A 60201-nucleotide genomic window follows, 5' to 3' on the forward strand; every position below is an offset into this window, starting at 1 on the left:
GAAGCACAGGATGGAGAGAACAAAGGTACCAATCAGCAGAAAGATAAGAGCAAGAAGTTACACTGGAATTACCTCCTTCCTTACCTACACTTTCCTGAAGTGTTAGGATAGCAGAAACTCTTCATCATCTCTACACCATAAAAGTGTTATTACTTGGAAGGTCACCCCCATAAAAAGGTTTTCCATAAAAAGGTAGATGGAGTCATCAGCTCATTTGTGTGCTGGGTTCCAGGACAGACAGCTATACTGACCTTATCAAAGCTGGATTAGCAGTATACAGAGGAAATTTTTTTTTCCTTTTTTTTTTTATAGCTGACATCACCAGTGATTTTGGTTGAAGCCCGTGATGTTGCTCAGCTCTATTACCTGGGGAGCTAAGCTCTGTGCTTCTCCTAGCTGATCACTCCCCAGGAAGTCTCTGCAGGCTGCCCAAGCACTACTCCTTCCCCTTTTAGAGGCAATTACCCCCAATGAAAAATGCAGCAAAATAACAAGGATCTAAATGGGGCAGGCACACAGAAAGCCCCTTTCCTTTTCTTCTTGTCACTCAGACTGATGCTTCTTCTCCTCCACCTCATTCAAGCAGAGAGCTTCAAGGTCTTGGAAGACAGCTTTGCTGCAGAGACTCCTACATGAACAAAATTCTCAGAGTTGCCATCATTACAACATCTTCTTCAAATTTTATTAAATGCTTACAAAAAAAAAATCTGGGGGCAGAAAGTTTTAAGCAGAAAGCATACTGATGCAGGAGGAGAAACAAACTGCCCTCCCTCCAGGAGGGTAGAAACAAGTTGCAAATTATGTTGACATGGGAGTAAGGTAGGAATGAGACTTTAAAGAGGGGCTGGGGGACATGTTAACACCATGAAATATGAAGACATGGGAGAGTTCAGAAACAACCCTAGAAGCTGATTTGCAGACCTGAGGCCCAAGGCCAGAAATGCCACTTTTGGGACTCAGTTTCCTCAAGTTCACAGCAAGCCTTGGTCTCCACAAACAATTCACTGGGATGCCATTTTACCAAGATAGCTTCCAGCACAAGAGCAGCATCCATTTCCCAGATAGCCTGCTCAGCTTCAGGAGCACAGCTGGCAAGTGATCAAGATGCCACCACATCTGACTTTTAGAAGTGTTGCAGTCACTGGCACTGGAGCCCACAAGTTAGAGAATAAGCAAATCACTCTCCCAGAGAGGGGAGATAATACCAGTGGTCAGCACTCCTCACCTGAGAAAGGAAACCTCCAATCCATCTTAGGCAGAGGAAGGCAGCAGCTATTTGAAACAAAGCTGCTATTGTCCTGCTGAGACTGAAAAGTGGCAGAAACATTTTGGCATGGGTACATAATTGTGATTAAAGAATGATCTGGGAACTAAAGGAAAAAAAGGACTAAGTTGAATGCAATTTGATGTACACAGAGACCAGTAGATGGAAGTCCCTCAAAGGAGATGATGTAGAGGGACAGAGGCTGCATCATAAACAGGGGAAGACTTTACCCACAGCTGGAACCAACAGGGTGACAAGTAGTCCTCACACTCTCATCACACTCTCCTTGCAGTCTTCTCACACTCCGGACCTGCCCACTGCCCTTCTTTCAAACACCAATTCTTCTACCAGATTTCTGTTGAGCTCTCTCTCTGCCACCACCCAGCCACCACGGGCCACAAAAGGAGAAATTCTTAATCACATTACAAAAGCCTTGCCTGCTCAGCAGGGCAGCAGATCCCTCTCTTCCAACACTTAAGGGGAGGGAACAGAGATACAGCCTCTCATCTCCACACCAGAGAGAGATTTAAGAAAAAAAAAAAAAAAGCCAAAGAGTCACATAGAAAGTTAAAACAGGGATGAGTTTTGCCAGCTGATCGAGTTCCTTTCATCCGTCTGGAGGCAGTGTGGGGTATTGCTCAAACCCCAAGAGGAGTCAGGCTGTACCCAAAGCAGACTAACAGCAGTCAGGAGAACAGAAACATCCTTCAGTTATCTTCTGTGGAGGAGAGGAAATAGTGGCATGGAGGGTTGCATCGAGCCAGGACCAAGCTCAGCTGCAAGACAAGAAAACACAAGGTTATGGATCCCATTTGGCCTCTCATGAGCAATACCCCAGGCTATACAGAAGCTGTATCTTCTCTAGCAATTACAGGTGGGTTTCTCCCACCCATTTTCACAAAGCCCTGTGAATCAGGCCACCCGTAAGCCTTCGGCATAAATGAGCCATGCTGGGAATGTCCATGCTCATGGCAGAGGAGATGCCAAGGGCTGCACGCCCAGCAGAGGTCACGGCTGCACTCCTGCCACGCTGTCTCCCACCCCAAGAAGGAGATTAGCAGGCTTCCTCCCAAGCCCAAGAAAGCCACTAAAGCAGAGAGTGTTCCCACAGCCCCTGGCAGCCGCAGCTCTGTTTGGGACCATCTGCAGCGGTGTTGGGTTCCTGCAGCTCTCCATCTGCTCCACGCATGACAGCTGGTGCAGCCCAGGGACTCCAGCACACAAATGACTTTTCCATCACTTGATAAATGACTCCTGCATGCTGACACTCTCCCCACTATTCCTGATTTGGGGCTGATTGCAAATGGAGCCAAGTCAGGGGAACAGTTGGGGTCCAAGAGTAGGTGAGCACCCATCCACCCATGGGAACTCAACTAGCAGCAGGCAAACTTAACCCTTTGAAAGCCTCCTGACTTCTAGGTTCAGTTCCTTCTAGCTTATCACAAGCCCACACAAGTTTCTCAGGCAATGCTTCCCCTGTTACCCCTGGGTTTTCAACTCCAGCCTTTCCACTGGCAATAAAGCAAGTCTGTCCCTTTACTTTTGCTTCATTAGGTGGCAAAGGGGAAGGCAAATATTCCCTGTTGCAGAATTTCTCCTGAGCACACAAAGCTCTGAAGGAGACTCAAAACAAAGCCAGGCATGACAAGGAAGACAAATAAATTAACAGCTGATTTCCTTTTGCTGTCTCTTAGCATCTCACTGCTCTATTAGTCAAGCACACAGATTCCAATACAGTCACATGCCATGGAAGTTAGCACCCATAAGGTCTCCAAGAGCCACAGCACAGCAGGTTTCAAGTCAGATGGGATGCTGAGAGAGCAGCAAGAGTCATTTTAAGAGCACAGACTATTGTAAGGGACAACAAATCTTGAGGCTATACAGCATGAAGCAGCCTCTGACTTTGGGAGCAGAGGGATTTTCCTGGTGTATGCATACTAAACTTTCCACTCTGAGACCCCCCCATGCCTTCCTCAGTAGCATCTGGCAGTTTGCAGCAAATCCCAGGCAAGATCCTTCTGACTCATGTGGGAAGCTGCATTTTTCTGGAGTGCAGCAGTCCATAGGACAAGGAAAACACTCCAAGAGCTGATGAGCAGTTGGGAAATTCACTGCCCTGCCTCTTTAGTATTCCCAACATAAGCCTGAAGCAGGTCAACCTTATAAATCTGGTTTACCAGTGCTGCTGGACCATAGCTCATCTTGTAGTACAGGCTGTCCATGGGACCACATTAAACAGGAACAGGTTAAGTCATTCCACAATAAATCCTACCATCAGATGTAGGTATTTGCTCACCCTTCAGCAGATTTTTTTAAAAGGCACAAAAAACCCCACAAGCAAGTACCAATTTCTATACAAACAGTGTCAGAGTAGTGTCACACAAAAATACCTACATGTGCCTCCAAACTGAGAGATTTTGGCTTTCTGATCCAGAAGAATCTAAAATACCCATGAGGTTGGGGAGGAAAGCAGGTATGTGACAAAGGAATGGGCAGGCTCTCAGCCTTTTTTTGGGACACTGCAGTCTTGCTTTTAAGAGTAGATCCTGGAACAAAGCAAATCCTAATCACGGCCTTGTGCCTAAGGAATGAAGCTGATAAGACACTGGGAATGCCCAACAGTTGTCACCCCCAGCTGACACAAATCCCCTCCAAGCCCCCTCACAGAAACAGCAGGTCTCTCATGCCTACAGCTAAAGTAAATCATAGAATGATAGAATAGCTTGAATGGGACCTTTAGTTGAAAGGGACCTTTAAAGGTCATCTAATCCAACACCCATGCAATGAGCAAGGACATCTGCAACTAAATCAGGCTGCTCAGACCCCATCCAGCCTGACCTTGAATGTTTCCAGGGATAGGGCATGCACCACCTCTCTGGGAAACCTGTTCCAGGGTTTCACCACCCTCATCATAAAAAGAAACTTCCTCCTTATATCTAGTGTGAATCTACCCTCTTAGTTTAAAAGCTTTACCCTTTGTCCTATTGCAACACACCCTACTAAAATGCCTTTCCCCCATCTTTCTTACAAGCCCTCTCTACATATTAAAAGGCCACAATAAAGTCTCACCAGAACCTTCTCTTCTCCAGGATGGACCACCCTAACTCTCTCAAGCCTGTCCTCATAGAAGTGTTCCATCCCTCTGATCATTTTTGTGGTCCTCCTCAGGACTCGCTCCAACAGATCCATGTCTTTCTGGTACTGAGTGCACCACTTGCTACACACTGCCTATACCCTGCCCACCTCTGGAGGGCAGCTCATCTACCATGGTGAGGGCTTGGCCTCGAAGCTTTTGAGCTCAACATGCCACCTCTTCAGTGCTTTTATTTGCTGCTGCTTTTAAAAAATAAAAGTCACCCTTCTCGCCCCATCCCCAACCAGTTTTGGCAGACACACCACCTGCTTGCTGGGTATGGATCACCTTCCCAGCCCAGTGCTGACAGCAGCACTGCACGCCCAAAGCCAGCACTGGGCACTCAAGCACAAATAGCTGTTCTGCACTTTTCAGAGTTCTATTCAGGATAGTTTCCCAAACAGTAGGTATCATGTTACACACCCACATTAACCAGAGCAGGCTTGGAGCCACGAGGAACAGAACACAGCACATGAAATAAACAGCCCCCCTGGGCAAGCCTGACATCATCACCCTGCCCTCCTCTTCCTTGTTTCAGAATGCTCAATTGCACCCAGCACCAGGGATTAAGGGGCTCCGTGATTTATGCCTCATTTCATAGCAAAACTCAGCAACTCTGTGCTGAGCAGGATCCAGGATAGAGTCAGAGTCCCTTCCTGGGGCTGCCAGAGTCATTGCAGGTCAGAGGCTGTTTGGTGCTCCCCAGCTTGCTCAGGAAGAGAAAGGAGAGAACAGACTAGTTTAATCTTTCTATCCCCAACACAGACCCTTAGCTCCACTGTGCTCACCTGAACAGTGGTCACTGAGCTCCACTGACCAGCACTCAGGAGAAAGGAGGCAGTGATGAGTTAGCAACAAACAGCAGGAAAAGCAGCCATGCACCCCTGCAGGAGCAGCCCAGTGCTGGCCAAAGGGCTGCAGATGCCATTGGAGATAAGACCTGACCCAGAGCACAAGCCATTTCTCCTTCACTCAAGGAGTGATAAAGGCAAGACAGTGGCAAAGCTTCCCAAGGGAAAGAGAAAATTTGGTTTTATCTTGAAGGAAAATGTTGTCCTTGTGCTTCATGCAGCAAGAAGAGACCAGCCAGAGTCAGTGCTGTGACAAAGCACTTCCTCACTGATAAACAGAGCTTTTGAGAAGCCCTGCATTTCACAGGGGTGTCTTCATGCCAGCTGAAATCAATCAGCCAGTGTTGACTTTGATTCAAATGACATGTCGTTTATGGCTGTTCTGTTGTATGTAACATTGTATCAGAGTATTAATAACCGAAATTTGGAAAGCCATGAAACATTCCTGCTTTTTGCCTCTGGAGATGTTTCAAAGCTTCAAAATTTCAAACCCACTTTGTTTCCCTTGACATTTCCTTCCAAATCCCATTAGGACTTGCCAAGACACGAACATCTGGGGTCCCCAGGAGCTCTCACTGTGCTAATGCCAGGAGCAGAAGGGCTCCAGGTTTGGCAAGACAGCTTTCCCCCAGAACATTTCTTGCCCTGCCACACCCAACCTCAAGACCAGCTGAGGTTACCTCAGGAGAGTAACAAAACCAAGACTGATGCCCATCTCCCACAGTATTGACTCCATATTCGTAGCTTTTAGAGAGAGGAAGAGGAGGACCTGTGTGTAATAAATATTTCCGAATCCTGCCCACGGCTAAGCCCACACCGACTCTAAACTTGGTCTTTTCTTGCAGGAAATGACAATGCTGATAACAGTATCATCCTCCACCCAGACTGTGCCCACCCACCACCCCCTTTCTCCCCCTCCCACCCTACCAAAGCCCAGGAAGGACAACCTGCGGCTGCAGCGGCTGCTGAAGAAGGCAGCCAGGAAGAACGCCATCCTCACCTCAGAGCAGGGCAAGGCCTTCCGCTCCAGCCTTTCGCCTGTGAACGAAGCCAGCCCTGACCAAGAGCGTGCTGAGAGCGCTGCCCCAGCAGAGGCCCCTGAAACCACAGCACCCCCCTCTGACCCCCTGCCAACCCACCTCTCCATCAGGCCCGTCAACCACCGTGCCCCGTCCCCCTTCCGAAAGGGGAAACCTTTCGCACTGAAGGTCACCGAGCAGCGGCGCATTGCTGAACATGTCAAGCTCACAACCTCCTCAGCCATGCCCCTGCTACAGAAGCCAGGACCTCCTGAGACTCCACAGCAGCCTGAAGGCATGGGTTCCCACCTTCCCTCTCCATCCGATCCTTCAGTATCTGTTTTCCCCCAGCCTTCTTCCAGTACACCCAGTAAAGAAAGGGCACCAGATGTTACCTATGCCACCAAGGTGAACACTTATTTCCACAGTGTCAAGCCACCCAGGGCTAAGATTCCCACATCAAACCCAACCCAAGGAACTGTCAGCCACGAAGACAAAAGGCCTACTTCCCCAGCACCTCAAACAAGAAGCTCTGAACCATCTCCAGAGCAGACACCCACCTCACTTAAAGACAGCAAGGACACTCCCCCCTTGCTGGAACCTCCCCTCCTTCCTGCTGCAGAGACAGAGCCTCCTGATCAAGCTCCCAAGCCTGTTCCTACTGAGAAGCCCAGCACCTCTGATGCCCACACCAATAAGCCTACAACCCATGGAAGTGACACCAAAATAGCTGGATCAGAGACAGCTCCTGAATTACCCAAGAAAGACAAAGACATGCTAAAACCATCAACATCCAGCACTCCCTGGAGGCAAGCACGCCCAGCAACTCCAGCACGAGCTGATGGTACCGGGTCCACCTCCCCAGACACCAAGGCAGAACACAGCACCAAACCCCAGCTGACCCCCAGCTTACCCAGCACCAGCTGTCCTCCCAAGGCTAAGCCAGCACCATCATCAGGAGAAGCAGCAAGACCTCCTGGAACCGGTGCCAGTGGCTGGCATCGCCTCAGGAAGCACTTGATAGTGCAGCCAGAAGCAACCAACTTCCCAGAGTCCAAGCCAGAAAAGCTGGAACAGGAGGAAGGGAATAAAGAGGACACTGCTCAAGCAGTCATCAAGCAAGACTGCATGCTGGTTAAATCAAAAGCCATGAGAATGTGGGATGCCATTTTATACCAGGTGACACTCACCAAGGAGAGGAAGCAGCAAGCAGAAGAGAAGAAGGCACAGAAGGAAGAAAGAGTCTTTCTTCCCCGCCGCTTACCCATCCTTCTACACAAGCCACGTTTTGATGCCCGGAAACTGAAGGAGCTGGCTGCCAAACCCATGACAAAGATCAGCACTGTGTTTGAGGTGAGCCGCTTCCGACCCAAGGCGGCCGAGGAGCACACCAAGAGCTTCAACAGAACGGCATCAGGATGGTCAGTCAACTGAAGCCAGGCAGCTCCACGCCTCAGGGTTCCTACAGGGCACCAAGCAAGAGGGCACCTATGACCAAGTTTACTGCCCAGTGGAGCCAAGTGTAAGAGAAAAAAGGAAATTAAACAAAACCCCTCCAAGCCAGCAGCCCCATGCTGCAGGTTTAAGGGTTACTCTCCATATGTTTAAAAGCTTAAATGCGTAATTACCACATCCACAGGAAAACAAACAGGAACCTGTTTTAAGAAGAGTCAACAACAATCACTGGACACAGTAACAGGGTAAAGGAAGGGGAGGCACAGAGTGAAAAGGACAAGTTGCCTACAGAAAGAAAGACCAGTTTAGAGGAGGATAATGAAATCTGAATTTTTTGTTGCATTTATCTAAGACAGAGATAGATCCTAGAAACAGCAGCAGTTGCAGATAAGAGGAAGGAATCTGGGTTGCTCCACATCTCCAGGGAGTCTTAGACACCAAACTTGAAGAGGATACATATAATCCATTTTATCTTCTCTACTGAAAGTGTACCCACACCCATTTGCTGAGAACAAAATGGACACTCATTCTTTCACCCAAGGCACACACAAGAGACAGCAGAAGACATCCTGCTCTCACCAAGCAATTCCTGCCTAACAAAACAGTCATCATTTGACATCCTCCTAGGCCAGTCTACTAAATATAATAATGCACAGAAGAATAGTTTTGTTTCACTAGTCAAGTTCTGCTACATATTTTACCACATTTTCTCCACAACAGCTGATGGTTAATGTTTCTATGATAACCAACAAGACCCTGCTTTACCATGTGGGTATCCAACTCTGTATTTAACAAGGTGCTGGTTTCTGAGGGGTTCTGCTAACCATATGTAGTCTCATTTTCAGGGTGAACATCATGACAGTTGCATGCCTGCTTGTCCCCGATGTCCTGAAAAAAGGCTATTTAAAGGAAAATCCCCAACTCTGCCCATCCACAGGGACAGCTGTGCTTTCCAGTACTACAGTCACCCTTTGCAACTCCACTGGCCAGCAGGCCTGTGAGCATGAAAGCTGGGAGATCAGTTATTTCTGTTTCACAAGGGACTCGGTCATATGCTGGGGTGTTCCTATACAGCTAATATAAGATTGCTATGTTTAGTCCAAATAGAGTATAAAGAGCTGTGTACAGAGTTTCCTTTTTCATGTGCAGAGGATATGGAACTGACCAACATTTCCTCAAGCCAAACTGCAAGCAGACTTAGAAACAAAGCAAAGAGCCCCTTTTGCCTTTTTGAAGTTTTCCTATTTCACAGTGATGCTGTAAGAGCAGTTCAGGTAACAAACCTTCACTTAAGTTTTCACTTTGCCAGTCTTATCTCTATTTTGTAACCCCTTCCCTATCCAAAGGGCAAAAAACAAGTAGGAAGAATAACCCAATTATCTAAAGTGGGGATTTCTTCAAACCCCCAGTTTTCAAAGAAAAAGATAAGAAGAGGTTAGAAATGTGCCAGTAACCACAAGTGGATCCTAGGTAAGCCTCTGCAGGATAATTTATTATTGCTGCAAGAGAAGGCTACAGAGAAAGATTCACGCAGCAGCACAAACATAAAAATTTAAAGAGTGCAGTGTAAAACACGTAATGCAGATAAAGGCAACCTTTATCACAGAGTAATAAATGGCACCTTGCTGCAGCATGGCCAGATGGATGCCTCTGCACAAAGGCCTGTATGCACAAGAGCCACAGTACTAGCATGAAGCAGAACAGCCAACATCGATGACATTTGGAAGGCTAAGGGAAATCTGGCCAGAGAAGGTGGTTTAAGCAGCACTTGTGCTTTAAAACACCTTTTGTCCTGCAGCAAGGACAACCACCCAGAGCAAATCAGCAACTCTCACCTAAGGCTTAGGTTTTGCATCTGCTAGGCTTCCAGTGAGGCTGCATCCACACCCCAGCCCCACTACACACAGATGAAGGATGGAGAAATGCCACTGGAGAGAGCAATTCCCATAAACAGAAGGAAGGAGACAGAGGAAGGCAGGTCTGGGTGCATGGTTTAGCCCTTTTACCCCATAAGCAAAGGGCAGAGGCACACAGCAAGCATGGCAAGTCCTGCAGAGACAGACCCTGACATCAGAGTATCACAAAGGGGAGGACATATCCCTGTAGGCAACAGATTTCCACCAAAGGCTGTGCACTGGAAGTCACTGCAGTGTGTTCCAGCCTGAGCTGCTGTGTTGAGATAGAGAAGGGGAATGCTACAGGGCACAGAGTTTGGTTATTTTTCAATGCCAAGCAGCATCAAGCAGTTGCTAAGACCCCAAACTGACACAGAAAAACCCTTGCTCCATGGCCTGCAGTAAAGTCCTGCAGCTCAGGAAGGGAGGGGAGGAGAGAAAACCACACCTGTGTTTAAGCAACTAGAAAGCTGATAAGGTGGAATAAAGCAAGTGACAGAGGTGAGCCAGAAGGTTTTGGGAGCAAAAAGGCCATGACAGTGATCCAGTAGCAGGGAAAAAGGATGCATGTAGCTCAGATGTGAGGAGGAGCTGGGGAGCAGGGAGCTCACAGCATACAAAACAGACAGCAAAGAACCTAAGAACAGAAACAAGCCAAGCTCCCTCAGCTGTCACAGCCATTTTGCTATTTACAGTAAAAAAAAAAAACCCCAAAACCTCCGTGTGAACAAACCCATAAGGCAACAGTGTTGTGCTATGGCTGCCTGGAGTGCTGCATGGATCCTAGAGGACATTCTGTGACATCCTGCCTTTCAAGAAAGGATGCTGGACAAAGACCAGAGCTAAAGGCACTTTAATTTGAGCTGCTTAGAGAAACTCAGGTAGGGCAAACAAAACCTGCTGACAACCTAACAAAACCTGTTTGCTGTAGAGAACTGAAGCTCAGTAGGTTCCCACCTGGTGCACTGAAACAGACTTCAGGAAAAAGAGGAGATTGATCAAAGGGGAAACCTTATAATAGGTTTCTCAAAGTGACAGGCAGAGAAGCAAGTTGAGGATACGAGTTCTGTGGGCTGAAAACATAGCTTTGGGCAGTCTTGGGCTTGTACTGCTGCCCATCTCCAAGCAGCATTCAAAAGGGCATCTTCTCTAAATGGGCACTACAAAAGGAAAAAAAACAAGCCTAAACAAAACAATATGCAACACTCAGAAACCAGCTCCTTAAGGGTGGGGGGGAAGGGAAAGAAGGAACACAGGCCCCAGAAGAATTCAGAAACAAAAGGTGTTTTGTAGCAGGCAGAGCTATTTTAACCTTGGCAATGAAATAAAGCTTCTTTTTTATAGTAGGAAAAAAAGAGAATGAGCTTGTTTTCACCCTCAGCTTCCTCTCCACTCATTGTGCCAGATGCTGCCCAGTTGGATCCAACCAGTTATCTCCTCCCTCTACACCATTCCTCCTTATTGCCACAACCCTCTACTGTCATCCACTCAAGATAACACCAGGATATCTATGAGCATAAACACAATAGGAGCATGAGATCCAAAGACCATTCCAAGAGAGCAGAGACAGCAACCCAGCTCTGCCTTCCCTTGCTGCACATCAGAGAACAGTCCTTTCTGCTCTGTTGGTCTACCCAGTACAGCAGATATTCACATCTTTCCTGCTACAACCTTATTATAGACTGCTTCCAAGAGGTTGCTGAAGTCATTAGACATTTTCTCCCTGATTAATTCAGTAAATCTGGGAATTAAACCCCAGAAACATTTGAATTTCAGAAGTGCATCAGCCCCCACGCTCAGCCAGAATGACCTTCAGCTATCTACTCCTTGCAATTTAAGAGAGCATAAGGACAGACAGCAGAAGAGACTGTTCCTTTGAGCTAGCTAAGGCAAACACATCTTCACCCAAACAGCAGCAGCTCAGGGACTTGCCCTGCAGATTAAACTAACAGAGGTATCCTGCTTCCTAGCAGCATCAGAAAGGCAGAGACCAAAACAAACCCCTGCTGGGTACCCACTCCGTTCCAGCCCAGAGAGTCAGGCCCAGAAGCAAGGCTCCAGCTGTTCCCATACAGCACCTTCCAACTCACCCAAAGTGCTGCTGGCAGAAACAACCCCAGTATCCTGCCAGAACAGCCCAGGAGTTTGGTACATGGTGCAGAGTCATATCCCACCTACCTGGTTAATGAGTTCTCCAGACATACTATTGCTCTGCAGCATCGTCTATCAACACCTTCTTGTACTGGCCATGGCCTGTTGCAACAAACTTATACCTTTTGCCAGAAGGAGTGGACTGAACAGGAGAGAAAGGAAGAGCCAAAGTCAGCATTTTTCTCCATTAAATAGGCAGTCAAAAATCAAATAACTGAAGCCAGAGGAGCACACGATGCAGTCACCTTTAATTCCAGGGGGCTGGAATTGGAGACAGCCTGTTCTGTACTCCCTTCCTGCCCCCTTCACACAAACTCTCTGCACAGATCCATCACCACTTTCTACAAGCACAAGGTGACACAAGCAGAACAGGATATACAATAGGAAAGAAGATGCAATGCAGGCATTGTGAGGGAGGGCTCATGTAAGAGCCCAGAGCCCCAAGCCAGGGTTGTTTTTATCCATGGCAAGAGACTGTGTGATTCACCAGATACCGGCAGTTTCAACACAGGAACTGACAAGATACTTTGCTCTTCCTCTCCCAGCCTAGACAGGTCAAGCAGTAGCTGCTTGCTGCATTTTAGAAGACATTTCTACAAACATTCCCACAAAACCCCAGATCCATCTGCAAGTGATACTGTCTTAGGTTCAGTTCCACTTAGTTTTGCATGTTTTGTTTACTCTCAGTGCTAAAAAGCATAACAAGAGCAAAATTACTCAAATTTGCAGTTTGATTTGAGCCTAGAAGGCTGGGACTCCCAGCTCATGGGCTGAGAACAACACGCTACTCAAGAGACCTTCAGAATAACTGGATATAAAAGTAATTTTGCCTCCATTTTCACTAGAGCTGAACCAATAGCAGTTCACTGTTAGGAAGAGCTCTGAAGTATGCAAGTGCATTGATAGATACAGGCAGCCCTTGTCCCTGCAGAACATCATCTTCTCAATACTTCCAACCCAGCCACCAGCTCTTTTCTTTCTCAGCAGAGCAAGTGCTGTCACACCCACAGACACTAACTCACCTTGATACTGCTCTCAGGCTTGGGACTGCCCTTCTGTTCCCAAAGGCTTCTTTTACTCACGATGTCTCCGGCCACGATATCCTGAGAAAATGATGTTCTCATTACCCTTCACTGCTAATGCTGCTGAACGTGTCTTTGTTCACATCCATTTCCAACCCACACATCTGACCTCCTTTTTTTTGTTTATAATATCACATCATCTGACCTATAACAGCTGCAGCTAAAATCCATGACTGAAAATGTCTTCCTGTTCCCAGTATATCCTATGTTTTCTTATCACTCTTCCACAAGAGTCTGAATTAGCTCCAAGATGTTTATTTTCTTAAGTTCATTAACTATTTAGGACATGTAAACATCAAGGCTTCTCTACTGTAAAGAATTCTGCTCTCATAAACACAGATTTGCAACCAACTTGTTACAGAACCAGCTTCGCCCACAACAACCAGAAAGTGAAATCACTGAGAGCAATATATAACACTCTCTGCATTTTCCAAGTTTACAAGATTTATCACTTTGGTACTAGATGCAACTTCATGCTTGACAACTGGAGCTCAGCCCAAGCCCCTGCAGGAGACACATGCATTCTCCCCACCAGCTGATTTTATTCCCATTTCAAATCAGAGCCTCAACCAGCATCACAGAGGTTTTCCTAAATGTACCACCAAGGAACAGTGGGAGACCCTACAAAAAAAAATTGAATCTCCAAGGTACAAAACCTTACAACATGTTGGAAGACCTCTAGTATAGACACCTTTGGAGCTTGTAGGCCCAACAAACAAAATGTACCAACAGGATAAACAAGGACAATGCACGTTGTGCCCCTGCCTCCAGCACAAGCAAGGCAAGTCCTCCAAGGGGCCGTACCTTACAGGGCGAGGGCTTCACGACAGATTGAGCTGTGACCTCCCCAGTCTCCCAGAGGCTTTTTGTGCTGGCTACCATCATGCTCGTGGTGGGAAGGTCAAGAGAGGGCTGCCGGACAGGTTTTGGAGCCTTTGTGGAGGTCTGGAAAATAAATGGAGACAGTTCACCATCAGAGTGTGTCTCTTGTTAATTTCTAACCCCTGTAATTGGAAGGTCCTTGGAGATAAGGGGTTGTAAAAGGAGACTTGTAGAGTCCTACTAGTTCCTGTCAGATACCCTCACTCTTTAAGCAGAGAACATGAAAAAAACAAGCATGGGACAGCTTCCTAAAGAAACCTACTTCATGCTGTGGAGGGAGATACAGACAGGAGCAAGGAGTGCTCTCACCCAAGGGACGACAATTTAGCTGTCATCTCCCAGATGGTAAGGCTAAGAGGCATGCTGGGAGAGCAACATCAGCAGAGAGGGCTCCTGGGAGGGTGGGGGCAGAGACAACACAGCAACCCACCTCAATAGCCTGTGTGTACTGCTCCAGCCTATCATCAATCTTCGACACAGGGAGAGGAGGCTGACTCTTCTTTATGCTGTTACTGCAGAACAGAGAGAAGGATTAAGGTGTTCCCCCAGTGCCTCAGGCAGAAGGGAGGACTTTGAGGGCCACAGGCAGCCTGCCACTCCTGCCCCTCCCCACAGCAGGACCTGCTGACAATCTCCACCTGCAGCAAGTGACCTGCTTTACCCTGAGGCCAACCCTAGAAATACCTTTTCTGTATTGAGCGGTTCAGCGACTCGGTTCTGTCTGTGATCTGAATGGAGGAGAAAGAAGACAAAGATATAACTTTTGTCCATGGACCTCAGATGGATGCAGGTCACCTTAGCTGACCCTTTCTTGGCCCTGATGCCTCATCCATATTTTGGTTAGAAATGCCTCACTCAGCCCCCATGTTCCCCTACTGACCAGAGAGACAGTGAGCATTCCCTTTCCTCCTTCTTTCCAAGCAGGGGAAGAGAATCCCAACCAATTTCAGGGGCAAACCAACAACGTGTAAATTGACTGACAGCTGAAACACCAACCAAAACCATTTTCTCTACTCCCTCTGCTGAAGGAGAAGGTCTCTCTCAGACCCTTGGCTTCCTAACCAGACACAAAAGGGGAAGTGGCAAGTACAGAAAGATGAGGGGGAAAACTAGAGGCCACACCTGCAGAAGAGAAGCCAAGCATGGGAGCAGCATAGGCATGAGTTAGGTCAACTTATCCACGCCAGAGAAGCACACAGACAGGGTAAATCAGCACATGGAGCCACCTGCAAGGCAGCTCTTCATATCAAGCCATCAGGAAAGAGTTTTGCACCAGAGGCTCCTGTGCAATAACTCTTTGGCCAAGACAGGAAGGCAAGCAAACACTGCACAACCACTGTAGTAGGAAAGGAATGCTGAAATGTTGCTAAACCTCACAACTCTTTCGTGCCTCAGAAAACAAGCATACAGAGAGAAAATTCACCTTGAAGCCAAAGGAGAGGCTTTCTTAACACCAGCTCCCACAGAGTCAAGGAGCAGCAACCAAGTAAAAAGGAGCCTTCTCCCCCTGTAAAACTGCTGCCTGTGCCACAGGAAACATCACCTACCAAGTTAGCAGATAAAAAACAGCACTAAATGATCCTTTAAGAAGCTTTCAGGATGCCAGTGCTAAATTTTAGCTAAACAGAAGACATGACAGTGTCACATAGAGGACACATTTGCCAGCTGTGCCCAAGAGCACGAGGCCCATTAGAGAACAACCAAACAGTGCAACCCTGGCTAATAGAGATGACCTGGGGAGAGTCACTCTGCAGGGTCCCCCACCAGCAGCATGACAGCAGCCCATCAGCCAGCTCTGTCTGCCGGGCAGGCTGTCTGCCTGCTGTCAGCTCACTCCTTTGCTTGGTGCTGCAGGAGCTGCTGCTTGCCTCTGAGCCATGACTTCAGAGGCTGGGCTGACCACCTTGCTCATTGATGGGCAGGCTGGTACCTCACGGGGCACAGCACCAACCTGAAAGGGGAATCTGGTATATTTTTGCCTCAGCTTCTCAGCCACAAGTACATGTCAATAGGAAAAAGCCCTGCCAACCCTGCCAGGGAGATGGTGTGCAGGTGCAAATCACACAGAGGCACTTCTGAAAGGTCATAAATAAGCACCAGGTTAAACAGGGACTAGAAAAAGCTGTAAGTGGCAATGTATCTCAGCATGACAGTCTAGGTAGGAACAAACTTTCACTCTGCTATTTGGAGACTACCTCCCCCCACCCCTGGCATTTCCTTGCAGTGAGAATTGTGCACGTCCCTGGTCCTAAGCACTTTCTGAAGGTCAGAAGAAATTTTGCTCACTCAGCCAGCCTCAAAACTCAGGGCTCACAAGCAGCCTAGGACAAAACAGGACTGGTACAAGACTTCCCCCTTGCCTCCAAATACCCCTATTTCAGCCCTGAGGCCACACTGGCCCTCTGAGCCCCAAACAGCCCATCACCTTAAAACCCAACATCAGCCTGCCCCAAATGTGTACCCGGCCTCCACCAGCCACATCTGGCAGGGGAACACACCGCCAACTGCAGATGCTTTTGTCTTTCCACTACAAGCAGGGTTTCTGCTGAGCTTCCTGTGCCAAAACACCTTCTTGGTGGCCAGTGTGTTTAGTTCTCAGTGTTCACAGAGCCCGGCTAGCTGGGGTGTAAATATCATCCTCCCTTTGGAAAGATTCCAAGCCCAGATTTTTCCCAAACAGCTTTACATCCAGTTTAGTGTGCGGGTGAGCTCTGACATCACTGTTATGAAACAGAAAGACTGTATTTCTAAACCTTTCCCTGGGCTAATCCTAGCAGCAGCAGTTAAGCTGAGGTCAAGAAGCTATGTGTGTTTTGGGGTTGTAAAGACAGAAGTTTCAGCACATAAAAGTTGCTGAAAGCATTTTCTGCATTTTCCCACCAGTCCCACTTCAGGAATATGCTCTGGCTACCCCCACCACACTTTTCAAACCTGGCATTAGCACAGAGCCTGCATCCAAACCCATCCTGTCTCCTCTCTTTTAATTTGACTATAAAAAGGATTCTCCATTAAGAGTAAAAATCTGATGGCTGTAGATGATGAAACCTTCCTCTTGCCATCTACTTACCAATGCAAAAGGAAATACTCATACAATCATCCCCAGTCAGGAAATATTGAGTAAGCAGAAAATAGCACAAAACTAAATGCAAAAAAAAAAAAAAAAAGCAAAGATAGTACTAACAGCAGATTAACAGGCTACACAGACTCCTCACCATTTCCCTCACTGCTACAATCAAAAAGCTTAGGGTTTAAAAAGACAAAAAAACCCCCATTCAGTACAGAATCACTTATCCATATCTACTGTATTCAAGAGCACACACAGAACTGAGGATTTGTAGTAAATGCAACACAAGTCACAAGGTGCAGTTCAGGTGGCATTAGTAATGGAAGTTTCACAAGAGCATCAGTGCAGACAGACGTGATTGGGAAGGACACAATGCTTCAGAGATCAGGAATCCCCATTTGTTTAAACAACTTAAGTCATTCATTTTGTTCTCAGTAAGATAGGGAAATGCCACTGTTTCAGTGATTAGGTTTTTTTCCCTTTGGAAGGGAAATTTCATTAGGTTCTTGTGTAGTCTTTAACAAAATTCACAAGCTAAAAGCACAGGTATCTCAGTACTACAATACTCCCTGGAGTCATCACTGAACTTCGGAATTTTAGAGGGATTGCTACAGCCTCCAACAGCTCAAGAAGGCAAAGTAGGAGGAGAGGAGGTTGACAGCCATGAAAGACAAGGCAAGTGGCTCAAGCAGTTTGTCTCAGCTTGTAGCAGAAGGGATAATGGGATTGACACCCCACGTTGCTGTAAGCCCTGGATAATCTTTCCTCATCATTAGTAGGGTGTTGTGACTGTTGCCATGCATCCAGAGGGGCCCCAGGAACACAAACCTTTGTGGAGCACACTGCAGTGTGGTCAGAGCACAGCTCCTCCTCTTCCAGGCTGGCAACACTTGGGGCCTTCTGGCGTTTCTCTGGTGTTTCTTCTTCTTTCTTCCCATCATTTCTCCTTCTCTTCTTTTCCTGAGTCCAGAAAAAGAACAAGCCAGGAAGTGAGTTGGTCAAATTGCTTATTATGCAACAACAGTGATTTTTCCCGTCTCCCAGGCTTCCTGCTTTACACTAAATAAACACAAAAGCACAGAAACTGAGTTAACATTATCTAATTTGGAAACATTCAGGAAGAAGCTCATATGTCATTTGGAAGGGAGGGCAGAAATCAGAAATTCTGACGGTTCAAGATCCCCAAATGGTATGAAAAGGGGTCCTTGCATCAGTTACAAAGATCTCTTACTACAACTGAGACAGGAAAACACTGATTTCTCATTTAGAGGCCAAAAGGAGAGAGAGAGAAGCTGTCTTTAGAATAAAGGGTTGGAAACAGTAACACGCAGTTCAAATGCAAAAACCTTACCAGGCCCAGACAGTCAAAATCCATTTACAACAAATGATATTTGAAGCTTAGCTCCCTAACTTGCACACCACTTGAATTCCAGCTTTGTCTCTCTCTCTCTCCCCCCTTAACCAGGAATTATCAGAACAGAAAAAAAAACTCAGCTGGGAGCAATGCAAGGCTCAGAGATCTATCAAGACAAGGTGCTCCAAAGGTGTGATAAAGGCTGGGGAGAGAAAAACAAGCAGTATAATTCAGATTTGAGTTCTCCTGTAAAGCTACTCAGTGCCCACCAAGCCACGGAGAATTAACACTTTCCTCCTCAATATGGCAGGGACATGGTGAAGCCACCACAAACTCTGGGAGCAAACACACCACCCTCACAGATGGGCAGAGGCTGCCTGCAGTGACCGCGAGAAGGCACAGCACACAGGCAAGGGTGGCAGCAGCCCCAGGTTACACCATGAAAGCACATCTAATGTCTATGTAGGCTCAACTTCCAGCAGCAATGGTGAGTTAAGACGTGGGAGAGCAGCCTCCAGCATCAGCTCTCCCACCTATCCTCTGGAAAGAAGGTCAGCTCCTCCTGATCCCACCTCTTGCTCAGCTTGTTCCCCTTCCTCCTGCTCTTGGGCCTCTTCTTCCTCCTGGCACAGCCTCTCCTCCTCTCTAATAACCATGTTCTCCTCCGGGCTTTCTTGATCCAGCTGGATCTGCTCCAGTTTGACTTCAGCTTCCCTCACACCACTGTCCTCTTCTCCGTATGACTGTCTTGGAGACCTAGAGGTGGGGGGAGAGATCAAAGAAGAAAAACACATTTATGAGCCTACAGACATCATGAGGTACCTCAGACCTCTAGAAATCAAATTTTATCACTCCCTGAGCCTACAGCTTGCTGGGTATTCCACACCAGGGCTCATAGCCAGTTCTAGGCACCCAGTTGTAACAGCAGTCACACCTCACTCCCCCACTTCAAATGTCCAAGACCCAGCTCAACTAAGAGCTGTGGCAGAGCTGAAGGTATCTGCACATTACCAGCATCATGATGGGCAAGACCCACAGGAAAGCAGAGAAGAGCCCTCTGCTCAAACCCCTGGCAGAGAGGGCACTGCTACCATGGTGTGGTGCTGGCTCAATTCCCTGCCTGGTTACAGGTAAAATCCCAGGTGAACCAGCACATCCTGCAGTCCTGTGCACAAGCACAAATCTGATGCTGCCCCCACAGTTCCCAGCATCAATTCAACGTGGGGAACCAAACACAGCCCTTCTCTGCCTAAACTCATCCTCCTTGTTAACAGAGTCTCTTGCTGGAGGAGGATCCAACCAACAACACATGAACATGCTTCTCAGGCTGAAACAAAACTCTAGGGCAAGGCTGCAGAGCCACTCCCCTGGAATCTTTTCATGCACGAAGCACGGTGCTTCACAAGCAACCCTGTATTGACACCATATCCCAAGCCTCAGTTTTGCCCACTGGAAAAAATTACACTTCTACTCACATCACTTATCTCATAAGCCAGCAAAACAAAGGAGCTCCAAAGCAGATGGGGTCACCCCTTGGCTTAAGGGTTTAAAAAACCACAATGGGTTTGGTGCAAGAGAATTGCTCCAGGTCTCCGAGGCTGCAAGAGGAGACCCAGGAGTATGCTTATGCAATCAGCTTTGCAAAAGCAGAGCAGCCCATGCCTTTGGGCACTGGGACACTGGGAGTACAGAACCCAAGAACTCTCACTGGCTCACAGCCACACACCAAGCTGCTATTGCCATCTTACTTTCCCCAGCCAAAAGACAGCTCTCTCCTCCCACCCAGTTCTTAGAAAATTGCCTGGCTTGAGAGAGCAGGGCTAGAGAGCTGGCTAGCAGGCAGCTGCCAAAGGGCAAGGCTGGCTGACTCATTGCTCCTCCCTCAGCAGCCAGCACCAAAACACAAAAACAAGTTCCAACAAGACCTTTCCACCCACCTCTCTGCTGCTGGGAAGGCAGCTCACAGGTCAGCCACCATCCAGCCCTCCATATTGGCCACATGGGGAAAAAGATGATGCATATGCTGGCTCGCTTGACTTGTTTCTCATCATCCTCTCACAAGAGCAAACAGGCTCTGAAGGCCCAGAAAGCCAGCAGCTCTCCACCAGGATGCCAGAAGTACCTCCAGCTCAAGTGCAAGCTCATGTTAAAAATTAAGGCCAGCAAACACATTGCAGCCTATAGGATGCCTTTCGCAGCACAGCAATTTTGTATGGGACAGAGCTAGGCTGGCACAGCTTCACCTTCTTGCACACAGCTGACGGCATGGATCTCCCACCTCAAAGAGGAGAGCCAGAACCAAAAAGAAAACGTGCCTTAGCACCAAGGCCCTCAGGGGATGCAGGATCTGGTTTAGGTCCATCCAACAGAGAGCAGCTGTCTCCATTCACCCTTTCACAGCCACCACTTAAACCCCAGGCTTTGCTCCATCTTCAGTTAAGGAGAGAGTGGAGTTGGGAAATCCTGACCACAGCACAGGGCATTGCAGGCAGACACACAACCCACCTGTGCTCACACCACACTCCAAGCTCCTCCTTTGGATGAGACAGGTCCCCAAGGGCGAAGCTGCTGAAAGGACTTTATAGGGCACAACTTCCTGCTAGGAAGCAAGCCCAGCCTTTGCAAAAAGCCTGCCCCCAGCAAGCCCACAGTCTAAGCCCCTCCAGCTCCCTCTCCCAACCAGTCTCTAGCCAAATAACCTTTTAGCTACAGCTCCTGCTTTTAAAGCACCACCTCTCACTGATGGGCTTCACCTGCCACGAACACCTCCCCTGTTCAGCACCTTCCTCTCCAGCTACAGGATAAAGACAAGCATCACATAAAAACCCAGGGAGAAATACCTGGAGAGGATAATGTTAATTCCAACTAATTCTCTTTTGAAGGCCAAGGAGGGAATAGCAGTAGCCTTTCTTTCCAGAAAAGCTCTTTGTAAAGGGGGCTGGAATAAGAGGCAGCAAACTGAAAAACAGATGATTTCTAATTGCTCCCACAGATGTTATAATCATGTTATGCTGCTCCTTGGAGATGCTTAGGCAGTGCTTAAGGGGTCAGGGCTGCAAAGGTACAGCTTGCAGTGTGGTTTAGCCACAATGTTTGGAGAAAAGTAACAAAACTTTGAGCTCTTTTTATTTATTTAGCAGTAAATAATAATCTTAAGCATTTTTTTCAGTCATAGAATAGTTTGGGTTGGAAAGGACCTTTAAAGGTCATCTAGTCCAATCCCTCTGAAATAAGCAGGGACTTTTTCAATTAGATCAGGTTTCTCAGAGCCCTGTCCAACTTGACCTTGAATGTTTCCAGGGAAGGGACATCCACCACCTCTCTGTGCAAAGAATTCTTCAGGGTAAAGAAGAGGCTACAGCAAAAATTCCCTCCAAAATCAAGCTGCCAAGACAGCTGAGTCACAGAGTTCATGTGCAGGTAGATGGTGTCCAAGGGAAGTGGTTAAGGCAGGAGTTTGGTTTAGCTCAGCAAGGGAGGAGTGACGGGAGATGGGGACTAAACAGTTGGCACACAAGCACCTCTCAGGGCTCTTTGCTGCCTGTTCTTCCCTGCTCAAAGAGGAGTCAGGCACAAGGTGGGCTGGGGCCATAACACCCACTATGCTGACATGAGCCAGGAAGCAGCAATAACTTAGAACAGCTTTTTAGGCTGGCCTGGATTATGTTAGAGACCATTTCAGCCCCTGCAGCAGCTCAGGTGGCTTAAATCTGCTGTTGTCACTCCTCCAAACCCAGGCATCCTGGCAGGCTGCCATTGCTTGGAGCACAAAGCTCAATCCAAACATCCCCAAAGCTTGGGGCCATCCCTGGGCCATTCCTCCCTGCTAGCCCAAATGGCAGGCAGAGAGCATCTGTCCCACGGGTGCGGGGCCTGCTCTGCCCTGCTGATGCTCCAGCCTCTGGCCTCATTCTTACACGTGCTAGACTTGACCCGATTTGGTCACCCCTCCTCAGGGACGGTCCCTTTGCTGGGGATGTGGGTACCCCCCCTCCCCTTGGTTCATCTGTGTCCTACCCACCTCTGCTTGCGCTGCTCGAGCTTCTGGGACCAGTCACTGAACCCCTCATCTTCCTCCAGCTCCGAAGTCCCAGATGGCTTGAAGTCATAGCTGAAACACAGCAAGAAGGAAAATTGGCATGAGAGGCATGCAAAAAGGCCTAAACCTGGCCTGAAAGAGCCACAGCCTGACACAGTCCTTCTCTCCTTCCAGTTATTCCATTTATTATTCTTTGGGTGAGCTGCACTGTTGAAGACGGCCAAGGCCAAATCATTTCAGTATCTGTGGCTCTGGTCACAAATGTGTGCTCAGGCTAACAGGAAAGCTCCCAGGGAGCAAGGGAGACCAGCTGAATGCTGTTGGAAAACTGGTTGCTTCCCTGTGTCCCTCTGCAAACACAACCCCAGGAGAAGCATGAAGCTAGCACAGCCTCATCATCATCACGTCAGCTGATGTTGTCCATCCCTCTGGCTCCAAGCACACTCCTGTCTTTCCTGCAAACCCTCTGTTCTCCAGGCTATTTCTGGCTTTCTTTAGTGGGGGCAAGGGATAACAGGAGGTTCACTCTGTCCATTTGGAGCAAGGAAATGCAAGGGTGGGTTTGAATTAAGGGGAGTGACATGGATAGATCAGTCCCAGCAGGAGAAGAGAGAGGGGAAGGAGGAGGCGGTATTTACACAAGAGAGAATGAAGCTTTTCAGGAGATTAATAGCCAGGGCTGACCCTGGCTGCATGAGCAAGCCCAGGTGGCTGTCAGCAGCTCTAAACTAAACCAGGGAATGGCCAGAGAGGAAGAAATATCCTTCTGGTTGAGCTGGCCCAGCAAGCTTAGGCAGCATGGAGCAGGGACCAAAACCCTTAATTTTAGGAGTTGTTCTTGTCATAAGTACTCCAATTTAGGCAATGCTGATAGTCCTGTGGGGTCAGCAGGGTGGCTGTGCCCATGCCAGGAGGACTGAAGTCTGCAAGCTGGGTTACTGGGGCTGCTGCACACTGCTCTGGGCCTGAGGCTACTCAATGCACCTCCCAGCAAAGCAGAGACCAGAGATCTCATCTGCTGTTTTAAAGACCTTTCCAAATTATTTCCTAGCCCCCACGTGAAGGGGGGGTTGGAAAAGCTAATGGCCATTATTACTTTCCAGACCTTCTGTTTGCTTTTAGAGCAGACTGCAGAGGTTTTGTCTGTGGAATATCACCGTGTGTATTTCCACAAAAGATTGTGAACGTGTTTTGCAATGCTTTTATAATAAAAAAAAAGTCCTGAATAATTTTGGCTGTATCTTGAAAAAAAAAAAGATCTTTTAATGGAAAAAGAATAGGTTTTCATAAATAACTTTTGCTATTTTTCCAGTAAAATGAAGATGTTGCTTCTCTCTGACTATAATCCCAAATCCTGCCACCACTTTTCTATAGTGCTCAGTAGATTCAGAAATAAGTTGAACACATAAATAGTGGTAAGACTGAGGTCTTTGAGACAAGGATTTGGCAATTCAGAGTGCAGACTAGTTTTTGTGCAAGCCCCAGTGCTGCACAGCATCTGGGCTGCTGAACCATGGACATGGGGAGGCTGCAATAGGATGTGGCGTGGGATCCTGGGGATGTCATCCTATCCCTTCTCCAGATGTTTCCTCTTTGACAGCACATAGCTCAGCATCTCCATAAATGCCTCCTGAGCTATTTCCATTTAGGACCTGCCCCATTAAAGCACAATTTTAACCCCTGGAGCTGTGAACTGCACCAGCTCAGGGGCTGCTTCATGCTTCCCAGTGCCAGGGCAGCATCCTCTGAGGGAGAAGTGGGAAGCCCAGCCAGGACAGGTGATTGCTTGCACCGTGATCTGCCTGGGGTTTTGCATCACATCCTCAGGCACATCTGTCTTTGCATGTATCAGGAAACTCCATTATTTTCATGTAGGATGACTCCCAAGTTGAAATTTTACCAGGCACTGAACCCACTGGCAGTGGGGACTCTCTGCCAGAGCCCAGCCTGTCCCAAGCTGTCCCAGTGTAAACTCTCAGGGCAGTAAAACCCCCAGCCTCCAGCCAAGAGAAAGATCAAAGCAGGACTTCTGGGGTTTTCTGCCCCAACAAGAAAGCACACTATTTGCTAGTGTGCGCTACATCCCCCAGCCCAAACCTATTAGAGAACTTCCCCATCTTCCCCAAACCACCCCAAACAACAGCGACACACACTCAGTGGCTGCAGGAGGGGTTTGCTGCAAATGCCAAGTGCTGCAAATTTGCTGAAAGTGTGTTGCTGAAGGACTTATCCACGGCTATTTCTTACTGGTTCTCCTGTGCCAGAGCCGCGCTCTCCAAGCAGGAGACGGTGCCGTTCAAGCCCTCTTCTGCCTGGGACCGCAGCTGCTTCTCCCGCTCCCGCCGCCGCCGCTCTCTTGCCGCCTCCTCCTCATCTTCCACGCTCCACTGCGCTGTCAGCCTGCCAAGCCAGAGGGAAAACCCATCTTTAATGCCATCAGGCAGTCCTGTGAAAGCTGGTAACAATCCTCTGAGGTGTCCGGGCTCCCCCCAGCAAGCAGGAACCTTCTGTAGAGGAGTGCTCCCACCGTGAGCAGTGATCCTCAAAGCGGCATCCTCACCTCCATCCACACAGCTCCGCAGTGGGACTGACCAATGGGCAAGGATAAGGTGGGACATAGGGACTGGGAGAGGACTGCAGGAGAGCCTCCAAGTCTCTAGAAGGAAGACGTGGTACATACCCCCTTCCTCCCAGACCAGCCACCTTCCTGTGGGCTGAAGCCCAGTGGAAAGCAGCATTCCCTGCAAAAATGACTTTGCAACCCAGGAAGGGTTTGTAAATGGTCCTGCAATGCTACAAGATTTCTGAAGGGTTTGTAAAGGGTCTTGCAGTGCTGCAAGGTACCTAACACCCACATCTCAAGCTCTGGCCCAAGGAAGGCAGGATCTGTACCCTGGGGGTGAGCTTCCTCGGGCAGTTGAGCTGCTCCTGCCTGACCAGGAGCCAAGGAAACAGTGGCAGAGGGCAGCACCTATGTCCTGCTCTGCCCTGCCTGGCTTCCTTCCATCCCTGCAGAGAAGAAAAACCTGCCCTGGCTTCTCCCAGACATCTCAACTGCTGGATAATCATGCCTCTGTCAGCAGAACAGCCTCTTGCATCCCCAAGGAAGTGATAAGGCGGATGCCGCATTCCTTCTCTGGTGATAACACCAGTCCAGTCGCTCCCCACGTGGGATCAGCTCCTGTGGCACTGGTGGCACCAGCTCAGATTGAGGCAGAAGGGGGCACACCATGGGGTGGCCACCACTCACCCAAAGGGCCTGTGATGGCAGCTGGAGCTGGGCAGGTCTGACTTGCGGTACCCAGGGCTGATGCTGGGGCAGATGCTTCCTCACTCCACTCGCCCCTGGCTCAGCCAGGTCCAAAACAGACCTCAAAGGCTGCTTCCCCAGGCCTTTTCAAGCCTATTTACAGAAATGTCTTTCAGAAAAGTGCACACATGGGAGCTGGGGAGTTGCTCTCCCACCAGCAGCAGGATCCAGCCCAACCTGCATTTCCCCCCACCAGGCATGCCCTGAGAACTGCAGTCCTCTTAGGATGAACCTGCCCAATGGGAGATACAGTGCAACATCACTCAGACTGGAACAAAGAGCCTGTGGAAAGGGAAATGGGGAAAAAACCCAAACAGAAATGCCTTAGCTGAGACTTATTTCAGCTCATTTTGAGTGAACAAGGGGCAAGTTTCAGCTGGCCCCAGGAGTGCCACTCTGCCAGCCTGCTCGGCTTTGCCCACAGTCTGGACTGTGAACCACGTGAGAGGGCCTCACTTCACCATGAGTCTCATCATAAAGCTCTTTTCTTTTGAGGTTCAGGACAGATATGCCCCTCTCCCAGCAATGGGGGGGAAAAAGCCCATTGGGATTAATTGATGAAAAATGTAGCCTTTCCAGGGAAGGTTCACTCAGAGCCTATTTTACTCTGCAGTGCCAACAGGACTGCTGAGCTTAGCCCCAGTAGCATCCCTTTGCACAGTGGTCCCACCATCACCCTGTCAGGAAGCTGGGGATGAGCCCAAATCACTGCCCTCCCAAACTCCCACCTGCCCCAAGGCAGCAAAGCCAGGTTGTGAGACCAAAGAGGGAAGGTCACCCATCCCTACTGTGCCCACAGGGGAGCAGGGAACAAAGCAGACCCCAGGACTAGCCCAAGAGAATGCTCCACTGCTCTGTAGTTATTGCCTGCCTTATTTTGGGTAGGGTCTTCTTGCAAGCACCAAATTCAGCTCTTCCCCTTTTTACGCCCTCATCGCCCCTGGCCACCTTGGTCTCCATGAGGAACAAAGCAGACCCAGACCACAGCCTGGGCTCCCCTCCTCCCTTCCCTACTCATCCCACACTCCTATTTATTATTTTTCCTCAGGTTCCCATAGAAACCCTTGTCTGTGGACCTGGCAGGAAGCCACCATGTTGTTGTTTTTTTTTTTTAATATATAAATGAAGTCATTCATTAAACTCTGCCATGATCTCCCTCCCTTGTGCGACAGCCCCAGATAGTCTCCAATTCAGAAAGGCTCTTAACCCCCTCTTGCCCATATCACCCCAGTTACAAGAATCAAAGTCCACATTTAAGCCAGAACAACTTAGATTTCGATTAGAATCTTTCACCCCCTCCTCCAGTTCCTTGGGAAGCTGCTGCAGAGGCGGTGCTGCACCAACAGCCCCAGCTTGGCCAGGGCGCTCTAGTGAGCCTGGAGGGGGGGGTCCCTTCTGAACCACATGAGCTTTCCACACTGTGAGAGCAACACTGGTTGGCAGCCCTCTCCCTTTCCCAGTTGGATGTGACTAACTCTCTCCCCATGACCTCACCGGCTCGCTATTCTGTCCCTGCATCCTCCGAACAGGCTGAGGACAGAGCCGGGGGCGACCGTTTTGGGGAGAAGGATTTTTCTGCAAAAGCAGAGAAATAACTTTCCCAGCTCCTTTTGCCACAGAGCAATCCAGCTTTGTCACAGAGCAATTCCAGCTTCCAGGTCACCCGCTGCTGTGCTGGGATGTGGCTCAAACACTCTGAGCATCCTGGGGGGGCTGCAATGCTGGGAACACCATGCCTCCGCTCAGCAATAAGGGCTGCAGATAAAGCCCCCACAGATTCAAAAATACCAGCACCCTCCAGCAAACAGCTAAACCCAGTTTATTTTCAGATTCTGAGCTCTCTGTCATGCTCAAACAGGCTGGTAGGGGAGCGAGGTTTAATAAGGGATGCGCTGGGGTTCAATAATCACTATGACAAGCAGAGAAAAAAGGACGATTACTTTTTGACTGACCTAGCGGCACAAATATTTGTCTTTCGTGAAAAACAAACAAAACAAAATGAAGCAAAAAAACACAAGCAAATGAGAAACTAAGCCTTGCCAAAGTCCTTGTGTTTGGGTCAGCTACAGGGGTTTGTTGGACCCCAGACAAAATGTGCCATTTCAATTTGGACAAGCACAAGTGTGAGCAGGGGGTCAGCTGTTAAATTGCCTTTCGAAGCAAAAAGGTGGAAAGATTTAATTTCCAAATGGTTCCATTTACTAAAACGGGGCCATGGTCTCCCATTTGCTCTAATTGTTCACAACCACATTCAGTAACTCCACATGCTCAGCCCACAGTGCTATTTCACAACCATCTTTCCCAATTCTAGAAATAATTACCCAGTGCTTCAGGATCAGGCTGATCCCACGTATCCTCACCTCCAGCCAGCATTGTCCCAGGCTGGTCCCAGGCTGGGGATATTTGGGGAAGAAGCAGACTCATAGCTGCCTGTGGGACCAAGAGTTCTCAACTTCATTTCACCCATCACAGGACAGGGAAATGGAAAGCAAGACTCGAAGCTTGAGGAGCTGCAAGATGAGCTACAGCGTGCTACGCTCCTGCATCCAGACATGTGGCTTTATAAAATCCCTCTACAGAGGGATTTTTATGCAATGTGAAAGGAAATTCACTCCCTTACACAAACTTTAGTGGGACTGGAGAAGGGAGGAGAAAAGGTAGAGAGACCTCAGTGGCCCCAGCAGCCCAGAGCTGTGGCAAGACTTGCTCCAGCAGGAGCTCATCACAGGGCTGGGTCATTTCTCTTACACGGTCCCTACATCTCTGCCAACACCTTTTGGAGGTCCTGGTTGAGCCAAAAACACTTTGTGGAAGGGGCTTCTCTCTTCCTGAGGACATCCTGCAGGTGTAATGATGAGCTGAAAGCACCTTGGTTCAGCTGTGCCCACAGACACTGCCTGCCAAGCATTTGGGATGCTTGGACTTCTGCTCTGACTGGGGCCAGCTGCCTGTTTCAGATCCAGCTCTTGACCTCACCTCCCTCCGGACCCCCAGCCAAGGGAGGGGTTTTATTTCTGTGTGCACTACAAAACACCTCTTCCTGCAGAACAGCAACACAGGCACCCACACTCTGCCTGCCCTGCTCCACATGGCCACAAACACCCGCTCCAGACAAGCCAGCATGGCTGGGAAGGTCACGTTTCCTTTGGGCAATTCCTCACCGGCACTTGAGGAGATTTTAATATTCAGGCAAGGGAAATTTCTGGCACCAGATGAACTGTGTTTAAGGGAAACTCTGCAGACTTGAGGAGTCTTTTGCATGGTTGATGGCTCAAAGGAAGCTTTGCTGGCCCAAACCCAACCTTCAGCACTAAAGCTAATTCCAGAAAGGAAAATCAAATGCCTCCCAGAGGCTTTGGGCTTCACAGACCTGCACCAGAAAAACTCAGGAACCCTCTACCAGCACACTGGACGTTCCTGGCTCCTGAGCTCACCGGGGTATCAGGCCAGGAGTGTGGTGGCTTTGGTTGCTGCCTCTTTTGGGTAGGTTGCCCCCGCAAAGCCAGGATACAAGAGGTTTTGGGAACAGGATTTAGGAGGAGCCATGTGAAACCCCAGGAGACACATTGCCACACCACCTGTGAAAAACCCAGCGTTCACCACAGCTGGAAATACCCCCTGGAAGCCATGGGGCTGCATGAATTAGAGAAGAACTGGGAAGGGCAGCCCTGCCTCCACTGGCAGCCATCCCATTGCTGCTCTCTTGAGGTCTGGGGAAAGGGAAATGCCAGAACCCAATGCAAGGGACCTTCCCGTTCCATGGAACCCACTGCAGCCTGCATTGCCCTGTCACAGCGCCAGATACACCATCAGTGCAGTATACGGCCTAGGACTGTCAACAAGTTCATCTGCTGCCGAGCAGAGCTGCCAGGCTTTATTTCATATTGCATTTATCACACATTTATAAAGGGCCCTGACTGCTGGCAGGAGACATGCAGCTCACCCTGCCACACGGAGGGGAAGACGACACCCTCAGAAGGCTACAACTCCCTCACCCACTTGACCTTCTGCCAAAAAATTAATCACGTATTAATTTAATGCATATAATGGCTCTGTGTGACTGAGTCGAGTACGCTGAAATACGCAGATAATGCCTCCACTCATGCCATTCAGGACCACTGGTGTCAGGCCACCACCGAAGTCATGGGCTTCCATGGCTTAGGAGTAACGTGGCTGGATAGCAAAGATTACAGCAGGGTCATCATCCCACTGAATAAGGAAGAGCGTGTGGATAGCAGTATGATACAGGGAGACTGGGAAAAGACATAAAATCAAGAATTATTATGTCACAGCCGGAAGTTTATTTCAGCCTTGCCTCAGGAGAGTTATTCTAGCTCTGAAACAGCAGCATGTCAGTCAAAGGCAGCCAGAGATACTCCACAAGCCTCTCCCTCCCATACATTCATGTAATTCCTCAGCTGCATTGCTCTGTTCAGAGTCCAGGCTACAGAGTTTGAACAAGAAGGGGGGCAGGGGGAGAGGAAAAAATGCATCTGTGTGCTTCACCCTCAGCCTTTTTCTCATACCAAGCTTCCCCACCCCACACGTAGCTGTGCAGTTTCAGCCACATCTCCCCGTTTCTCCCATAAATCATGGGTCACCTTCAGGATGGGAACAGCAGGGTAGAGCTGCTTCACACCCAGGAGTGGCCGTAGAGCCCATCCCCACCTCCCACTGGAACTGGGGGTGTGGAAAGGCAGCACGTATGGGGTGGTAAGGACACACCAAGGCATCTGAACAGAGTATGATACAGCCCAAACTTTCATCAAGCAGAAACAGACGGAAAGCCACATTCAGCATGGCAGAGACCTATCTCCCTTTTAGAAATAAAAGCAACTCTTCTTTTTTTCAACAGATCTTGGATTTCCTCCGCAAAAGCACGTCCCGTTTCTGCCCAGAGAAGGATGTGCAGATGTGCAGCCATGCACCACAAGTGCCACATGTAAGACTCTGTCTAGTTTAGCCTTCATTAAATCCCCTGCAACGATTGACCTGTCACTGTGGCATGACAGGCAGAGAAAGCCCCAAGATGGTAATTTACTGCTTCCACAAGCAAAACAAGACACACTTGAGAAAGCTGGTGGCAAATGGCAGGAGCAGAGCCTGGAGGAGGGATGCAGGCAGGGCTGGTCCTTCATCATGAGCTGCGTGTGTCCCCTCCTGTCACTCCCAGGGCAGTGGCTCCAATAAGGTACATGGAATGCCCCATGCTTCCGGACACCATACGTGATGCACAACCACTCAGAGAGGCATGAGGCAACCAGTGGGAACAACTGTTTCTTTTTATTATTGATTTTAATCTAAGCAGACAGAATCCAAACGAACTCCTTCCAAGATGATGAATTGCACCCTCAGGACCATGGGTCCTTAGCACACAGATAGGCTGGTACAATAAGGTATTAACATCACCGGTCAGGAATTTGGCAGGGGGGAGGAAAGGGCTGGAGCCCGAGCCCTCCCAGCACTCCACTGCATTCGGTAGGTGTGAGAAATCAGTGCTGTGTACAGCCTCAAACCATGGCTCTTTCTCACGGTGTCTCCATCTCAACCCTAAGGTTCAAGGAATTGGAGGGTTTTTTCTCAAGGGCAGGAAGTCTGGGCTCTGTTTTTGCAAGGGTGAAGCATGTCAGAGAAGAAAATAGACTTGTCAAAGAGACGCAGATTGCCTTACCCAGCTTTTGTGTTTTATTTTTCTCTTCTTTCAGCGGCAAGCAAGCCTCCACAGCCTCTCTGCCTTGGCTACAGTCAGCCAGCATCCTTCTTGACACACCCGTGCTGGAAAAGAAGTCTGAGCCTAGAAAGGTGAGCAATCACCTTACCCCTGCTTCAAGCTGGGATTAAGAGCAAGATTTGTATCAGCGTGGTGCTTCTTACAGCACAGCTGGCTTGGCCTTCACTTGGCAGCCCCTGGGGCGAGGCGGTCCCCCCAGCAGCAGCAGGGGGTTTGCTGTCCGAGGAGGCAGCGGGGAGGCCGTGAGAACGCGCTGCTCCACTCCCTGGGAGCGCTGAGGCTCTCTGCGTTTATGGCCACCGCTGACGAGCTGTGCTGCAGCAGGAATCAGAGTCAGCAGCGAGCCCTCGGTCCCTGCTGCGCTAAGGCACAGCGTCTTCATCAGGAAAAAGAGTCTTTGCCCCAAGATACTGATCCCACAACCCTGTGTTTGAGGGCCTGGCACCCAAGCTTCTTGCTGTGCAACAGAGGCACTTGGCTGCCCCAGTTGCCCTTTGCCCTCCACGGAGCTGAGGGATGGTGCTGCTACTCTTTCATGCCTGTTTGATGCTCCATCAAAAGAGTTAGAAATGGAAGGAGAAGGAGAAAAATTAATCTGGAAGCTGAAAATTAGTTTTTAGACACCATCCCAGCTGCAAAGTCTCAGGCCTCAGCTTCTCCATCCAGTGCCCCTTCTAGCAGAACCATGCTCAGATACACATGGTGGTCCTTCTCCACACCATCAGAGGATGCCGATAACCTGTGGCTGCAGCCCTCAAAGGCCCACTACAGCTTCCCAAAATTTCCATGGGCTCAAAGTTCAGGCCCTGAACATCCAATTGCTTGAGAGCAGGTAAAATTCTGAGTCAGACCAGGCTAAAGGCAAACAAAACCCATGCGCTGGTTTCTGGGAAAGGTCACTGGTAGGTGGAGTTCTGACAAAACAAACCCCAGGGCTGGAAAAATCTGGGAATGGATCCACAGAGTACTCAGAGGGGACAGATGAGATGCTTCAGCTGGAGAGATAGGATGAGCTGCTATCCTTGGACTGAAAGCTGAGAGTGGGCACCCCACAAGGCACCCAGGGAGGGACACCACACCCTGGCTTAGCCCATCAGCCCAGCTGGGCTGCAAATCCCCAGGTTCCTCCTGGCTTGCAAAATACGGTGGCATCATTCTGCAAGCAGCTGGCACCACAGAAGCCACCCTGGGATGTGGAAATCCCCCAGGCATGCCATCAGACTGGCCCAAAGGGCTCTCCTGGACGCTCCTCCCTGCCAGCAGCTTCTGCTCATGTATGTCTCCCTTCCCATCCGCCCTCCATTTGTGGGGTCTGCAAAGGTGTCCATCAGTTCTGCCCTGGCCACGATGATGGGACACAGAGGGATAAAGAAAATGAAGGCTGCTAATAAAAACATCAAAAGAGGGAAGATTCAAGAAGAAGAGCACCATAGGCTACTCATGACACATTGAGGCAGCATTGCAAAGCATGAATCACACTGATGAAGGCCATTGTCCCCATGCAGGTATCCTTCCCTCCTCCTCCCACGCAGGAGCTCTGCTACTGGCTCACTCCTACATGTTTCAGTTTCTCCATCTTCCCCCTAAAGAGCTGCCCCACATCTTCACAGCAAGAATTCCTACACCTATCCAAGAGCCAGGGAGTTGAAGCAAAGTGGTGCTGCAATAGCCCCTGGAGGCAGTAGCTATCTCCCAGGCAACAAACTGTGCCCAGACCACGTCCTGGCATCAACCAAACACTCCACCACCCCACAGAAAATGTTCTTCCCCTTCTAAATGCCATCCAGCCCTCCCAAGTGCTTCAAGCTCCTTGTTCCCAGCTCAGCGCTCAGGAGGTCAAGACAGAAACACTGGAGTAGCATCTTCCCTGCTGAGACACATCCTGGCAAGCTTTGGGAAACATCGAGTGGAGGCAGAAAGGAAGGCATCCTGCAGAGCTGGGCACAGTCCCCATATCCTGATCAAACTAAATATTACACTCTTGACACACACCAAAATTCAAGGAGTCCAGGGAATTTTAAAGCTACCCCTAGTGCTGAGGAACTCTTAAGCATCACCAAGAGCATTGCTTGAACATGTTTTAAGGAGAAAGAAGAGGCCCTGCAGCTGCTTCATGGGTGCCAGGACATGAATGCTGGCATCAGCTGGAGGTGGCAAGCATCTCATCACATATAGCAGGCTAAAACACAAATGCAAGATTCGTTTCATATCTCACATTTTGGCTTCCCACGTTAATGACTCCACAGAAGATAACAAAGCAAAAATCCAGTCCTAATGACTCCACAGAAGATAACAAAGCAAAAATCCCTAGCTCTATCCCATGATCAAATTTTCTGACTTGTTTTCTTCCCCTGAGCTTTTCCATCCTCAAGATTCAGCCCCCTTTTCCCACAGCATTATTTGCACTTCAGGCTCTATGGCACTGCAAAGACATAATTAGAGACACTGGTTTATTTGTTGCTTGTGCAGCAGCCATGCTCTGGAGCCCCTGTTCTGGACCAGGTCCCTGCTGTGCTGGGAGGCACAGGGTGTTGGAGTGTGTAAGAACACTATCGTTTTTCCCCAAGAACAAATCACAGCTCGCTTCCTAACAGCACCCCAGATTCACCCACATGCTGGATAAAAACCCAACCAGCTGAGACAAGAGAGGTAGTGCTTCCAGCTCACATCCATCTGCATGCACGCTTCCCCCCACAGCTGCACGCCCCAGCCAGGCACCCACAGCCCAGCGATGGGGACACAACTGCAGCAAGCCACCACAGCACTCCGTGGGAGCAGTGTCAACCAAGAGGCCCAATAATCCAGTTCCAAGGAGCGGCACAGCTGCTTCACAGAGAGGCTGATTTGTAGGTTAATTAAACAGCCATATTCTTTTGTGAAACACTTGAGGCTCGATAAACAGAGGGAGAGTAAAATTCCAGCAGGAGCAGATAATGAACTGAATGAATCGACATGACAGGTGCTGGATCCCTATCTTATTTATAGGAATTCATTAGAAGGATAAGGAGAAAGAGATCGTGATAACAAGATAAAGCAGCTCATGTTTGGAGAGGACTTTAAAAAAATACAAAGTCTTGTGGGTGCGTGAGGGATCATCACTGTAAACGTGCTACAAAGGGAGAAATATTTCCCCAGTGATATCCTGATAGAGAAACTATGCTGGACAAGGGGAGTGCCTGGGCACACGGGGCAAAGCAGGGAAGGTAGATAGCCCTGAAATTGTCCATTCTTCTCATACCTTTCCCAGGTAATTACTCAGCCACTCGTGCTCTGCAGTTGCAAGGCCTAACCCTGGGCTCTTTCCAGCCTCCAGCTTTTCAGATGTAAAAGGAACGTCCCTGCCTGCACCTTCTGCAAAGCCACTGAGGAAGAAGGAGGGCTAATTTTTCCAGTTCACCTCCTGTCTGGGCAGGGGTGAAAGATGGTTCCCAGAGTGCTGGCTCAGTGCTTGGGCCTCCGGGTGTCTCCAACATGTCCTAGTGCTCCCAAGCACACCAAACCACTCCAGAGCACGGTGTGCACTAAGCCTGTCAGCAGTCAGTGGAAAAGCCATTTCATGTAAATCTGACTCCTGGAACTGACGTTTGGGTGATGCTTCACCCATGGGCCCCTTTGTCTGAAATGATGAGGTTTTGTATCAAGCACAAGGCAGGATGCTTAAAGCAATGGGAGTCAGCTCTTGAACCCAAAATCCACAGGACTTACACTGGTTTCAGCTCAGGAACCCTTAACCCAGCTGTTGGACAGCTGGCAAGCAGCTCCCACAGCTGAGCAATGCTCAGAGAAGGTAATTCCCTGGTTGTCCCTGCTGATGCCCTGCAGCAGGAGCAGCCAGGTAAATCCTGACACCACACTGATATCCCCAGAGCTCATGAATATGGCTCTGAGCAGCTGTTTTCACTTGTGTGCTCCAGGTCTCCAAAACACCTGGACACACCAGAAGAGCCCAGGATCTACACAGCGTAACCACTCTGTTGCCGTCACCTTGGGACAGAAAAAAGCAGAGCACAGCAATCTTGACAGCAACATATCTTCAAGCCAGGAGCCTCAAGCCATTCACTAAGGAAGCTCCTTCCTCCAGATGAGGTGGCAGGGCTTGCAGAGCCAGCCCCGTGGCCGATCTCAGGATCTCTGGGAGAAACTGCTCCAGGAGAGAACTACAACTGCAAAATAGGCTATGGTGTGTACGGAACATATCCTGCCTGTTCTGCTGTTGAATCCTGTGAGCATGAGTGAGGCTTTTTGTGTGTAAACCATGGAAAACCCTCACACCCCACTCCATTCCTCATCTGTAAGCAGTTCCGGAAAATACAGCCACAAAGCTAAACCTCAATCAGGTAAAGTGTAATAACCCCACTGAGGAAAAATGTTACCTTGTAAAAAAGCCCCTTCAGACTCTCTGGGACAGCAGGAGGAACATGGAGATGCCATTCAGAACAGGAAAACACCCTGGTTTAGGCTGTACTGAGGACAGTTCTTTGGATACCCCTTTACTGTGTATGAAGCACATGCGCTTCCCCTTGCTCCCCCCATCTGTCACCCTGCAAAATAAATTGCCACCCAGCTGTAAGCAGGCAATTCCCACCCCAGTTCATTTGCCTGGCCCTCCTCAGTACCAGCTGGCCCCAAATCAGAGCTTGTCCCTGCCTTCTGCACACCCACAGAGGTTTCCCTACCCCTTGTGAGTCCCTGACAAAGCCCTGTTCTGAAACAGGGATGTGTAACTGAGATCCCAGTCCCCCTGGGCTGAGACCAGGGAATGGGTCCAACAGGCCAAACAAAAGATGAACAGAGAGGAGTCAGCTTCTCCTGCCCACTTCCCACCCCAGGGGCCTGTGCAACCAGTCAGAGCTTTTCTGCCGACTTCCCTGGGCCCAGAAGGGGAGAGAGTGGCAGGGACTGGATGGGCTGCAGGCACCCATTTCCCTTCCAAGGCAAGGAACTTATTTGAGAGATGAGGTTTAGAGGCTGCATTATCAACCAAGGAGACCCTAAATTGACTGGAAAATGCATGGTGAAATAAACCCCACCATGACATCCTCCACCTCTCAGCTGGAGACCAGCAGACACAGCGAGCGCAAGGGGGCCAAGAGGCACCCAAGATGCAAAATGTGAGTCCAGCACTCCCTAATTCCACCTCTCACCCATCCAGCTGCTCAATTAAATATGAAGAGGTGAGAAGTGCCTCTCTTCAGCCCAGTCAGAGCCATCAGCATGGCACACCACCATCATCCAGAGATGGATCCCAGGGACTCATGGAGGGAAGCAGCAACTTCAGCCCTCAGGAAGAGCACAGTGACCGCATGGCAGGGAATCCCAAAGCCAGCAGACAATGTAGCCATCCTCCCCGGCTCAGCGCTGGCTGACAAACGGGAATAAACCCAACTGAGCCATCCACCTCCCTGCCCTGGCAATTATACTCTGAGAGAAAGGTTCAAAGCACTATTGTGATCAATTAAATCGAAAAAAAAGAGCAGTGTCAGCTTGCAGCCCTGGGAGGATCCAGCCCTTTACTGATCTCTGAACTGAAAACGCACATCACAGTGTGCACAACGTACAGTTCCTGCGGGGAAAAAATAAAAATCCTTTTTCTAGGCAGAAGCGTTCAGCACTCAGGAGACACAAAAAGCCACGTACTGAGCCTCTCCTTGCAGGGAGAGGGGAAACCAGCGGCTCAGGTGAGTGTCACAGTGCAGTTGTGCTCAGTTATTTCAGTTGTGAGCGCCTGGAAAAGCCATCAGTAAGTTCAAATCTGCTTTTCTCATACAGCTTTTGGGGAGGAGAGGGAGGGTTATCTATTATCCTTCCTTCCAATGCATCGGGTCTGCTGGAAAACCAAGGTAAGGACGAAATCCAGCCGATTTAAAGGGACACGAAGACGGTCGGTCTGAAACACACGCTCCCTCTGCCCCCCCGGCGTCCCCCACCGCGCCCCTCGGCGCGGGCACATCCAGCCGGAGCCGGGAGCGGATCCCCGCGGGCAGGTGGGCGCTCACCTGATGAGGTTCTGCAGGCCCTGCTTGCTGGAGTTCCTCCTCAGGATCGCGCTGGTCATGGTGGCCGAGCCGCGGCGGGCAGGGTCCCGCTGCCGCCCCCTCCCCAGCGCCGCAGGCAGCCGCCCGGCACTGCGCGCTCCCGCGGCCCCCTCTCCGCCTTCAGGAAGTTCTGCAGCTGGTTTCCTTTTGTTTCTGCTAGCCCCCCCTGCTCCACACCCCCGGCTTGTCTCCTCCACCTCTACCTCCTCCTCCTCCTCCCCCTCTGCCTCGTGGAAGTGTCACGGGAGAATCTCTGGGAGCGCAGCCGCCGGCGGGCCCCGCAGCACAAAGCCCGGCGCTCCCCACTCCCCTGCGAGGGGGATTCTCTCCTGGCTTTAACTCTCTTCTCTCTCTCCATCTTCGCCAGCCCCCTCCTCCTTCACCCCCCCCCCCCCCCCCCCCGCCTTTCTTTTTTCTGTTCTTTCCCACCTTTAACACTGTTTTTCTGATTACACAAAGCAAGCAGGGAGCAGAAATCCAGGTTGGCAACTTGCACTCGACGGGTTGTTAATCACTCCCGCTCCATTCACAGCAGAAGTCTTGCATGAAGGTCTCACCTCCAAACAGTCCCCACACGTCCGAAGGTGAGCCAAGAGTCAGATTAACATGAAAGGGGCTCTGCACTGGGAAATGGCACACCAGAAAATAATGTTCTCCTGGGGTGGAGATAGCAGCTGGATTTTGGGGGAAGCCACAGAGCTGCAGCCTCAGGCAGGCAAGCAGCCTACACCCTGCTTCTGCTCTCAAACATTCCCCCTCACCTGCCCAAGTCACCAACTCGCCCGTGTCTGTTTTCCTAGCCATCAAATTGGGCAAGAGGAAAAAAATCTGGCTAAATCTGGCTTGCCTCCATGAAACACTGATATTTCAGGGGACTAAAGAAGTGTGTGTTTGATGAAGGACTAAGATTGCCACCTGCTAAACCAAAATGCCCATCTGCCACGCATTCAGATGGTTGTTCTTCGTGCTACCTCCTCATGGGAATAGTCTTGGGAAGAAAAAACAAAAGAGTCTTTTTCCCTAACCTGCATCTCCTGGTCCACATGCTTTTGGGGTGAGAAGAGATCCTTCACCATGCCAAACCAACAGGTGCCTGGACTTGTACCTAACAAGTTCCAGCCCTGCCATATACTTACACATTCTGGTGCTCATGGCACAGCCTGCCCATGTTCCCCAAGGTAAGTGGGAATATTCCTCTGGCTCTCTCCAAAATGGGAGCAATTAGGATGCAACCATTCTGCTGAGACCCTCACCTTCCTTCTGCTTTTAGTCCCTCTTATCTCATCTACCCATTTCCTTTCAATCACTTCTGCAGAAATGTTTCTTGATGCCTGGTAAGCTGAAATGGGGAAGTTGCCCATGAAATACACCAAGAAATCTCAATTAAAAAAAAAGGAAGTGCCTGCCCTCCTTTCCACTGTCTCTTCATTTCAAAACAGCTTGGGTTTTTTCCCTGCAGGTATTTACTAAGCATCCCCTAAGTGATTATGAACAACAAAAACCACAAAGCACAGACATTGATGCCACCCTCACTCTGTGGGCTGCTTAGATGATATCACACTGCATATTTTTCTTTCTAAATTCAGTGAGAAGATGCAACAGATCCACCACAAAAGATCTCTGTTGCTAAAAAAGAGCTTGTCCCAGCCCTGCAAGTGCTTGCAGGAGTAATTAGGTTTAAGCATGTGAACATTCCTATTGACCTCACCACAGTTGGCCAGAGTTAAAATGAAGTGAGCACCTACAGGGTTTTCTTTTTGGAGAGAATCGGCCCAAACCTGCCACTGACTCCCATGGTCTGAGCCAGGCAAGGATGCAACTCGAAGGAGCCCTGGCAGGCAGAGATGTAGCTCACAGCCATGGGCCAGCAGCAACTGGGGTTGGGTGAAATCACTGCAAGCACTCTTCGTTCAGGCAGAGATGCCAGATGATCTGCAGGGAGCTGAGGAGGGGCAAGGAAGAATGCAGCCACTGTCACCAGGAGAAGGCAGGAGCCTACTGGAGGCAAAGGGACGCTGCTACCTATCAGAGGTGAGATTCTCTGTGTAAACGGGCAAAGGGAAAAGCTGTTAATTCCCCCAGCAAGAGAGCCTTGGCTTCACACTGGGTTTGACTCCCAGAGGATGCCAGCATGAGCTCCTGGTCTTGAAAGCACTTGGCAGACTTCCACCCCAGTTCCAGGACTGATTGCCTCTCAGAGATGGGGCTTTCCATGAACAGGGCTGACAAAAACCATGCTTGGATGATGAAATGCAGGACCGGAGAGAGGTCATGACATTAGCTGTTACTGGTCTAAGGTGCTAAGATAATCTGGAAACACCAGAAGTGAAGCAGTGAGGAAGGGTGTCCCTTAACTGCAACAGGCAGCAGGCTGAGCTCTGTGTTGCTCCCAGGGAGAGAAATTCCTGGTACTGAACTCCACCTGGAAAAATCTTTCAAGGTGGCTGGGTCATTCGACCTCTGGGGAAGGCTTCCTGCCCTTCTCCCTGGCTTTCATCTGTGAGAAAGATATTAAATATGACAAGAAAACTCATTCTTCCTCCAACATCAGCAGGGTCTGGCAGGACCACAGGGAGAGGAGAGCAGAGCAGGACCCCCAGCTTGCAAGAAGGGAGGGAACTGTGCAGTAAGTGACACATGGACAGAGTCACTATCCCCATCTCGGTGGGGCAGGGAGCATTTAAACACACTATTCAAAACCACAAAAGATGTGCCCACAGAGAAAGAGCAGTGCAGGAGAAATCCCACACCATAGCTTTTAGAGTGCAGAGGTGCCTTGGGTCCCCTCTCCTCTCCTGCCTCTCACTGCCACGTGCATCAGTGTGAATCATACCCTGTATCTAGGAACAGTAAGGTCAGCATCAGTCCCACAGCTGCTCGGATCCTTTCACAGAAACAAACCCTCTGCTCCCACCAGGAAGCGGGTAGGAGTACAGTGGACACAGGAAGAAAAACAAAGAATTAATTCATCTGTTATTTTTTGGCACAGTTTAAGATAGGAGAACCACCATAAATCTCTGCAGCAAAACACCACCCCACTACAGGACCTGGTGCACCAGCCACCCTGAGTGGCACTGGAGTTTTCCAAAGCTCTTCCCAGCAGCAGGGAAAGTAGAGAAGGTGTGATGCTGGGAGAGAGAGCGAGTCTGCCTCCATCACTGTGGGAAGGAGGGCTGGAGTCCCAGAGAGATAGGGCTGCACCAGTTCCCGTTAATTACACAATCATTCTGCTATGTAGGACTAGTTGCAAAATCAGTTGAAGGCTCACACATGGTCAAGAGGGAAAAAAAAAAAAAAAAAGACCAAAAATACTCTAGTCCTGCTAGTGAGGAAATACAGCTCCAGCATTTCTCTCCAATACTGCTGGGATGTAAACCAGCATCAGCATAAGCCCCAAAGCACAGTCACTGCGAGGGCCAGTCCTTTACAAGTGCCACCATCTTCCAGCATGGTTTCCAGAGGTCCATGCCTGCATGTCAGTGGTGGATCCCACCCCGAGAAGATGTTCTCATCACAGGGACAGCCTCACATCTTCAGCAAGGACTAAAAGCCCTATCTCAGCTGGAGACCCTGTGCCTCCACCAGCAGCCTCCTAGGACAATGAGTAGATGGGGGGAGCATCTCTGGTTTGCATCTTTCCCTCTGCTATCCCAAACCTCTCTCCCTATCCTGACATCCCACCAGCCTGTCTTCATCAGGCACATGTATCCACCACTTTGAAACCAGCCTGGCAGACCTCAGCATTTGCCCAGCCCCCTGAGAGCCCCAGTTCAGGGAAAAGGGCACACCATTGGTACATCAGCTGCATAGATGGTGTGGTTTACACACTGGCCTGAGGGGTAGGGTTTGGCCACCTCACCTTCACCCCAACTTCCCACTTAACTCAGTCCAGCTTACTCTGCTAGCACTCACTTTTGGGCAGCCAAATACAGAGACCAAGACAGGCAATCAAGAGATAATCCCAAGGAAACAGCAGGGCTAGCAGCCAAAAGCAGCACATTGTCTCCTTCCCACCAGAACAGCTCTTCACAAGCACCAAAGTGTGCTGCCAGGAGGGCAGGGCGCCTCACCTCTGCAATTAGCTCAGGGCGCAGGGCAAGGAGTCCAGTCCAGTGATGCTCCCCAGCAAGCCTTCCTCTGTCCTGGCCATGAGTCAGGAGAGGATATTCCCAAGCCAATACACGACCCCAGGGGTGTTCAAGGAGGGGGGGCCGTAGGCGGGAGCTGTCTTGGCTCAGAGGTGCTGCCAGGCCCACGTGCTCAGAGGAGCACCATGAAAAACGTATAATTGTGGGTCTAAACAGCCAACAAACACCGTGTCATACTAAGTCTGAAATATTTGGCATGGGATCAATGCTGACTTTCTTCCTATGATATCCAAAGAGGCAGAAATGAGAGGGAATCAGAAGCTGCATCTAGAAGGAGCATCCTTCTTCCTCTGCCCCACCGCCACCTCTTACCCTCACACAGAATGGAAAAGGGACACTCCCTGGGGAACTTAAGGAGTACATCCATAAACCTAAAATCCCAAGAGTTTGCTTCATTTACCAGTGAGAGGGGAGGCTTACAAGCCTTGTAAGAGAAGAAGCTTTTGCTCCAGGGGTGATACACACAAGGACAAAGGATGGATTTAAAGAACAGGGGAAGGAGAGAAGCATTAACGGGGCAGCCCAGCACAGTTAAAGGAGATCTGAGCCCCCGTTGCACCAAGGGCTGTGCAAACAGCAAGAGACCACCTGAGCCACCATCCGGGTTTCCCAGACCAGGGCCAAGGCCAAGTGACTCAGCCAAGCCCTGGAGGAGTGCTGCTGGTCCAGCATGTCGAGCCAGCATCATTACTGATACTGTGCACTGCTATCTATATATTATGTAAAATCAACAAAGCCATTGGGAAAGAGACAGGAAGACAAAACAATGGCTGCAGATAAGATACTCCCATCCCACACAGGAGGGTCATTACAGGACAAGAGGAGAACCATTGGCCCCGAGGAGACAGGCTCCATCTCTTAGGGATGCTTGTCTACCGCAAGGCCAAGAAGCAGGACAAAGGACTCCAGCCAGGATGGATAAGATATAGGCAGCTGCTGCCAAGGGGTTGTCTTCCCCCAGCAGACACTGTAGGAAAAGTCTGAAAAAAGGCCTTTTTATAGCATATTGCTTGTCGTGAGTCTCTGCTCACCAAGGTTTGGAAAGCTGCTGAACAAATTTGAAATTTGAATGTCTGTTTAAAATAAATTGAATGGTCTTTGCTGTGACTAGGTGGATTAGATGGACACTGGGCAGCTGAAGACACTTCAGACATCTCCCACATTGGGTATAAGAGGTGCACAACCAGTAACAGAGGCACCACCTTCCTTCACCAGGTGGCATCTGTGTGGCATGTTTAAGCATCACCCAAAGCCATGCAGCACGTTCTGTGGATGGGCTTGGAGGTGAGTTCCACTGCACGAGCGCAGCCCCGCATTGAGCCGTGCTGCTCAGCTGACCACACAGCTTTCAAGAAGTAAAATACAGCTTCTGCCCAATATAAACTTATTAGCTCATCTGCAGCTGGCTCCAGGCTCTGATGCAGCACCGTGTTGTGCAACACAAGCAGTTTTAGCAACCATTAATCTCTGCTTTACACTGCCGGGCTGTTACTCCAGCTGGGGTCAGGGGAGACTAAATGGATAAGAAGGAACTCCCAAGCGCCATGTGACAGTTCCTGCATCCCTCACTTCAAGTTGCTCCTTGTCCCAGGGAAAGGCATCTAATATCAGCTTGCCCATATCCATCCATGCTTGCCTCGTGAAGCTGGGCAAAAGACAGGAGCTGTTTTGAAAGGGCTCACAAAAGTATCTTTATGTATCCAAAAAGCTTGAAGACTCCTGGCTTTGTCAAGGGGAAGACAGCCATTATCGCTCCAAAGTGAGGCCCAAAAAAAAAGCTCAGAGGAGCCTCTCTGCACACAGGGCAGCTAATGCTGTATGCAGGAAGATGGCAACTGGAATGGAGAAGCAGCAGAAGAGACGAATGCCAGCCCCAGGAAGAAGTCCCACCAGAGCAGGGGTGCACAGCCTGTGTATCACAGTAGTCTGCCCTTCAAGACAGCTCAGCTTGGGCACAATGCTGTCAGCTCCTGTTATGGGAAGCTACGTGGCAACTGCAAGGAAGCACTTATTTTAAGAGGAAATTATTATTGTCATCAATTTTACTGGGGGAGAACCCTGCCCCTCCCAAATAGCTGGCAGCTGTGATTGTTTGGGGTCTGTCAATAGTTCCGGGTTTGTCAATGCTAATGGCTCCAAAGCAAGCTTGCACTGGAAAGGAAACTGCTTCTGCAGCAGAAAAGCACAAGCATGCACAAGCACAGGAGAAGAGATCATATTTTCCAAACTATCTGGCAAGGACTTGATAAAAGGCACTGCACAAACTGTCTACTCAGCTGCAGCAAGCAACAGATACCTAGAGCTGGGAGAGAGGCTTCCTTGGTAATGCAGAATGAATCCTTAACAACAAAATCTGTTTTCAAAATGAGCACGTAAGCAAAAGACCGAAGACCTCCAGCTGATGCAAACTGGCAGAGCTTTCTTTATGGCAGAGGGATGGTGCTGACATACACTGGCAAAAGCATTTGGGCCTACATGTTTGTGCAATAGCAAGAGAAATCCAAATAAACTGAGCTCCAACTAATCCAAGTCTTGCACTTCTCAGATCAGTTGCCTGCAGATTGCCCCAAGTTTTCAGACCACTGGATGCAAGTCACCAATAAAGCCAGTAGAAGCCCACTGACTGCTATTTCCAGCTGGGTTGGCTCCTGTATCTTCCTCTTTACCCATGTATTCCTTGGACAGGTACCAGATGCACCAGGCTGCTAGGAACCACCACTGCTCATGTGAGATGGGCTGAACCCAAATAGTTCCTGGGTTTGACACTCCCCTGTATGACTGAAGATGGAGCTCTGCTGCCAGCTCCAGGAGCCCATCCCAGGAGGGACTTGTTTAAAGCAGCAAATAACAGAAGATACTCTGTCCTGCCCTGCTGCAAGTTCTCCTGCAGATGATGAGGGCTGCAGGAGTGGAGCCCCCAGAAAGCCACTGGAGACCTGCCCGTGAGAAAGACAACTCTGAGTGCCGAAACCTGGGATTAAGACACTTCAACGGCTGCCTCTCACATCTGGTGTGTGTTAGATGGATACACTGGCAAGGAAAATATCCATGGGCTCCAAGTGGGGCTGGTTAACCCACTCATGGCTGAGCCTCTGTGGAACATGTGGACAGGCTGAGGACTACCAGATACCTGGCCAAGCCTCAGGAGAGCTGGGCTCAAATCTCCCTAGTGGTCTGTGCTTCCTAGATGATACTGGGAAACCAGGGAGCAATTCAGGTGCCTAAACATGGGTGTCAAGCAGGGGATGCCTTGGGTTACCTAAGACAGCTGCCAAGGCCTGGCAGATGTCACACATGTCCAATAGGAAACCACCTCTTCTGGGTACCAAACCCACAGTGGGCAAGTTCTACAGTCAGGGCATCCCTTCCCCTTCTTAAACATCTCAACCTCAGATGTCTGACCTTGCAGTAGAGATAACCTGTCCTATTTCCCTGAGGCAGGAGGCCATGGGCATAGCCACAGAGCACCCAGCATGGTGACACCGTGGGTGCTCCTGTAGTACTGATCATACCAAATCCATGCCATGCAGGACAGCTGCTTTCCCAGAATGTGCAACACCTCCTACATATTTTTTGACCCATACCAGATGGCCATGATCCAGAACACAACCTGGGTAAAGAGGCCATACAAATACACCCCTGTGTCTTCCTTTCCTTGACTTACATCCCCAAGGCTTCTCATCCTGAAAGGCTTAAGAACAGAACCACAGTATGAAGATCCACTCCCCATTCATTTGGCTTCAAAGGATGCCAAAGCACCTCCTCAGTAATCCCCGAAGACTCAGCCTGATGAGGAGTTTATTGGACTCATATTAAGGGAACAGGAACTGCAGCTACAGGAGGTCCAAGCTGCTGTGCAAGCTGGGGGAGCAGAGCCCTCCCTCACCTGTTCCAGGTGAGCAGGCACCATCCCTTCCAGGCAGGTTTGCAAAACTGGACTGTGCCAGGAGGGCTGCATGGGAAGGATGAAGTGAGAGCACCAAATCCTTCTGATGTTCCCTGTGAGCCCCTGAGCACCACTGCTGGTTTGCAGTCAGTCAGAGCCAGATTACGCTTTCAGGAATCTGGTGGTCATACCAAGGCCTCCTGGAGCCTGAGCAACAACTTTATTTGGGCCAGCAATCCCACCCCCCTCAAAGAAAAAGCTGTTCCCAACAAAAACATGGCACTGACGAGCACCTCCTGGCCAGGTGGTCTGTCCAGATGTGAGTCAGTGTCCTGACAGAGGCAGCAGCCAGGCTGGATGAGTGCCTAGCTGGGAGCAAGCCCAGCTCTGGGGAGAGCACCAGAGCAGCAGGGAGTCAGCTCAGCCCCCAGGCAGACCCCACAGTTGGGCATGTGGGTCACAGGGGTGACAGATGCAAAAGGGGATGCAGGCAGAGCATCAGTCAAGGCTGGATTAGCGAGGTCAGTGAGGGTCAGAGCAGAGGGGCCCAGGATCCCCAGGGCATGCCAGGGTTAAGCACTTCCCTTCTGCACAGCCAGCCCTTCCAGTTATCTCTAGGTTTTCAGATTTGGGGAAAAGCCCTAAACCCTCTGAAGTAAGTTCACCTCACAAAATCCAGGGGCAAGGGATTCCCACAAGCTTCAGAGCCAGACTTCACATCAAGAGTTTTAAGAAAGCCAGCCTTCCAGCCAGCAGAGAGTCTTTAGTGTTTTCAAAAGAAAAGTGCAATTCAAATGAAGGCTGCTGGGCAATCCCTTGCTTTAACACACACTCCTCCAAACCCATAGCTTTATGTAGCAAAATAAGCTCGGAGGCAAGGCGAGGCAAGCCAGGCTTAATTTATTTTTTTTTCCCCAAGGAGAAAAGGACAGTGAAGGCACCTGATACCTCCTATAATTAGAGACAGTTCTTTATCCCTAATGCCACTGCCAGAGCACCTATATCCAATTTGGAAACCATAAGTATAACCCGGCTTCATTAAATAATCCATCTGGTCCTCCCCTGTTAATTTCCCTACTATTTTTCCACTTTAATGAGCCCAGCTGGGTCAAACTGTGACCAGTCACTCCTGAGCAGGGATCAGCCATCCCTCCATTCTACCCCCAAGGAATCTGGTGTACTGAGGGGTCCAAAAACTCTCCAAGTATCAGCTTTCCCAAACAACCTCCTTCCAACCATGGGTATACTTAGCAACAGCAGCCATTTCAGCAAAGACCCTTGAGGCTCCTCTAAGGATCTGGAGAATTCAAGACAGCTGGGGATGGACATGGCAAGGAAAAGCCTGGGGCTTGCTGGCACAGCAGAGCCTCCCCCCAGGCAGTGACCATACATGGGCTGCCAAGGGCTCCCTGCCCTGCAGCTCATGGGGAGGGAAGCCCCAGGAGGAAGGAGACAGGGGAAAAGCCAATCTGCCTCCCAGGTACAGATATCCTGCAGAGCACAGCCAAAGGGATGTGCACGGCTGTGGGGGTAGGAACTAAGGGCAGGGGTTACCTGAAGCCTCCAGAGCTTTACGGAGAGAGCTCTGAGTAACAGACCCTGTGCATACTGGGTTCCCAAGCCCTGGGCATCAAGGCAGGACAAACTAAGCAGCCACCTCCCCGGAGCTCCCCCCAGCTTCTCACTTATTTGGGAAGGCTCACACCACAGCAGTTTCCCATATAGCAATTCCAGTTCATGGAAGAGAGCATAACACTGATCTGGTTTAAGCAGTGTTACACCAGCATCAGCAGGATTTTGCCAGTATGTCCCAATTTGTATGAGGGAACAGAGCAGGCTATGTTCAAATTAAGATTTCTAGGACATTTTCTAATGCAAGCTCCTCTTCTATATACACTGGGCACAGTTAAATAGACAAAGTTCATTGTTTAAGGACACACAGCACTGATATTTTTCTCCTGCCATCTCCCACTGTGCATTACACCCAGGAGCCTTGGGATTCACTTTCCTGGCAGCTCCATCACAAGATTGTTGCTCTGACATCCATCATGCTTTAGGCTGTCCTTAGAACCTTATCCTGCCTCCATCCATCCATGGGTCAGCTTGAAAAGAGCTTTTTCATCCAGGAGAGGATGATCAGGGAGATAAGCTAGCCACAGGGTGAGAAAAGGTAGACCCAAAACAGCAAGTAAGCACTTCCTTCCTCCATTTTGGGAGTGGAAATCACCAGAGTCTAGCAAACGTTTAAACAGCACAAGGGAAGCAAGAGAAGTTTAGAGCTGCACATGAAACTATTACACAAATTGTAAGGGAAAGTTATTCTTCATATTTTTAAAACAAAGAGGAATTTATTTCTGCTCACTACTTTTGCCATCAAGTTTCATATTTCATTAAGATTCTAGAACACAGCTAGAGAGGAAGGGATGCGCCACCCTGCTGTCAGTGTTCACACCCTTTTTAAACAAGGCTGTAAGGGTCTGAGTGCAACAGAACAGACTCCTCCAGACAGCCTTTTATTTAGCTGAAACTCCAGCAGGAAACAGAAAAGGGAACAAGCTTACCCAGCCCCACCAGCAGACCCCACCGGTGGCCCTGCCTGCACCAAGGTACCTGCACTTACTGCAGAAAGAGGGGAGCAGGAAGGTTTGCTTGCCTTGGGCCAAACAGCACCTGCTCCTTGCTGCTCAAGGTGAGCTGAGCCTGCAGCAGAGACACAGCCAGGCAGGGACAATGCTGGGAATCACATCGATCCCGGTGCTGAGGAAAGCCCTGTGCTCCCCCAGCAGCCAAGGCTTCCCCTTTGTTTCAGGAGTGAGTCATGCACAGAGCCTTCCAGCACCTTTTGAAGCTTCCAGTCAAATCTTCAGCCAAGGCTAATTGCTGTCAGGTGTCAGCCGAAGCACTTACTGCCACCACCGATGACAGGAGATGACACACCTTTCTCCTCTTATTGTCACTCAAGGGGCTTTTTTTCCTGTCAACATTAGCATCGCTGGCTCTCAGAAGCCTTGGGGAGAAATGCTAATGCAAGCTTTGAAGCTGGAGGTGAAAAATCAGGCAACCTCCTAAGCTCCCTGGATGCTCAGCCTGAACCCAGTCCAAATCTCCCATGCTTCTGGGTGATGCACTTTGGCTGAGCTTATCTGTCTGCCTCCACCACAGACAGATGTGGTCTCTGCTACTGATCTGTATTCTTTTAGCCCCCATGGAAAGTTGTCTGTATTCGAGTGAAGAGACCCCAAATTTTACAGTCTCTGCTGATAAAGCAATAAAGCAGAGCAGAAGCACAGGGAGATATATAACTTTACAGCAGCCAGCCTGAAACATTGCCAGGTTAATTCAGCTGGAGACATAGGGGATGCAGCAAGAAATCAGACGTGCCCAGCAAGGAGAGGAGGCAGCTGATCTCCACATTAGAGAGGTCTTTAGAGATGGGGCTGATTTCAGCCACAGAGCAGCTCCAGGTCACCAGACCCCTCACTTGAGCTTGCCTGCTTCTGGAGCTGGCGTTCCCCACTCGATCAACCCCCTCCCAAGGGCTTTGCAGTTCAAAGGGGATGAGACCTTTAGAAAATCTAACTCTCCTCCTAGCTGGAGAAGCTTGTCAAAAGCCTGACAGAACATCTGACCCACTCCAGCCTCGTGGTTCATCACTGTTCTGGGTGCGCATCCTCCTTTCCCACCATGCCCTCCCAGTTTCCCAGCTTCCCGGTATCCCAGGACTGGAAGGCAGCTGTGTTGTCCCCAGGCCTTACCTCTTATTCTCCCCAGGGGATTCATCTCCCACTTGGCTCACTCCTTCTGCACCCTCCTGGCACCCCTCCGAGTCTGACATCTCCCCTGGCTGGCACGGTGGCCTCACAGACAGCTCCAGCACCAGGGTGCTGCCACTGTTTCACTTTTCCTGTGCTCAGCAGAAGTGAGCTGTGCCGGAAACTTCATGGGCTGAGGGTTTGGGGGGGATGGGAGACGGCAGAAGGAAGGTGAATTTGGGGCTTTTTTTTGTTTTGTTCTTTTTCTAAAAACCGTTGAGACTGATTTAAGATTTTACTTGTTGACAGCTAGAAATTTGGAAGTGCTGGGCTAACCCAAAAGAAAAGTGGGTGGCATGGACATTCCCACCGTGGCAGGGAGAGGAGTGACCCACTGCCCCCCACTGCTGATGAGGTTCTGCAACACCTCCTGGGTCTTGGACTGTTATCTCTGTCTCTTCACCACTGGGGAAGGGCATGAGCATCTGCAGCTTTGGAGGGGGACCAACAGCAGAGAGGTTCCCTATCCCCTCAGCACAGCCCCTGCCAAAGCTTCCCCATCCCCTCCAGGACTCCCACAGTGAGGCAGTCTCTGCTGGCACCATGGCATGAGTCAGGGTCTGGCCACCCAGGCAGGCAACATCCACCTCTCCCACCAAAGCTTTATTTACATCACTGCTGCCACGATGCAGGTCTTTGCAAAACTAGAGAGAAATGGCACCCAGTCAGCGCCCCTGAGCCCGGCAGGGCAGCAGGGACAGCAGGGAGAGAAGGGCAGGTGTGGAGACGCAGGTGCTTAGGACTCGCCAGCCTCGAACATCTTCTTTCTGCCCTCCATGCCAGACTTCTCCTCAATGTTCTTCCTCCAGTCACCGACATCGCGGAGATCCTTCTCCTGGGGGAGGGATGGTTGCGTTGGTGTGAGTGGTGCCCCCCAGGGTAAGAACCCATCCGGCCTGGGCCCCACACCAGCCCACCCGTGGAAACCCCCACGTCAGCTAGAGGAACACAGTTCCACCCATGCTATACATCTTTTTGAGCTGCACCCTTCTGTTTCAACATCATGGGTGCCAGAGGAGGAAATACTGAGCAAGAAGAAGAACATTATGGAGAAAGAGTCATTCTCAACCCTGTCTATCATACAGGAAAGTGTGAGCCCTGAAGGGTGGGGGCCAACTCCTGTTAGGGAAAAAGGGAAGAGGGAAGGCTACCTTCTCAGTGTCCTCCTTCTTCACTTGCTTCAGGTTGGCTCGGAGGTCCATGCAGACCTTGTGCTTGGAGCCCAGCAGGGCCCGCAGCATCGCGTCAGCAGACATGCGCACCCTGCGCAGCGGCGGCCGCTTGAACTTGCCACGCAGATCAAAGAGTTTCTGGCTCAAGTCTTCCAGCTGGGGTGGATGAAATGGGGGTGGGCGGCAGAGAGAGAGCAGGGCATAGGTTTCATGAGGCATGAGGAACAGGCTGGAGACTCCTGTCTTGGGGTGATGTTATGATGTGTATCCCATATCGCTGCCTATGCCCAAAATTAATTTTTGTGCCTTTCTGTGCCTCTAAACTTTATTTTTTCCCGAACCTGGGGGGGAAGGGGTAGCTGTGCCTTCTCTCAGAGGATATATTTCTAAATTTGGCCAAACCGGAACAACTCCCCTGAAGGATGGCTCCAGGGTAAACTCACCTCCTTGGTAGTCTTCTGTAGCTTCACCTCTGTGTCATACCTCTCCTCATCCACTGACTCTATCTTGGCATGAAGCTTTTTGCACAGCTCCTGGGAGGAAAGCAGAGAGGGATGTTGACTGCTAGGACCCACACACACAGTTCCTCTCTCCTGACTGCTCTGGCTCTGAAAGCCCTCAGTCCAGAAGACTAGAGGGGATTGAGGTGAAGAGTGGCTTGTCAGCCAGCTCCTAATCTCTGTGCTACTGCCTCAACATTTACAACACATCTTTCCTGCCAGCCAGATCCCTTTTTTTTGTAGAGAGACCCCATCTGCCTCTCAAGCCAGCTGCATGTCCATCTGGCTCCAGGGCAACACAGGTGAGAAGAGGGTCAAGATGGGAAGGCTGGTCTAGATCCAACAGGCTGACTGATGGAGTCAAATCTTTTCTGCTCCAGCACTGAGAGGGTTAAAGAAGCCTTTACCTGAAGTTCCTGCATGGATCCTGGGAGCGACAGAGGAGGGCAATGTTCTGCCAGGTAGTTTTGCTTTTCCACTTCTTTAGCAGCTGCTTCTTTTTCTATTTCAGTGGCAGCCAGCTGGAGCATAGCACTCTGGAAGGCAGCAGGAGAAGGGTCAGCGCTGGGTGGAGGCAAGGAAGGAGGGCAGGGGGGTCGTCAGGGGAGTGGGAGCCCTGATGGAGAGCTTGGGGAGTTCCCATCAATACCACCATTTCCAAGCAAGGGACATGGTGGAGACCCAGTAAGTGGGGTGGGGGGCTCCCACGTTGTGCATCGTGGCCTCTTCTAGTAGGGAGAGTGCTGAGAGCTGGCTGGCTTGGGATGGGAGATGGGAAGGTCGGGACACACATCACATAGCCACAGCAGTGCCACGTACCTTCAGGTGCTGCCGACGGGCAGTGGCTGCCCTCCTCCTTTTCTGCAAGTGGAAGAAACAAGAGAAAAGCAGGTTATCAGGTCCCCATTCCCCTTTCCATTGCCCTTCCCCATGCAATGCCACAGTCCACCAAGGACCTGCAAGATGGCTCCAGCCACGATGGACAGCTTGACATACAGTTGGTCCCCAAACCAGCAGCACTCAAGGAAGAGGCTCCCTGCTGAACCCAGATTTGCCAACCCCGGGTAGCTAAAACCTACAAAGTCCCTCAGGAAGAGATAACAAGGGTGATGAGCTTGAAAATATATACATAAAATATGGCTTCAAACTTGTCTTCTTGGGACTTTTAGCCTTTTCTCTAACTTCCTCTTCACTCAGATGTGTTTTACTTTGTGCTCAAGCTAATGACTCCCATGTCCCTGGGCACTCAGGAGCTGTGGGATGTCTTTCTGAGCAGTCCAAGGCACGTGTCCTTCTGACATTCTGGTGACAAGGACAGCCAGACAGGTGAAAACATGAAGGCTGTGTAATTTCTTGAAGCTGAAAAGACCCAGTGCAAGTGATACTGAAGCAGGGGCTCATCACAGATGGAGGACAGACACAACTGCAGGCTGCCCTTCTGTACTTGTCATGCTGGACCAGGGCTCCTATTTATAAAAAACCCACAACTTCTGCATTTCAGCTGTTTCCTGAGCATTTCACCCAGAAGACAGGGCACGTCTGAGTTGGGCTAGCCCAGGGGAAACACATCTGATATGCTGAGGGGCGGGGAGTGGAAGGCAGCACTTGGGTGTGGGTCTGTGCTGCATAGAGGAGGAAGTAGATAAGGATGTGCAGAGTGAAATGTAACAAAATATGACATGTCTTGCATATGCAAATGGTGCCAAGGCCCTCCTGACAGGGCTGGAGGGCTCTGCAGAGAAAAGACACCATGCTCAGAGATGCAGCACACCATTAACCATCAGGTAATCAGATTCCTTGAGGGCTGTTAGTTCAGGGCTTATTCTCCATCTGAAAACTGGTACCTTAGCAAAGAGTGTCCTCCCAGCCTTTTCTGGGAGGTCTGGGTTTGATGGGGAGTAAAAGAATATGTTGGATATCAGCACCATTTTGTGGCATTTCTATGTGTCCCTGACATCCTCTTTTCCCTCGGTGAGAACAAGCTGGAGCTTGTGGTGTTTCAGACATATGGGGAGATGCCAAGCAGAAATGAAGGATGGAGCAATTTGCTAGGAGGAAATGTGGAGTGACAAAGCCACGAACAATCCTCCCACACCTTCCCCTGCATTTTTCCAGGCGCCCCCAGCCCCACCTGGCTCTGCCAGAAGCCGGGGAAAACTTGCTAAGAATGCAACCTCCACCCTGCTCACACTCCCCTGGATCCAGATCTCCTTGGAATGGCTTTTAGAAGTGATTTTTCAGTGCTCAGTGTGTAGAAAATGAAGGGGTAGACGTGGGGAAGGAGGAGAGGATGGGATGCTAGGCCAAGGGCGGGATGGTGGATTGATGATGGAGGAGAGGCGGCTCTGGACCACTGCCTTCCCAGCACCATCTCGTGGCCGGCTGGGGAAGCAGGAATGGAGGGAAAAAAGCATCTAACTCCAAGCCAGGAGACAAAAAAAAGTCTTTCAAAAGGGATTTTTCTTCTCCTTCACGTGTTTACCAGGAGGAGTCAGCAAGAAAATAACCATGAGCCATTCCTCCCACACACACCCCCAGCAGCTGATTTTCCTAGGAAGGAACAGTGAAGCCAGGACTGCTGCCATGAGCATCACTAAAGGGAAAACCCCAGCAAAACACACTTACCTCTTCACTGTTCAGGAAAAGCAGATGGACAAGGAAAGGAAGGAAGAGAAAGGGGAAAGAGGAAAAAAAAGCAGTTAGTTAGCATCCTAACTGAAAACAAGCAGAAGAATTTTAACAAGCATAAAAAGTTGATGGTTGAACAAAATTTTTTAATGCCAACAGTATATTAGAGACAGAAAAATGGGAACTTACTCAGACATCTTGGTTTAGATGGTTGTGAGCCTGAAATGAAAACCAAGGAAAAAAGTTCATAACTATTCATGCTGGTGGTCACTTTCTTGGGTTTAAAAACAAAGGAAGACTCCGCTAGAAAATAAAATGAGGAACAGGTCTGTTCTTGTTTCCCAACTTCACCAATTTTTCATCATATAGGGAACTAGGCTGCAGTTTGTAGACAAGAGGCAAACATTTCCTCATAGCAACACAAACCTTAGCATCAAGGGACTTCTGGAAAAGACCAGATGGGGCTGAGCCAGAAAAAGAGAGATCTGTGACAGTGATTCCTGCAGGTATGCTTCTTGTTTGACCCCCAGAAAACCATTTTATTCAATGAAGAAAGGCAAAAGCTATTTTCAGTTTACTGCTTCACTTTGACATTCAACCTTACTTCACTTCATAAACAAGAAATATCTCAAAGCCTGCAAAGGGTTGGCAGTGATCCCAGGTGACGAGGAAGGACTTCAGAGGGTGCTGCTGCCAGTGTATGCACACATTCTGTGGGACAGGGGAGCCTGTTGCAGCAACCTCAGCACAGGTGATGTAGAGCAGGGTTGGAAATTGTGGTTGAGTTGATACAGGCACAAAAAAAAATCCCCAGACAATTCCTTGCATTTGCTTTAAGTGGAAATTTTACAGGTACAATGCAGCTTATTAGGGAAGAGATGGAAGAGCACCTTTCCTTTGCGGTAAATGATTCCCACACAAATAGAATTTTACTTCTCTAGCAGAGCAATATCTGCTGCTTGCATCTCCCAAGCCAGTCCTCTGCAGGGCAGACAAGGCCCCCAAAAGCAGCCGTCTGCAGACCTGGGAGGCTCCGTCAGGAGGAGAAGCATTAACGGGGGCTCATGCCCGAGGAAGGAGGCAAGGCTTGCAGGGCCAAGGAAACATTATCCTGGAAAATGTGCAGGCCCATCACATTACTTCGGGGGGGGGGGGGGGGGAAGTGCTTCTAAAAATGGCCAGGGAGCTGCAGAAGGAGCTGCAGCTGTCTCCTGGGACGGCAGCCTCTCCCCGGTGCCAGCCCCCGTGACTCAGGGAGGTCGGAGCGATGCGCAGCACAAGCCGCCGCAGGTGGCGGAGCTGCAGCCGAGGCCGGGGCGGCCGAGGAACGCCGGCTATTTTTACTGACATCCCTGCCCCGCAAGCACACGCTCCCGCTTCGGCCGCAGCGACGCCGGGCAACCAAGGGGACAACGCCGGGCTGCAGCTCGCTGCCCGCGACGTGGGCTTGAATCACCTGTTCTGCCGGGAGGACACCATAAATTTGGATGTCGGTGCCTGTCCAAGGGTGTTTTTGGGGAGGAAGGCACTGCAAGGGTCGGGTAGGGAACTGGAGGAAGGGGTGTAAGCAGGGAGCGTAGCCCAGTCACCGCAGGCAAGGATCCTGAATCCTATGGCCCTGGAGAGGTCAGCGTTAGGCTTCACTTGCCCTCACCACTCAAACTGAGAGCAGAACCAGCCAAGGGAGGGGAAAGCATGAAATCAAAAGGAAAAAAGCTCACTGGAAGAGACAGAGGGAACCTTTCCAGCGCACAGACGCTCTCCGACAAGCAAAGGATGGAGGAAGTTTTTAGCACCCCTGTTTCTCCCAGCAGGCCACCCCCACCTGGTATTTATCTCCCTAATACTCAGGTAAGCAAATCTGCTCCCCCATCACTCCCTAAGAGCAAGCTGGGTCATTAAGAGATATGTAAAAAGGCTCACCCAAGTCTGGAGGAGAAAATCAGAGTCGTGCTGGCTGGACAGGATGGACAGACGAGCCTCAGGCAGCTGGCTGAGTAAGGAGGTATAAAAGGGCTTCTCGGGTAGCTCAGCAGAAAATCCACCTTCTCTTTAAGGGCATGGAGACCTTCTCAGACCAATGATGTGCAAGAGTCCCCTGTGCACCTCCCTTGGCTGGGGCAGGCCAGGCCAGCAGGAGAACAGGAGAGGGCAGCCCCCAGGGAAGGAGGGGTGGGGAGGAGGAGAACATCTTCTACCCATGGGATCTGGAGGAGCTGGGGAGGTGTTTTTCCTCAGAAGTGCCAAGGAGGGAGCCTTCCTCTCCCTCCTCCTGCCACCAACCAGTCACAATAGATAAGGCTTCGAATCTCTGGGGAGCCCAGGCTCCCTGCACACAGCCATCCATCTGCAAGGCCTCTAATTAAAATTTCCCCTTGGATACACAGAGTGGCTTATCCATGGACAAGGACATGACTCAGTTTGCCTCCAAGGGCTTGGGAACAGCTCTGCCCTTCAGGAAGGAAGAGAGGAAAGAGCTTGCACCCCAAATATCCACTGCCGACAGCATATGCAAGAGCAATCCCTTAATAAGCCATCCAGCACTAGCTTTTTTAACCTCGCTTATTTCCCTCACACAGGAAATATTTGCAGCTCTTCCCTGTGCGAAATATTTTAACACAACTCCGTTTTTTTGCAAAACAATCTGTGGAGCTGCTGCAGGCAGCCCCAAGCTTCAAATCCAGCCAGGGGCTGGGCAGAGGCAGCAGAGCATGGGGTAGCAGCCCCATGCTGACATCAAGAAGGGTAATCCCCTCTGTGGGATGACCCATATCTCCATGGATCTGAAGGAGAAGCAGGTGGAAACGTAGCTGGAAATATTTCCCAGCCCTGGTCACAGCACATGTAGTGTGTGTGTGTAGGGGATCCCATGGAGACAGGGACCCAAACAGCTCCTGCTCTCCTCCCCCAGGCCAGGCGCTCCCTCCTCTTCCAGCTGGGATTTTTTAGGCTGATTCAGACATGGCCCTGACAATATTTTCCAGGCGACTCCCAGACATTATATAGATAGTGGCAAATCCCTTGCTGCAGGCTTCCTGTTTCACCACCCTCAGCACCACGCAAGTAGTGCTGCAGATCCTGCTGAAGGAAGAGCAAGTCCTTGGGATGGGGATGGTGTCTTGCAGGGGTTTGCCGTGGTAGCATGTGGAGGAGGGGGAAACCATTAGCGTGGGCAAGGCTGGGTCCACTTGGGATTTGTCCCTTTGAAATGCTGCAGCTACACATTCTGGCCTCTGCTGGCCCATCAGTCCTCCAGAGAGCAGCTCAGTTCTTGGTGGAGGAATCAAAAATGGGAGTTCTCCATTCAAAATTCCCCACAGCCAGGGAATGTGAGCAATGCGAGGTGAAGGTGTTCTGAACCTCCTGGAGCCCGGCAAAAGAGATCTGCTCAGAATTCAAGGGTGTGGTTTTCACCTTGTGACAGGAAAGTGTTGGCCTGATATGTTGGAAAGAAGAAGTTCAAAGAAAGAAGTCCCATGAACAAAATACTGGCCAACAGAGGTGTTTGTAGGATACGGGAGGAGTGGATAGTGAGGTGTGGTAATAGGATGAGCAGGTCGAGCCTCCAAGTCTGCAGAAGGCTTTCCACGGAGCTGCCTTGCACAGGGGTTAAGCTGCAGGGCAACTGTCCCAGAAAAAGAAAGAGGCACCAGACCTAACTGCCACAAGGAAGAAACCCAGTGAGCACAAGGAAGAATGGAAAAACAAATCCATGTCAAATCTAGAAGCTATGGTTAACATTAAGAAAGACAGAAGTTTCCAAGGGAATTACGTAAATGTTTGAGTGATGAAGGAACAAATTTCTTGCAGAAAAGCTCAAGGAAGGCATAAAGAAGCTCCAGGACATTCTTCAGAGCGGTGTTTGGCTCTGTGAATATTAGGTGTAAGTGAGGGTATTCCACAGGGGCCAGAATGGATGCACTGTTCATACTTGGATACTTTCCTATGGAGCATCTGACCTTGTTCCCTTCCTCATTTCCCGCCACTTGGGCTAGAGGAATGCATCATGGGTGTGGGCCACCATTCCCAAAGCACTTCCACCATCCTGCGAGGTCAGACAGAGTGAAGACCTGTCACAGACAGGAGGTTCTGCACAAAGTTTTAGAGACTCAGGTGTGGCTCTTTTGGGCCAGGCTTCTCCAAAGAATCACCACATGTTGGAAGGATGAGGCTGATGAAGATGTCCCTCATGGCACTCTCCTACACCTTTACACCTTGTCTCCTCTTCAACATCCCACAAGTGTCAAGTGGACAGGCACTGTGGAGTGACATGACACCAGACGACACTATGTCTTATTTCCAAGGATGACACTGTTAGAAAACACAAGCCTTCTGCTCAGCAGCAATTGTAATCATGGTAAAAGTTCGGGCAATATCACTGGGGAAACCTGTGTCTGACTGCCCTTTGCTTTCCCAAAATCATGTTGGACCAAAGCAAAGCACACGGCTCCCATGCTGCCCAGGACATACCTGCTCTCTCCAATGTATCTCCAAAAGAGCTCCCCATGCTCTTCTTCTGCTGACAGCAGCCTCTAGGAGCTCTCCAAAGGAAGGCCATCACTTTCACATCTTGTGCTAGTGCTGTCCTACACCCCACAGCAGCAGTCACCTCATCTGCCCATGAAATGGGGTTAAGGTTTTTGGGTTTTCCTATTCAGGGCTGCTGCCAACCAACACAGCCACCCTGTCCACGTAGCTCCATGCTATCTTCCTTGGCAGGGAGTGCTTTGGGCACATGATGTTCATGCCCTCAGGCTCCAAACCCACCAGCAGGCCCTGACAACACTCCTCAATGTTCAGCAGATACCTCACGAACACATAAGCTGACAGCAACTTTGTGCTGTGTTTGACCATCAGCTACACAATGATGCAAGTAGAACCCCAGGAGAAGCCATCCCAGCAGTGGATGAGGAAACAATTCCCTTTCTTCAGTGAGACCTCGATGCATTCATCAGTGTCCCAGAAGCAGGGCTGCCCCATTCCATGACAATCCCCATGGAGCCTTGAGGCGTGTGCGGAACCCTCCCCGTGGCAGATGTAGGGGATGACACTCAGGCTGCATTCACTGGGCAGGCAGCTCATGTCAGTGAAGATGTCACTGATGAAGCTGTCACTGATTGAAGCTCTCAGTGCTGTTCATGCACAGCCCCTGCCCACTGCTGATGTTCCCCAGGAGGATGCAGTCAGTTATCTGAGTGGTGACGGGTCCTGTGAAGGGGCAACACACAGGTTTCTGACCAGTGGGCTCCTTGGGATGTGGCTTTTTCTCCCAGTTCCCCCTGAAGGATTTATTGGAGCTGGCATGTGGTGCAGAGGACTGGAATAGGGCTCAGAGCCCCACAACAGCAGCAAAAGAGGGACAAGTGACTGGAGAGCTTGGCCTTGAAGGGGAGTGTGCTAGACAAGGCAGTTGAGGAGCAGGGGTGGGACTGGATCTGTGGGCCTGCATCAGGGACCCCATGTTGTGGACTGCCCCTCTGCTCTCAGCCTCTTCCATCTGCCAAAGAGTATAAAGGACTGGTGAGACCATGAAAACTCATCTCTCCAGCTGCACGAGCAAGGTGCTAAGAGTGACCAGGGTATCTTGCCACATTGCAGGACTATGGACACCACATCCCCACCCTTCTCTTCATGCACTTCACTTTTATACTCACCAGGTTTGGACAAGTGCCCATAGGAACAGAACAGCTTCCCATGGACACACATAAGTACTCACACATGGCTGCTTTCCATATAAACACTGGCCTTGAAGACAACCAAGGCATTTTGATGATCCCTTCCACTCCAAAGGGGCACTCTTTGGTGTGGGCTTCTGGAAGAGTTTGCAACTCACTGAAAGCTGGAGCCTGGAGGAAGCATGGCATTTCAAAATGAAGACACAAAGGGGTGAAGAGAAGCTTCAAGGAGAAGGCAAAAACCAGAAAACTCCTCTGGATGAAGCCCCTTCAGACCATGATAGCACACAGGGGCTTCCGTCTCCAGTGATGGAGAGTCTGTGTTCATAAGCCAGGGTTAGGATCACTAAGTTCCCAGCTCAGCCCTGGGCACAAACCTCTCAGGAGCTTTTCTCACTTCTGCCCAGGGCCAGAACCCCGAATTCTTCCACAGTGTGGCCCTTTCTCCACAACCCCAGGCTGAGCTGGAAGCCCGCTGGAAAGTGAACGCCTCTGACCAGCGCTAGCCTGTGCCCAGGCCTTCAGCATTTAATGTGTCCAGAAGGTGATCCCTCTGGAATTTCCACCCAGCTTGCCCCTGGATAGTATTACCGAAGTGACCCAACACCTGATCACAATCCTTCATGTATATGCACATCCTCAAAGCCTGGTTGAGACCAGGGTATGACCCAGAACGTGTCTGGAGAACAAGCTGAGACCTCTGTGTGCTCAAATGAGTATGCTTGAAACATGTCTTTGGTCTCAAATGGTCTTTCATGCTCTCTGTGCCAAGACAAAGCATCAGCAAGAACATGGTGTTAGATTAAAAAAAAACCAAACTGATAAATCACAAAGCTCTTCTCTCCCCAAGATTAGCAATTGCTCTACAAACCAGTAGCCATGCAAGGAATGATTCTCCAGAATTTATCCACGCACACTGGCTTTTTTCAAATGCTGTGTGACCCCAGACACCTCATTTTACAAAAAAAAGCTGTCAGCTGCAAAGACCCTTTGCAGCCTCACCTATCTGCACACATTGAGAAAACCTTGGGAGAAGAGAGCTGCAAGGAGATGGGCATCTGGAAGCTCTTCTGGAGGTGCTTCTCAATCAGGTTTGGCAAGGGAGGGGATGAGCT

The 60201-nt window shown here is 49.9% G+C and overlaps 3 protein-coding genes and 1 long non-coding RNA gene across 6 annotated transcripts; 1 reads left to right on the plus strand and 3 right to left on the minus strand.

Moving 5' to 3' along the window:
• Nucleotides 1-660: 660 nt before the first annotated feature.
• On the minus strand, nt 661-49175 carry LSP1 (lymphocyte specific protein 1). Of its 3 annotated transcripts, none has more exons than XM_069016957.1 (11): nt 49055-49171; nt 24437-24589; nt 22172-22261; nt 18723-18906; nt 17625-17756; nt 14417-14460; nt 14163-14244; nt 13655-13795; nt 12791-12871; nt 11796-11910; nt 661-2040 (listed from the first exon to the last, which is right to left on the minus strand). In XM_069016957.1, the coding sequence occupies exons 1-10, from the start codon at nt 49132-49134 to the stop codon at nt 11821-11823; spliced, it is 1077 nt and encodes a 358-aa protein (XP_068873058.1). In that variant the 5' UTR covers nt 49135-49171; the 3' UTR covers nt 661-2040; nt 11796-11820. The 3 variants fall into 3 exon arrangements, with proteins under 3 accessions (XP_068873058.1, XP_068873060.1, XP_068873059.1); XM_069016959.1 differs by lacking the exon at nt 49055-49171 and adding an exon at nt 37227-37436; XM_069016958.1 differs by lacking the exon at nt 661-2040 and adding an exon at nt 9221-10777 and having other exon boundaries at nt 49055-49175.
• On the plus strand, nt 6097-7854 carry PRR33 (proline rich 33). Its single transcript, XM_069018729.1, has one exon. It carries the CDS (start codon nt 6097-6099, stop codon nt 7699-7701), a length of 1605 nt encoding a protein of 534 aa, XP_068874830.1. The 3' UTR covers nt 7702-7854.
• Nucleotides 49176-49657: 482 nt separating the features above from the next.
• On the minus strand, nt 49658-51641 carry TNNI2 (troponin I2, fast skeletal type). The gene is made up of 5 exons (XM_069015939.1): nt 51603-51641; nt 51191-51319; nt 50727-50816; nt 50263-50439; nt 49658-49946 (listed from the first exon to the last, which is right to left on the minus strand). The coding sequence occupies exons 2-5, from the start codon at nt 51311-51313 to the stop codon at nt 49848-49850; spliced, it is 489 nt and encodes a 162-aa protein (XP_068872040.1). The 5' UTR covers nt 51314-51319; nt 51603-51641; the 3' UTR covers nt 49658-49847.
• Nucleotides 51642-53595: 1954 nt separating this feature from the next.
• On the minus strand, nt 53596-55452 carry LOC138110949 (uncharacterized). The gene is made up of 2 exons (XR_011151178.1): nt 55335-55452; nt 53596-53630 (listed from the first exon to the last, which is right to left on the minus strand). It is a non-coding gene; the product is annotated as an uncharacterized lncRNA (long non-coding RNA).
• Between the last annotated feature and the right edge of the window lie 4749 nt (nt 55453-60201).

The sequence above is a fragment of the Aphelocoma coerulescens genome, chromosome 5 (genome assembly GCF_041296385.1).
Source record: "Aphelocoma coerulescens isolate FSJ_1873_10779 chromosome 5, UR_Acoe_1.0, whole genome shotgun sequence".
In the NCBI taxonomy this organism is placed as follows: Eukaryota; Metazoa; Chordata; class Aves; order Passeriformes; family Corvidae; genus Aphelocoma; species Aphelocoma coerulescens.

What these genes read in the sequence shown, in the direction of transcription:
- PRR33 (XM_069018729.1), top strand. Translation starts at nt 6,097, where the DNA reads ATGACAATGCTGATAACAGTATCATCCTCCACCCAGACTGTGCCCACC.
- LSP1 (XM_069016957.1), bottom strand. Translation starts at nt 49,134, where the DNA reads ATGTCAGACTCGGAGGGGTGCCAGGAGGGTGCAGAAGGAGTGAGCCAA. An exon ending in TCCCCTGGGGAGAATAAGAG is followed by an intron (nt 24,590 to 49,054) that starts GTAAGGCCTGGG and finishes CTGGCTTGGCAG; the next exon opens with GCTGACAGCGCAGTGGAGCG. An exon ending in CTCGAGCAGCGCAAGCAGAG is followed by an intron (nt 18,907 to 22,171) that starts GTGGGTAGGACA and finishes CCCCACCTCTAG; the next exon opens with GTCTCCAAGACAGTCATACG.
- TNNI2 (XM_069015939.1), bottom strand. Translation starts at nt 51,313, where the DNA reads ATGCTCCAGCTGGCTGCCACTGAAATAGAAAAAGAAGCAGCTGCTAAA. An exon ending in GATCCATGCAGGAACTTCAG is followed by an intron (nt 50,817 to 51,190) that starts GTAAAGGCTTCT and finishes CTTTCCTCCCAG; the next exon opens with GAGCTGTGCAAAAAGCTTCA. An exon ending in AGAAGGAGGACACTGAGAAG is followed by an intron (nt 49,947 to 50,262) that starts GTAGCCTTCCCT and finishes TCCCTCCCCCAG; the next exon opens with GAGAAGGATCTCCGCGATGT.